General features: G+C 51.5%; 1 protein-coding gene across 1 annotated transcript; it reads left to right on the forward strand.

Annotated features, from left to right (window-relative positions):
- Window positions 1-750: 750 nt before the first annotated feature.
- On the forward strand, window positions 751-56,917 carry Lrrn2 (leucine rich repeat neuronal 2). The gene is given in 4 exon segments (XM_070041721.1): window positions 751-975; window positions 40,253-40,324; window positions 53,858-56,174; window positions 56,176-56,917. Coding segments are annotated over 2 exon segments (2,211 nt in total). The 5' UTR covers window positions 751-975; window positions 40,253-40,324; window positions 53,858-54,095; the 3' UTR covers window positions 56,308-56,917.
- Window positions 56,918-60,451: the final 3,534 nt, after the last annotated feature.

The following is a 60,451-nucleotide window of genomic DNA, read 5'->3' on the forward strand; positions in this document are numbered from 1 at the left end:
CTTGAACTCGGGGCCTGGATCTGTTCCTGAGCTTTTTTGCTCAAGGGTAGGCCTCTACCCCTGGAACACAGCTCTACTTTTGGCTTTCTGCTGGTTAAGCAGAGATACGAGTTTCATGGACTTCCCTGCCCAGGCTGGCTTAGAACTAGGATCAGGATGACAGGCATGAGCTACCATCGCCCAGCTTCCAGGGCCATTCTTTAGGGTGATAGGCGCCTGTGAGCATGGACAGATTCGAACCCACCACTCTCTAGCCCATTGTTAGGTTTGGGAGGGCTGGCAGCACCAGGCAAAATTAAAAAGAAAAGTCATAGGGTCTTGGGTAGGTGCTGCGGCCCGAGCTGCACGGCCCGCTAAGGTCCGCGTCCTCCTGGCCGAGACTGCGCCCTCCTCTCAGCCCCCAGACACCCCTCCCCCACTGGCCGGGGGCTCCAGATCGGCCCCACCCAGCTCCCTTCCCCCGAGTGTGCGCGATCGGCTGCGGGGGGGGGGGGGGGGAGGCTCCGGCCACGCAGGAGTTAAAATGGCAGCGGGACCGGAGGGGGGTGGCGCGGCACGCAGCCTGGGAGGCGGCGGTGGCGGCGGCCGGAGTGGGCAGGGGAGGCTGGGGAGGCCGGGGAGGCCGGGGAGGCCGGGGGCGCGGCGAGGCAGCGGGTGAGCGGGGCGCGCGCGGGGGCGCGGGGCGCTCGCAGACGCGCGGTGTGCACGGGCGCGCCCGGCCCTCGCCCGCCAGCCTCGGGCCGCGGGAGGGGGTGGGGACGGCTGCGCTCCGCCGCCGCCGCCGCCGCCGCCCGAGCCGGCTCGGCCCCGCCGCCACGCCACTCCCGGGGAAAGTCCGCGCGCGTCGGAGAAGGCGCCCCCAGCCCGGCCCCGGCCCCCCGGGCGGCGGCGCGGAGCAGCCCCGGCCCCTCCCCGGGCCGGAAGGAGAGCGGAGCGCTACTGCACGCGGCGTGGACGGCGGACGGCGCCCCCGCGGTGAGTGTGCGGGAGCCCCCGCCGCCGCGGCCGGGCACTGGGGGAGACGCCGAGGCCGCTGGCCTGGCCGCAGGGGGGCACCGGCGCCTTGGGGCGCCCAGCATCCTGCCCCGGCCGCCCCCACTCGGCCTGACCCGGGTTGGGGGGGGGGGGCTGCGTGGAGAGGTGGGCCGTGGGGGGGGCGATGCCTGCAGGGGAGAGGGAGGGCCAGCTGGAGGATGCACCGAGGTGGGGGGGGCACCGCCTGGACCTGAGAGGCCGGGGGTGGGGGCAGGGGTCTGGCCCTTGATCAAGGCCCAAGCCGCTCCCAAACTGTTGCTGGGGAGAGAGGGCCCCCCCCCAGGGCTGGCCGAGGGGGGCAGGGAGGGCGTGACCTGACCTGCGGGCGGGCCAGGGTGGAGGAGCGCCCGGCCCCAGGGACTTCTTCCTGTTTGCCAAGGGACAAGGTGGCCTTGAGGCTACCCCGAATCTCAGGCACCAGCAGCCTGGGTCCCTCCAGACCGGTGCACTGGAGTCTGAGCGCAGCCTGGGACCGGACTTGGGGTGCGGGGGGGGGGCAATGCGATGGGCAGCAGTAGACACCGAAGGGCAGGTCTGAGCCCACCAGGAGCCAAGACGGGCTGGCCAGCCACAGGTGGGCCGTCTGTCCTGCCGGCATGGCAGGGCGGTGCAGGCACGGGCCGCCCAGCCAAGCCAAGAGCCAGGAGTAGCCAGCCCGCTGCAGGACCCAGCTTCGTTTGGGGCTAAGCTGAGCCACTAAAGAGATGGAGAGAGCAGGACCCTGTGTGTGTGGGGGGGGATGTGGATCTGGGGGTGCTACTGTGTTCCCCTGTGTTCCTGGTCTTCCTCCCCCCCCCCCCACGAACGGGAAAGAAAATGTCAGCTGGGCTTTGTGCTCTGTTCTCAGGCTGCCGCAGCTCCCATCTGTTGAAGCCAACGCAGCTTCTAATTGGGCGGCTGGCAGGGTTGGAGGGGGTGGGCTGGGCACTGGCTCTGTTGCTAGAGATGGACTGGCAAAGCCCTATGCTTGAAGACCCCAGGAAGTGGGAGAGTGGAGAGCATGGCTTCCCCAGGTCAGGGCAGGAGAGGTGGCTCCCTGCCAACCTGGTCACCATCTTCCAGAGAACCAGGGAGAGAGAAAGAGAAGATCTAGGTCTCTTCATTCACCCAGGACAATGGCAGGCTCCATGCCCCTCTGCCCTGCCATCCCCAGACTGGCTCTGGTCCAGGGTTCTCTCTGGATGAGAAGGCTGGTATTTCCTGTATTGTCCACCAGCCCTCAGAAGTCCGTCCAAAAGAGCACTGGGTGCGGGGTAGGCGGGGCTGCACACAGGACACCCAGGTCCCCTCACTTGGGGGTGGTCTTGCTACCATAAAAAAGTCACATGTCAGTGGTTTGGTGGTTTGACCCACTTTCCTGGGCAGGTACTGCTACAGGGAAAGGAAGGGGGCAGAACTCCAAGTCTGCCTCTCCCAGGCTCAGTCCCCCTTCTTCCTGCCTGAGGTTTCTCTGGGCCTGGAAAGGGACCTTGTTATTTGGGAAGGATGGAACTCAAGGCCTGGTGATAGATGCCTCAGGGACGGAGATCTACCTAGGATCTGGACGGAGGAGTGCCCTTAAATCCACACCTTCCTCTGACACAGCCAACTGTGAGAGAGTGAGCACTTGGAGGTCTCCCATGCATTCCAGCCAGCCAAGGTAGGCAGGCTTCCTCTCTCCAACCCCATCCCTACCCCCTTCACCTTTCACTCCTCAAGTGCAGCTCACCTCCTTCTGCCTTCATGCTGCCCTGCCTCCATTCCTTCTGGATCTCTGCCTCCACCATTGCCCCTCTCCTACAAGCCACAAGCTGTGTGCACACCGCTCCTCATACATATAGATCACCGTGGGAGCATTTGCATGGGATTTGCAGAGGATCCCAGACCTGTGTGTGCCTGGCTGCTGCATCTTCCTGGCCTCAGTGTGTCCCCTGCATCCTGCCATTCCCTCCTCTGCCCCTCCTACTCTCCACCTCCCTTTTATTATTTGAAGGGAAAATTTACATCCATTGCTTTTTAAGAAATACTCATTTTGCCCGGTGCCAGTGGCTCACGCCTGTAATCCTAGCTACTTAGAAGGCAGAAGATTGCAGTTCAAAGCCATCCCAGGCAGGAAAGTCCATGAAACTCTTATCTCCAATTAACCAGCAAAAAGCTGGATGTAGAGCTGAGACTCAAGCACTGATCACCAGCCTTGAGCAAAAATGTGAAGAGACATCAGGCCCTGAGTTCAAGCCCCAGTACCAGCATAAAAAAAATTCAACAATTGTTTATTGACTACCTACTGCGTGCCTCATACTATCTTAGGAGGGTACAATGCATGTGTCAGGTGGAACTGAACTTGTATTGTTTATTGAGCCCCTCCTATGCACCAGGCTGCGTAAGGAGCTTTACAGAAAAATATTCTTCGTAGTCCTCCTGACTGGCTCTTAAAATCTGCATCATCATCTCCTGTTTTCTAGCTGAGGAAATCGAGGCCCAGAAAAGATGGACCATTTGAAATCCCTGATAGTCTGCAGCTCACTGAGCCACTGTATCGTATGTGAAATCTGGCAAGTTCCACAGTTCTGCTGAAGCTTACATGCTTTCCCCCCTTATTTAGAATCCTGATTCTGTGAGCCTTTGCTGAAGGGTTGCATGGATGAGCCTTCTCCAGTCATCAGGGAAGGCTTCCTGGAGGAGCTGGACAGGGGAGAGTGGCCAGAATGGCAGGCAGTCTTTCTGATCTAGAGATATGTGACAAGCTGAAGCCTGCAACCACCACCCCCCAGGTAGAATAGTGGGAAATGGCTGTCCTCATTCAGAGTGGCAGTGTGGTTGGTGTGTGGCCACAAGTTGGTGTGCTTCCTGATCTCCAGGAGCAAGCAAGGACTGCAAGGCAGAGGACAGAAATGAGAAGCTTTTGAGCCTGCAAGAAAGGACAAGGTCAATGATCGGAGGCTAGGATGGGGCAGGAAATGGGCAGAGTGACCAAGGCTCAGGAGAGAGGAAGACAAAAGCAGAAGATAACTGATAAACAAGAGGTAAAAAAAAAAAAAAAAAAAAAGCATCAGCGTCTGACAGGACCCACTGCAGCATGGTGTGGTAGGGCTGCTAAGAGAGACTTCATCAGAAAGGTGCCCTGACCTTGTACTTCCTCGGCAGTCTGGCGACTGCAGCCTGCATCACAGAGGTTGAAATGACCAAGTTAACCCACTCAGGCCTTTGCTGCTTCAATCAGCCCGTCCTTCCCAAGCACCTACTCTGTGCTAGGCCTTGATGCTGGGTGCTAAGACAATCAGATGTTCACATTAGGGTATAAATGCTAGAATATTGCAGCTGGGGTTCAAGCAAGGCTCTTCCACTTGTAGCTGGGAGACAGTGGGCCTCAATTTCCCCTTCAGTAATGGGATACTATAATACTTTATAGTTAATAGAATTCAAGAAGGTATTTCATGAAATAAGGCATAGAACAAGTGCTATGCAAGTAGTATTACTGCTGTGCTTTTTATTAGTCAGGGAGCCAGGCCTAGAGACAGAAGTGAAGTGAGGGCTGTAACTCAGGGCTGAGCAGAGGTGACTGCCTGTCTGAAGACTAGGAAATGGGGCATTTGGGCCAGGGCTTGAAAAGAAGAGTCAGGCAGAGGTGGTGGGTCTGGGGACATGGGTGCTGAGGGTATTTGGAGCCCAGAAATCATGCAGAAAAGGAAATCCTGGCATGTATGTGCTGACCTTTATGAGCATCACCAGCACTTCTGAGACTGGTCCCCTCAACTTCTTTGTCCCCAGTTTTGGATGCTGGGCTCCCAGTGGGAACAGGCTGGCCAGCCCCATATCCTTTGTTCTAAATCTCTGGCTCTGGGAACCATGCCCCCCCCCCCCCCGTGCAGCCCCATTTGAGCTAGATTGCATGACCTTGGGCCTCCTGCTCATTCTAAGTCATCCCCGCCCAGCCTCTGCTCAAAACCCAGAGCCTGGGATGATGGCCTCATCCTGTGGCTTCTGGTACTTCTTGGGGACCTGGGAGATGGTTTGTCCTAAGGGACACCTTTTAGGAAGGTGTACCCGGGTTTGTGTTGGAATTCAGTTTGTGTGTTTCTTCCCTGCTGCTCAGCATTTGATGGGCTTGAATTAAGTTCCAATGTAGAGAGCAGGTAGAGCATTCCTAGGGCAAAAGCAGTTTCTCAGCTTTCACCTCTCAACTTGTAATGACACAAATGATGAGTCCAGCATTTACTGAACCCATAATATGCGCCAAGCACCAGGGCCGATGCTTTACAGGGTTTATCCTCCTAGGCCCTCATCATCCCTAACGCAAAGAACCTGGAACTCAGGCTGACACATGGAAAAGAAACTGAGGAACTGAGAGTGAGTTTTCTTTTCTTCTCTCATGGTTCTGCCTAGGGTGGGCCTGTAACCTCAGCCTTCCTTCCTGCGGCTAGGACCGCAGGCCCATAGGACCATCCCTTGATTGTTTTTGAGATAGGACCTTGCTAACTTTGCCCAGGATTAGCTTCTTGATTTAACCTCCCAAATAGCCATGCCTGAAAATTGCCTGGCCAAGAGTTAGCCTTCTTGCTGACTACCAGGGTGTTGCCTCTTTATACCCCAGAACCTTGTGCTCTGTGGGATCTTTGGTACTTTGGGGTCAACTTACCCATAGTTCTACCTCCTACAAGAACTTCTCCACCTTAGCCCTGCCATAGACAATGGGGTCGCTGTCTCTTCCTCCCTGCAGGTCTGGGTGTTTAAAATCCAGTATCGTTTCCTTCTGTCTCCGCTCAGTGCCTGCAGTACCTCTGAAAAGCTGGACCCTAAGAGTTAACGTCCTTGGACACATGATGGCTTCTAATGCAAGGGTGATTCGTCATGAGACTGAGAGACTGGGGAGCACAGACCCCCAGATAAAAGTAGCAGGAGTCAGTCCCGGCTGGGGTCCTCACTGCCAGTGCAAGAGACACTGACCCCTACCTGGCTTCTATTTCTGAACTGGGGTCCCAGTGGAAGTCCCTTCATATTTGAAGTGCTCCCACAGAGAAGTTTGGGGTGGTAGGGTGAACACCCAGTCTGAGGGGACCTGCAGCATCGTCCTGCCCACTGCCCATCTCCGCACGTAGCCCTGGTGGGTGGGATGGGAGTCTCTTCATTAGCGACTATTCGTTAAGCTTCCGTGCCTGGGGTGCAGACAGCAGGACACAGCCATAAGGAGGTCTTTTGCTTTTGTGTTTATTTATTTAATAGAAGCTATAGCAAAATACATATATAAAGCAAATGGCATATTGGAGAATTGTAAATATTCCAGGAAAAAATACAGCCAGGACAGGAGGCTATAGGTTTTGTAACCGTGGCTTCAGAGACTTGCTATGAGTTTGGAGGGGGATGGGCAGCTGAGAGGAAGGAAAGCAGGTAGGTGCAAACATGGGGCCTGGGGCCTGAGAAGCATGAAAGATGCTAGACTTTCAGGAACTAGAAGAGAGTCTGGGATGAGGTCAGGGATGTAGGCCACACTGCAGGGCTCCAGAGCCGAGTGAGGAGTTTGGCTTCCTCTTGAGTGAGATGGAGAGAAGTTACAGAGGAGTTGGATTTTTATAACCCTGAGGTTTGAGCCGCGCATTCCAGCACAGCACTGAGAAGCTGGTTGGGAAGTCCTGACTAGATGCTGGTCAGAGGCCACAGTAAACCCCTTGGTGCCCACCCGTTTGTGGGACATGTAGTGTGAGGTTTGGGGGAAACACACAAAGACCCAGCCTCTGTCAGTAAGGAAACCTACAGATGAGTTAGGAGGCAGAACTCGTACTCAGGAGAAATAATGAGGGAATAATACCAGACAGTATTTAAAGCTGAGTGCTAAACTGTGTGATTTAGACTATAAATGTTATCAGAGCTGTGAGCTTTGTGTGGGAGTATATAGGGAACGCTTCCTTAGGAGCCACGGCTGGTTTGGGCCTGGCAAACCTAGAGGAGTTGGGCTCTGCAGGGGAAGAACTTGGGCAAGGGAGAGCCTGTGGCTTGTGGGGTGGGCAGGGGAGAGGTGGCCACGCTGGAGGGGGCAGCGATGCACGGCTGGGAGGAAGTAGGCCAGCACTCAGCTTTCCCCAGTGGGGTCTTACGTCCTCTTTAATCCCTTGCAGTGGGGGGGGGGGGGCGCGGTATTGAGGAACCTTTAAAGAGCTTTAACTATTTTCTGGGGGCAAAAATAATGGCTTTTTTTGTTTTTTGGCCAGTCCCGGGGCTTGAACTCTGGGCCTGGGTGCTGTTCCTGAGCTGCCTTCACTCAAGGCAAGCACTCTGCTACCTGAGCCACAGCACCATTTCTGGCTTTTTTTGAGTAATTTATTGGAGATAACAGTCTCACAGACTTTCCTACCTGGGCTGGCTTTGAACCACGATCCTCAGATCTCAGCCTCCTGAGTAGCTAGAATTACAGACGTGAGCCATCGGCACCCAGCTAAATAATGGCTCTTTACATCCATCTTCCAATGATGTTGCCTTCTCCCATCCCAGGCCAGACCTCTGTTGTTGGACCTCCTTACTTGGCTTGGGAGCCAACTCTCTCCATGGCCCCCCATTCTTGTGATTCTGCTGCCTTTACTATGTGTTCTTGCCTGTTGATGCCACGTGGCCTATTTCTCTGGAATCTATCTGGCTCCATTTTTTCTACCCAGCTGGGAGCCCCCTTCTGTCCTTGCTTCCTCTCACTGCAAGGCTCCTGTCTGGTAAGATCCACCTATGGTGCCCCTGTTAAGTTTCATATGTAGTGAACTAGGCGTAAAAATCCCTCCAAAAGGGAGCCAGCACCCTCATGAGGGCTGAGGGAACAGGGGCTGAGCTCATATCTGCCCTAGGGGAAAGATTGCCCACGTGGAGAAATACAGTCTACCAAGGTGCCCTTACCTACCCAGGGTGAAGATCCTCCCCCTCTCCCCCCAGCAAACATATACACATGCCCTGGGCCAAGAGTTGTACGGGCAAAGTTGTCACAACTCATTCAACAGCCCTCTGCCCTGCAGCTAAGTTCACTCTACCCAAAGCCCTGCGCCTCTAAGCCACAGGGCTGTGGCTGTGGCTGTTGACCTTGGGGCTTACATGCCAAGAGCAACTGGAGTTGGCTGGAGCTGGGTGGAAGTCATGACTACTTGTCTGTAGACATTTTAACCTCTCTGATTCTCAGTTTGCTCATGTCTAAAGCTGGGTTAATAACACCCACTTCGTAGGCTTGTCCAGAACAACAGCTAACATTTGTGAGTACTTATGAGCTGCCCAAAGGCTTTACTGTATCTCATTTAATCCTCACAGTCTGTGAAGTATGTCCTCTCCCCCTTCCCCCCCACCCCACTCGCATTAAGTAACTTGCTAGGGGACACACACAGGCAGCAGGTGGCAGAGCAGGAATTCAGCCCTAAATCCTTCCGACTCCAGATCTCTGGTTCTCATCCACCACATGAAACTAACTAATCTGTGTCAGGCACCTGCTATAAAGTAGAAGCTCAGTAAATGTTAGTCCCTCTTCTCTCCAATTTCTCCAGAGAAAAGCTCTCCCCTACTGCTACTTCTTTCCCAGGATCCTCTGGGACATATGCCAGAAGTAGGAATGGCAATGAGTTGCTGGTTTACACCAAGGGGAAAAAATAGGGCTGAGAGGGCAAGTGATTTGCATAAAATCATAAGCCACCCTGGCTCTGATGAATTCCCAGGGCACCTTGCTCAGAAGGGTATGGTTATTCAGCCCCATTGGGTTCCAGACCCTTGGCAGAGGGTATTTGCCAAGGTGAGGACAGAGGTCAGGCTGGATGGAAGGAGAATAAGGCCACCATCTCCCCTAGGAGCCAGAATGAGGTGGTGTCTCCTGCACATCATCCTTTTACTCCCACTAGGGCTAGAGGAGGAAGGTTCTAAACGACTGTGCTTTCTAGCCGGTGCCAGTGGCTCATGCCTGTAATCCTAGCTACTCAGGAAGTTGAGATCTGAGGAACACAGCTCAAAGCCAGCCTGGGCAGGAAAGTCTGTGAGACTCTTATCTCCAATAAACCACTCAGAAAACCAGAAGTGGCGCTGTGGCTCAAGTGGTAGAGCACTTGCCTTGAGGTGAAGAGCTGAGGAAAAGCGCCCAGACCCAGATTCAAGCCTCAAGACAAAAAAAAAAAAAGATTGCTTTCTGAACCTGGGTGCTATCTCTGGACTTTGTTAGAAACAACTGGAAACTCCTCCAAGGTAGAAAGGATGGTATCTCAACTTCATGACTGTTAAAGAGGTATGCTTCTGTAAAGTGTGTAAGAACACACACACACACACACACACACACACACACACACACACACACACACACACACACACACACACACACACACACACACAATGCTCTATCTGACCTTACCTGGAAGTAGAAACAAGAACAGGTGATTGTCAGTAATGTGAACATTTGGAAGGAAAAGGAACTAAGACAGGTTTCCCCAAAACAGCCTTCATTGATTTCTCCCCGGAGACCCCTTTTCTGGCAGATAGGTAGACCATCTCCAGCCTCAGCCTGCCCACACTTAAAGTGGATGCACAGATCTGAAGTCCCTCTGTGTTTCCTTGAAAGGATCCTCCGGGACAAATGCAGGAGCAGCCTGGGTCATGCCAGGTCACGACAGAAAGTCCGCTAGTCTCGCTCTCAAATGCATACAGAAATCGACACTTTTTCCCTTCAAAGCAAAATTGTATGTATGTCATAGGCAGCATAATGACCCTCTTATAACCTTGGAACCTATGAGGAAGTTAAGGTTATAGATGGAATGATGATAGCTGATCCACTTCAAATGAAGAGATTATCTTGGTGGAACTAATGTAAGCACCAGGGTCCTTGTGAGAGGTGGTACTAGTATAGAGTAATGCCATGTGAGAAAGACTTGACCAATCATTGCTAGCTTTGAAGAAGGATGGTGCCACAAGCCGCAGGATGCAGGCAGCCTCCGGAATTGTCCTCTACAGCCTCCATAAAGAAATGCAGCCTGCTGACTCCTCGACTTTAACGTCGGCAAGACCCCTTTCAGTCTTCTGACCCTCAGACCTCTAATAAATGTGTGTTGTTTTTAAGCCACTAAATTTGTGGCGACTTGTCACAGCAGCCACAGGTAATTAAATAAGAAGCAAAAGCAGAGCAGGTAGACTAAAACCACACTTGGCCTCCACCTGACCTACCATTGACTCTGGAGGAATGGCGTCATAACACAGTGACGCTGAGGAACCCAGTGTGAAATGTCTGAAATGAGTGAATTCCAGTTCAGGAGGAGGGACAGTATTGCTCGTGTTCTACTCTGCCCTTAGCCCCTTAGCCCCTTACTGGTACTCAGTTTCCTGGCAATCAGCCAGGCTGATTAGGTTTGCAGAATTCCTTGCCCTGGGCTGGTACTCTGCTGCCCCTCAATCCAAACACCTTTCCTGGGCAGAGACCTGGCCACACCTGCCTTCCTGCAGCCTGCCTGGCTTCCATCACCCTGTAAGTTGCAGGTGGGCAGGACCTGGGGCTTTGGGATGTGGAGGGGAAGGAGAGGAGGTAGCAGAGCCCACACCCTGCATGGAATCGGCACCCCAATAGCCTGTTATCTCCCCTCTACCAGGCATTTTGGCCTTCCCAGCAGTCCCCACAGCACACCTGAGCCTCCGGCCACCCCCCAGGGCTGCCAGCGCCTGGTGTCGGTCTCCATGGCAACCCCACATTTGCCCTTCTGGTTTCTAATGACTTATTGGCATGTGTGGTAATTTGCAGAACTTGGGCAGAGCCCAGGGAGCTGGGAGGAGGGGCAGGAGGCAGTGAAGGGGACTGGACATCGGGGGAAGGGCTGTGGCACTGGATGGAGACACATTTACTTCTTCCTGTTCCACCCTTCCTCATCCTGACTGATTAACATCCCGAGCGAGAGATCTGCCTCGGGTCCGGGGCCTCCCCTCTAAAGAGCATCAGCTTTCTGCAGGCCCCTGCACAGGAGACAGATGAACAGACAGATGTAGCGCACAGCTGTTCACCTGTCAGGCAGACTGGGGCAGAGCTGGCAGCCGTGTTCATCTGTGGCAGGTCAGACACTCATGTCTTCCGTCACTCTCCTGCCTGCTCCCTGGGCTCCGAGAACAAGGAGGCCATGCTAGGCCCCGGATCCTGCTGCTCCGCCTCCTGGGGAGAGGGGTGAAGACAGCGTGTCCTCAGGACAGGTCTTTGCAGTTTCTAGGCCTCTCAAACACTTGGCACTAAGCAGCACTGAGGGAGATGACAGGTTATGTAGGTGCAGGGAGGAGAGGGGGAGAAACAGCCGAGGCATCAAAGAGGAGGAGCGGGGCAGGGGGTCTGACCCTTCTCCACTTGTCTCTGGCAAAGCTTACCCAACCTCAATACTGCTTCCCAGAGCAGGCAGTGGGGAGCCTCCGACTGTCTACGGTTACAGTCTTCTGCACACAACTTCTCTGCCTCCCTCTTCGCTTCTGTCACTTCTCCTGTTACTCTGTGTTGTGCTGTTGTGGGAGGCAGCCCTGTGGGCTGAAAACCGCATTGTCTTTCAAGTTGGATCCATCAGGATTAGAATCCCAGGGGCCGTTGCTTACCACCCCTCCCACCTGAGGCATGTCTTTTACCTCTCTTTGGGCCTCAGTTTGCCAATCTCTAAAATGGGATTCACAGAGCCAGTTCTCAGGGCTGTGAAAATGAAACCCACTGAACCCTGTAGAATGCTTAGCACATAGCAGGATCTAATCAAAGAGAATTTGAAACATAGTCTTTGCCAGGAGCTGGTGGCTCACGCCTGTAACTCTATCTACTCAGGAGGCTGAGCTCTGAGGATTGTGGTTTGAAGCCAACCTGGGCAGAAAAGTCCATGAGACTCTTTTCTCCAATTAGCCACGAAAAAAAGCCAGAAGTGAAGCTATAGCTCACATAGCAGAGTGTTAGCCTTGAGCATAAAAACTCAGGAAGAGTGCCCAGGCCCTGAGTTCAAGCCATAGTACCAGGTCACACACAAAAAAGTCTTTTCATTGTCTACCCAAATAAACAAGAGCAAAGTGGCCAATAATTTAAAGAATTCTGGTGGACTTGATGAAGTTTCCTTTTTAAAATATTTGCAAAATGTCTGTTTATTCAGTAAATGTTTATTGAACACTTACTGGGTACCAAGTACTGGGCCATGTGCTAGGTCTTTCCTTTTTCTTTTTTAGGTTGTTTTGGTATGTTCTTTGAGTATAGAGCAAGGGGCTACATGCATGTAACTGTGTCTTCTGTAGCCTCCTGAGAAGTGGCAGACCCCCAGAAAGTCCTGCTTTAGGAAGGCTCTGTATTGGTTGTGTGCAGGGAGATAAATCACCTAAGTTCCCAGAAAGAGCAAGTGTCTGCAGAGCTGGGTAAGTATTGGAGAGAACCAGTCACTGCTCTACCATTTTTTTTTTTTGGTGCCAGTCCTGGGGCTTGAACTCAGGGCCTAGGCTCTGCCCCTGAGCTTCTTTTGTTCAAGGTTAGCGCTCTACCACTTGAGCCACTCCCCATTTCTGGGTCTTTGTTTATTGCTTTTTGGTAGTTTGATGTAGTTAGAGTCTCACAGACTTTCCTGCCTGAGCTGGCTTTGAACCATGATCCTCAGGTCTCAGCCTCCTGAGTAGCTAGGATTACAGGTGTGAGCCACCAGCACCTGCCTACTCCACCTTTATAAGCTGAGGTTGAAGCTTATGGGAGCTGGTACAAAGATACACCTGAGCTCATCACAGTTCCCTCAAGCTGGGGCTGGGAGGGAGAGGAGGAGAGCCTGGGAGCTCGGATACTTGGCTCCCTTCTCCACTGCAGCACGGTGTCTGTTCTGTGAGCTTCCTCCAAGAGACATGTCAACAGGATGCCTGGTATCTGAGGCCCTTTGCGGTCCCACTGCCCTCATTCACACCATGCATAGTCCATGTCCACAGCCATAAGGACTCAGAGCTTCCTGCCAACCCAAGAGCTGAGGGAGGGGTGTGCACCTCAGCACACCTCAGTGCATTTGTAGCTGTCTAACACAGGCTGAATGTTCTACTCACTTCCCACCACCACCACCGCCCATTTTCCAAGGAAAGGATTTGCCTGAGGTCACACAGCATGTTGATGCCCTGGGACTAAAGCTCCTAACTTCTGGCCTGGGCCAGAGCTGTTACTTCTCTCCCATCTTCCCTAATCTCTCACCCTGGAGGGCCTACTTGAGGTGCGAGACCCATCATTGCCCACTCCCACGGCCACAACCACATGGCTGTCACCTAGAGGAGTGGCCCACCTTCTGGCCTCTACCTCCAGGTCTCCTAGTCTGCTTGGCCAAGGACTCCCATTCCACCAGTCTTGGTCTTTTTTTAAAATTTTATGTTGCTGGAGATTGAACCTAGGGCCTCCTACATGCTAAGTAGTGCACTGCTGAGCAACACCGGAGCCTCTGTATCACCATTCTTGGACTTTTTTGCAACCTTAGGGCCATTACTTTGAATCCAGATAAATTCCATGTTGTCATTTTCAATATCCTCCTACCAGTATCCTAAACTCTTAAGTTTCTTCCCCCACCCCCTTTCCTCTTTTGGGTTTGAACTCAGGGCCCTTGTGATTGCTAGGCTAGTGTTCATTGTCGAGCCATACTGTCAGCCTTGGGGGGTTTTTGCTGATTATTTTTGAAATAGGGTCTTACCTCCTGGTTGGGCACATGCCTGTGCACAATTTGCCTATGTTAGATTTCCCAACATAGCTATCAGGTATGTGTCAGCAGAAAAGGAGGCTGGGAGGGGGGTGGAGGGCGGTTCTCATGAGCATTTCTGCCCAGGCTAGCCTCAAATTGTGACCCTTTCCATTTCAGCCTCCTGACTAGCTAGGATTCTAGGCATGAGCCCCTGGCTCCCAGCAGACCTAGTGCTGGATTAATTGTACTAGCTTCTTCTTTTGCCTACAGAGAGCTGATCATGCACGTATGCGTGCATCAATAGCACACAGTGAGGCAGATGGGTGCTTGTCCAAAGTCACCAATAACCCAGCTTGTTCTTGAAAAATGCCTGGCATTCCTACCAATCCACTGGTTCTCTCATGACTACTTCACACCTTCCTCCCCAAACCTCCGCCTCCACACTTGCTCGCTGAGGCCCTCACCTCCCACTTCACAGAGACATAGCAGTCCTCGGCACACATCCCCACCACATCCCCCCAAACCCTCAAGCGCACCTGCCTCTGCTGACACCCTCTCTTCCTCCTGGCCCCAACCCTGGAAGCCAGGTCCCCACAGGTCAATGCTCCCCCACCTTGGTTCTAGAGCCTTCCCTGAGCCTTCATGAAAGCTCAAGCCCTCATGTCATGCTCAAGTTTCTCCTGGTTCCAGGAAAAAAAAAAAAGAAACAGCAGCAAAACTCCTCCCAGAGCCTGATGGCTGCCCACACCCTGCACCCCAACTCCATCTTCCTTTCCAGCCAAGAGTCTTGAGAGACTTGGCTCAACCAGAGCCTCCATTTGGGCACCGCCCACACCTTCCTTAGCCCCACTCCCGTCTGGCTTCCTCCCCAGCCCTGCTGAAGCCGCTCCCCTCCCTGTTCAAGCCGGGGGACAGGTTTCAGATGTCACGAGCCTTCCACTCCTTTGTGACCCCTGCCTTTCCCAGGGTTCTCTGACCCCATTTTCTGTCTTCCCTGACCACTCTGATACCACCTTGCTGACTCAGCACCCCCCCATTTCAACTGGGGACTCTGTCTGGAGGCCATCTCAAGCCACATGAGCGGCTTCTGTCATCACCCACATGCAGATGACCCTCCAATCCCCAGTCTGTGTCTTTTCACCTCAGCTTGGCATGCTCATATCCACCTGCCTAGGTGACTAACTTGGATGTCTCCACGAGCTTCAGGGTCAGGCCTGTCTGGAGCCAGAGTCATGATTCTCCGCCTAAATCCCTGCTGCCTTCTCACAGCGGCCTCATCCTCCTGCAGTGCTGCCTCTGCGCAGGTGCATAACCTGGATATGCACAGGTTCACAGACTGGAGTCATTGTCCACGCTTCCTTTACTCCCCACATCTGATCTGTCACCAGGGTCCATCTGTCTCTAAAACAGCATCTAGATCCTCCCACAGCCCCCTGCCCACTGCCACGGCTTCACCTGGGTTCAAGCTGCCCTCACTTCTTGCCTGACCTCTGGGATTGCCCTCTCATTGGCTGTATCCACTCCTGTCCCCCTATAGTCTGGACTCTGCACCACACCTAAAATCACCTGTTAAGACACAGATCTGGCCCAGTCACATTTTTCCACAAGCTCAAACCCCCTCCCTTCTCCCAGCGCTCTTTAGAGTGACCCTGGAAAACTGGTCCAGGCCTGCCATATAGCAAGCACCCCATGCTTCCTTCATGTTCCACACCCTACACATGGGCTTCTCCCAGTTCCTTTTTAATTTTATTTATTCATTCATTCACTTATTTATTTACTTATTTACTTATTTTGCCAATCTTGGGGCTTGAACTCAGGGCCTGCATGCTGTCCCTGAGCCTCTTTTGTGTTCAAGGCTAGTGCCTTACCACTTTATCTCCAGTTAACCACTTAAAAAACTGAAATGACTCAAAGAGTCTCACAGCTTTTCCTGCCTAGGCTGGCTTTAAACTGCAATCCTCACATCTCAACCTCCTGAGTAGCTAGGATTATAGGCATGAGCCACTAGTGCCTGGATCTCAATTGTTTTGTCTTTCTGACCTTTGCTGGTCTCTGACCCTTCCTCATTCTTCCCATCCCATCCTCCTCCAAAATTCCAGCCAAAGCTTAAATACCCTTTCCTTATAAAAGCCTCGAAACCTCCAGAATTTTACTAGACTCCTGTTAAACCCACTCACAATGTCCTGTGTGCTTCTTTGGGATCATACATCATATACCCATTTATATCACCATGTGCTAACTAGCTAAATTGTCTTCACTAGCCATGACACCTTCTCCCCCATGCAGATAGACACCCTACCTGATGTATCATCTGGCATAGATTGAGCATGCAAGAATACTCAGAGGGGGGCTGGGAAGGTGGCTCAGTGGTAGAGTGCTTGCCTTGCATGCCTAAGGCCCTGGGTTCGATTCCTCAGCACCACATAAACAAAAAGAAAAAAGCCGGAAGTGACGCTGTGGCTCAAGTGGTAGAGCGCTAGCCTTGAGCTGAAGAGCTAAGGGACAGCGCCCAGGCCCAGAATTCAGGCCCCACGACCGGACCCAAAAAAAGAATACTCAGAGGAACAAGTATTGCAATTCACACTTGTAATGCTAGCTACTTGGGAGTGTGGATGTGGCGAAGGTTGCAGTTTGAGACCAGCCCATGAAAAAAACATTATTAAGACCCCCATCTAAACAGGCTGGACATCATGGTGCATGTCTGTAATAGCAGCAATGTGGGAGACACAGATATGGGATTGCAGTCCAAGGCCAGCCCTGGATAAAAATATCTGAGGGCTGGGAAGGTGGCTCAGTGGTAGAGTGCTTGCCTTGCATGCATGAGGCCCTGGGTTTGATTCCTCAGCACCACATAAACAGAAAAAGCCAGAAGTGGCACTGTGACTCAAGCGGTAGAGTGCTTGCCTTGAGCTGAAGAGCTGAGAGACAGCGCCTAGGCCCAGAGTTCAGGTCCACGACTGGCCAAAAAATATATATATATCTGAAAGATAACTAAAGCAAAAAAGGGGGGTGTGCCTCAAGTGGTAGAGCACCTGCCAGCAAATGCAAAACCCCAAGTTCAAACTAGTACTGCCAATACAGAAATAGATTTTTTCCAGGAATCCAGGTATGGTAAGAATTGTGAGCTCAAGACCAGATTAGGCTACATAGCAAGACCTAGACTCAAAAACAAATTCAGCAATGAATTCATTAATGAAAGACTTCTTTTCTCTCAACCTCCTTCCTTCCAATGAAAGGTCTTTAAACAGAAAAATGATTTCTTGGAAAAAAACGAGGTACAAACCCTCTCTGAATGTGGTGTGGGTCGACCAGATGACCGTGACTTGACAGTGGTCATGTAAGGAAGTTGATTGTACTGTTCCCTCCCTCTTCTCTGCCCTCCCTCAGTAATAAAATAGTTCATATTGAAAGCTCACTATGTGCTAGTTGCTATTTAAGTGCCTTATATTAACTCATTGAATCCTCAGAGTGAATCTATGCTCACTGCAAAATCAAAAGTTGCTCTGTCCTCCATTTCCATAATGATACTATTTCTAGCTGTTGAAGGAAGCATTTGCCATTGGCTTTTTTGCACTGGTCATAATTTCTTTTAGGTTCATCCAGGGTGTCCTCAGTATGACTAGTTTGTTCCTCATTGTCACTGAGTAGTAGTCTGAGCTAGGGATGTGCCTCAGTCTGTCTAAGTATCCACCCATGCTTAACCCAGTGTTACAAAAGAGAAAACTACCCCGGTCCCATGGCTTCAAGTACCATTTAATAAATGGGCAGCAATAGGTGCCTAAGAAACGTTGATCAGACTTAGCTCAACTGTACCAGAGCCTTTTCTGTTCTTAGAACATAGCCTGGTGTTTTACACATAGTAGGCACTCCAAAAATACTTGCCAGTGAGGGTGTGGATACAGCAGACTCTAGTCTAACTTTCCCTGCACCTAGACATAGGTAAGAGAATAATGTGTCCCTTGCAGTTGTCTTCTGGGATAACCACACTCCTAGTTCCTCTCGGAACACCAGGAAAGGAAAATTGGAGCAGTAAATATGATCGCCTACAGGCCTGGCATTGTATTGCAGAAAATGCTCAAAGCTATTGGTTCCAAATTAATGCATGCCATATTTGCATGGTATTTTGGACCTAATTTGAAGATTGCTCATTTTATCAAATGGAAGAACCACCTTTCCAGCCTGCTTCCTGCCACCACTAACTACCCTCCCGGTGGGTCCCAGGTCAGGCTGGCCTGAAGCTGTCTGCAGAAACAATTGTTTGGAACCTGAAAGCATCCCCCCCCCAGCTGAAAGGACTGCAGGGGAGTTTTGCTTGTAGAAGAGGTGACAAGTTATTGCCACTCAGCAGGGGCCTCAGGAGGTTTAATTAAGGAGGATTTGTGGAGCTGCTGGAAGTCTTCAACCTCAGGTGTGGAGAGCCAAATGCGATTAAGTGACTGGAAAGAACCACAAGTTGGACTTGTCTGGCCCTGGGCATGGTGCCCGGGAGATGGGTTTGCTGAGCACCTCCTGTCACCCCTCTTTGGAGAGCTGAAGTGACGAGAGACTCAACCCCTGCCTCCAGGGACACCCTAGGGGTGAGAGGGGTCCCCAAAGTAGGACTTGCTTAGAGGGTGTTTGGCAATGTGTCTGTGCCCTTGAAAAGAACCTGTGGTTTGAGCAGATCAAGGGCCACCAGGCCCTCCCTCAAGGAACTGCCACTGGATATGAGTCACCCTCAAAGCTATCCAGAATAATTACACACCAGCCTTACCACACACGCCCCAGCACTAGTCGTCAGAGAACATGTTAACCTGAACTCTGGAGCACACGCCCTGCGGGAGGGGGACCCACACGGAGTTTGGAAAACCTAGGCCCAGGAACACATTCTCTGCAAGTCAGGGAGGAAATGTTACAGGAAAACAAGTGTATGTTTAATATGACATTCGCTAACAGTTTTAAGTGAGACTTCAGAGGAATTTTGGTCTTTTGGCAGCCGTTTGAGACTGTTCCCAGAACCCTGGGGATGCCTGAGCCCTCTGCCATTGGGGAACTACAAAGAGAGTGCTGGAGACTCAGCATCCCAGAGAGATGGTGCTGTGGTCTGGATAGTGTCTCTCAAAGGCCTGTGTGTTGGAGGTTTAGTCCCCAAATTGGGAGGTGTGGAGCCTTTACGAGGAGGCGCCTAGTGGGAGGTTTTAGGTCATTTGGCGTGCCCTCCAAGGGGATTGTAGGACCATGAGGTGAACAGTCTTGTACATCACATGCTCCCCACAGGCCCAAAGCCAGGGCCAATCAGTCATGGGCTGAAGCCTCCAAAACTATAGAGTCCTTCCTTATAAATCTTTTACGTTGATGAGCCTAGGTTTTCTGTTATAGTAGTGGAAGGATGACTCGCAAATGGAATGGTATTTGGGGAGATACAATGGACTGTTAGGAGCAGGGTGGTTATTGGGGTAGAGGGAGTGATATGTCTGCATTAGGATCTATGTTCTAAGGACTCAAGTGGAAGTTTGATACTTGGGAGAACTGATGGGGAAGAAAGGATCGGAGTGGGAGATGGGCTATGGATTGACGCTAACAGAATGCGAGACCGTACGAGGTCGTGAACAAGAGTGCCAAGGAGGGGTTGTCAGCCAGGCTGGATGATCCTCTCTGGAGCTCCCAAGGGCTTAAACGGGGAAATAAATGGGCTTGGATTGAGAAGAGCTATGAGCTGAGCAGGAGGAGTTTGTGCATAGGAGCAGTAACAGAGCAGGGGAGGGGGCATTTATTTTTCTTAAAGGTGGTGAGCAGATAAGCAAGCAATAGACAGAGTATCCTGAGGCAGGAGGGAAAGGATGAGATTGGTTTTTAAGAAGAGGAAATCGCTCTGGGAGCCAGAGGGAAGGCAGGCAGAACTGGCAGGCCCTGGCAGAGGTGTGTGAGACAGAGCGAGGGGGTGAAGGTCACATCTGCCCACCTCCTTGGTCATGAGGTCAAGCAAGGTAATGCACTGCTGGGAGGATGGTGCAGATGGCAACACAGCAAGGAACAGATCTCAAAAAGGGCCTTGCAGAGTGCTGGGGTGGCAGCCAGAGAGGAAGAAAAGGATTATAGCAGAGATCATCGGATGAGGCCGGTAATCATGAATCTGGAACAGAGCTGGGCTGCCAGCTTCCACGTTTTCTTTCGGCAGAGCTTCAGAAGGGAATATTCTCTGTTTTAGTTGAGTCACAGGCATTGGTGACTTCAACTCAGACCCATCCAGCCCGACCTCTTCCAGTGAACAGCTCAGGTCAGAAACCCTTTCCTCTGGTCTTGCTGTCTGAGGGAGTTCTCTACCTTGGAAGCCAAGCAGCACTTCTCCTTGGCCTGACTTATCAATGAATCCAGTTCTAAGAGTCCGTTTGCCCTCCACTGCTGCCCGTGTGCTGTTTTCATTTTTTCTCCTCTCCTAGATCTGGCAGGAGCAGCTTAATAACCTCGGAGAGGGTAAGGCTGGGAAGATGAATGCTGGCCCACGGGGGCTGTGTCCTGCCTCTCCATTAGGGAGGTGATGGAAGGCAGGGCGCACAGAATGGATAATCCGAGGAAACACAAACAGACACAACAAGCAGCTCCCAGGATCATCCAAACAGCATTTCCACTTGTGCTCGAGTGTGCTGCGATGATGAGAGCCCCTGATAGCTCCTCTAATTAGGTCTGTCTTAGAGGATGGGGGAGGGGAGCATTTCCCAGCATGAAGTGGTCTGCCAGGAGGAACCAGGATGGGCTAAAAAGAGGGAAGTGAATAATCCATGCCTGCACACACAAGCAGACTGAGGATCCATCATGGCTGCCACTATTTGAAGACTTGGCACACTGAATGTACTCAGATAGTGGCAGGTTACCCCAGGCTAATCAGGGAGAATTCCTGAGAAAGTTCCTGTGTGTCCTGCCAGGGCTGCAATACAGTATGACAGGCCCCTGGGCCTACCTATGAGCTGATGTCTCCAGATGCCCTCTGCCGGAGGAAAGAGGAGCGCTGTCTGGTCCTCCTGCTTTGTCCCCCCCTACCCCAGCATTGGCTGTTTCTCACTTTGCATTCTTGGCACCAGTCAGTTCATGGACCAAATAAAGGATTCTAGGGAGGGCTACTGAGGCAGAGAACAGGATCTGAAGCGGTATCCTCAAAGGCCTCTGGAAATGAAGCATTTAGGAAATGTGGTTTCAGGTCTTACCTCTGGCTCAGCGACTTGTATAGCCCTGAGCAGCATTCCCCAAAGCTCATTGGACCTCCATCACCCCACTGGGGCCCATTTTATCAGCTCAGTCCTCTGAGCCAATCAGAGAGCACCAAGGGACACAAGAAAGGCCAGTGTCCAATCAGCATGTAACCAAGCTGTATCCTAAGTAGGGCGATCGCTGGTCCTCCTGGAAGATTGGGGCTGTGGTTCTCAGTCTCTAAAGGATTGTGGCACTTTTCATTCCATCTAACGTGTAATTCCAGGTCCACATACTGATTAGCTATTTGACTTCAGGCAGGTTATTCTTTAGCTGGAGACTAATTTTTCATCTGTAGAACAGGCCTTAGCATCTACTGCCTCACTCAGGTGCTTATGAACAACAAATACGAATGTGTAAGAGAACATTTTGTATATTCTTTGTGTGTGTGTGTGTGTGTAGCAGAAATTGAACTCAAGGCCTTGTGCTCATGTTTGGTTTTTTTATACAAGGCTTGCACTCTACCAGTTGAACTACCCCTCTACTTCTGTTTTTTGGGTTTTGTTTTTTTTTTAATGTGTAATTAGAGTTAAAGAGTCTCACCGACTTTCCTACCTAGGCTGGCTTCAAATCTCCATCCTCAGATCCCAGCTTCTTGAGTAGCTACAATTACAGGCATGTGCCACGAGTGCCCAGCTACATTTTGTAAAACTTTATTGTCCTGCCACTGTGAGAGGCCCCGAGGGAGTGTGGGCAGGGAATGTGGACAAATCTTGGGGGCTGGAGTCGTATGAACCTGAGTTCTAGTATCTCTGTGAGTCTGAAACCTTGGAAACACTGGTGAACTTCTAGTCCTGGTCCCATCATCTGTAAAACAGACCTAAGTAAACTGTGCCCCAGAATTGGGCAACCCATTGGGTGGTGCTTGTGGACAGTCTGGCAAGGGGTCAGTGTTGCTGCTTTCCCTTTCCCCAACCTCCAGGCCTTCAAGTCAAGGGCGGCCCAAAGACATCATTTGCATACATTTTCAACACACTCAGCCTGCTGTCCTGGCGTTTGTCTTTGGAAATGCCACCTTGTCTCCGCCCTCCCCAGGGTCTCAACGTTAGCCATGTATCTTCAGTCTTCCTCCTGTGGAACAGTAGGCCCTTGCTGAAGAAATGAAACCCAGCCTGAAGACCCAGCACTCTTAAACCATCCCACGGGCCTCTCCGATAGGCTAGGGCCCAGCTTCCCCACGCCCCACCCAGCTGCTATACCTGCTGAGCTGCAGGCCATTCCGAGAGGCTTGCCCAAGGGACAGGAGTCCCGAAGTGTGCTCTTTACGTGGAGAAATTCTCATCCTCTATAAAAGGACTGCTCCTTGCCCTAGAGAGCAGCCACTTCCTGCCATCACCTCCACGATTCTCATCACACTTCCTCTATGATGCAGCTGGCCACCTTCTAGCCCCCAGTCCAGGGCATCCGGGAGTCTTTAGCCACCAGCTGTCTGTCTCTCATGGCGCCCAGCAGGATGGCACGTAGGCTAGGCAGATGTCTAAGCCTCTCTGTGGTCTATCCTGCTCTGTGGACCTCCTACCTCAGAATCATCCTTGGGAGGGGGGGATGTGAAGAACAGGGGTTCGCGGCAACACTCCAGACTGACTAAAGCAATTCCAGAGTGTCCAGAAGTCTGCGTTCTAAATTAGCTCCCATGGGATTCTCACGCACAGCAACTTGAAAACCACTGCTTTTCATAAAGTTGCAATCACAGGGTAAAGCCACCAGATCCTAAGCAGGGCAGGGGTACAGTGCCCCTCCACATGACCACTCCAAGTTCAAGGCATGGAATATACAGAGCACCCTCATCCCCTACCCACCCCCTCCCCCACACCCTTTGCACCCTTACAATCCATACCTGGATGAAGGGACCATCTAGAGGCTCACAACCTACACATCACAGGCTTTGAATTGTAGCTGAATGGGGTACTTGACTTCTTCACTCAACTTTATATCTACACTGCCTACCTTTTTATTTTTTAGTCATGGAGCTTGAACTCTGGGCCTGGGTGCTGTCCCTCAGCTCTTCAGCTCAAAGCAAGCGCTCTACCACTTGAGCCACAGTGCCACTTCCGGTTTTCTGGCAGTTAATTCAAGAGAAGAGTCTCGTGGACTTTCCTGCCTGGGATGGCTTTGAACTTTGATCCTCAGATTTCAGCCTCCTGAGTAGCTAGGATTACAGGCCCGGCACTGCTGGCAATGCCTTCTCTTCAAAGAGCCCAAAACTTGTCCATTTCATTTTTTTCTCCCAAAACAGAAAGGCCAGGTTTGTTCAGGCCTAGCCCCCAACTCCTGTGAAGGCAGTTTCCTGGTCACCCCCTCTCCCCCACCTTCTGGAGACCACAGCTGTGTGCCATGTTTCAAGCCTTGGGGCACTGGAGGCTCAGCTGGGGGGAGCCTGGGCCAGCTCTCCTGCCAGTCCCTCTGTAGACAGCTCCTCAGGACGATTATTTGTTGTGTGTGGATTGCCAGAGTCCAGACACATTCCAGCTGAAATTGGCCAATTGCAACTACAAATGAAGAGACAAATGAGATGGAAATTGCACAGAACAAGCCGACTTCTCATCTGGAGGTTTCAGTGCTGACATGCTGTGCTGTGGTTCCTATTTCAGCCTCTCCTGCAGCTGAGGTCAAAGGGCTTTCCTGGCACCAGGAAACACCATTTCCTTCACACACAACCAGGCAGGCAAAGGTGTCCTGAGTGTATATAAGGAAGAAGACAGGGCAGGCAGAGGATACCAAGCAGGTGCCAGGATTCTGCTATTCTAAAAGGGAACACAAATATCTTGACCATCCATACGCCAGGCACCATGCTGGTCTTAGGACCATAAAGATATACAAGACGTGCCTGTAAGGATTTCTCAGACCAGGGGAGGAAAGGAGAGCGAGATGGTGAGGGTTGGGTGAGGGTTGGAAAGCAAGGACAGGTGGGGACACCTCTGTAGACAGGAGAAGGAACATTCTAGAGCAGCAGAGAGGCAGGCAGGAGAACTGGCATCAATATTTTCTATTGATAAAGGGCCAAGGAATGGGCCTGGGAATGGGTAGGGAGGGAGTTCAGTATCTGTGTCTGTCCCTGCCCTTCACTAAACTATTGGAGTGGTGGTTTGTTCCATTAGATAAAGAGACCAAAGACCCAGGTATCCTCAGCTCATTCCTTTGTTGAGGGAGTTGCAGAGAGTGGGAACATGCAGAATTTGTTTTCATATGGACCTGAGCTAGATACAATTTTAGTAATAATAATAATAGCAAACACTTACAAAGCACTTAACATGAGCCAGGCTGTTCTAAGTGCTTCACACATACTAGCTCATTTGCATAGTAAGTATGCTGGGGAGGAAAAATAAAAACCCTGCAACGCATTTCAAGGCCTAACCCCAGTGACTTTTGAGCTAAACCCCTAAACCTGACAGTTAATTATGAGCTGTTGACCATTGTGAAAGCTCTGATCCAACCTCCTCCCTAGAGGGACCATGAAACCCAAGTCCTGGGAAGCTGGAAACACTTTCAGGGGTGCTGCAGTTGATTCCAGATCTCAGAAGACCAAACACACTCACTTTCTCCTTCCTCTTTCGGAGCTGAAGTGCTCTAGCCCAGACCCTATGTGAGGCGGGTGCTCTGGCTGGGAGGAGGCCCTGGAGAAATGGTGAAGGATATGGCTGGTCACTGAGAGGGGAGGTAGCCTCTCTGGGGACTACTCTTCCCAGAGCCAGAATCTATGTGCATCATCTCACTGGGGATGTGGCTGAGCTTGATGGCCACCAGGGAACCAGTTCCCATAGTGACAGAGATGCAGTAGACCCCTGATGTTCTCAAGGGATACATCATAGCCCTTCATGAGTCTGTAGATTAGAGATGACCACATAATGTCTCCCTATGAACGGCAGCGAAATATGACCAAGAGATATGCTGAAGTAGCTAGGTCACCTAACCCCCAACTGGCCTCCCTGTGCCCATCTTACCACACTCTCAGCTTGCAATAAATACTCTTTCACATCAGATCAGGGTCATGACAGCAAAACCCATTTTATGATGAACTTGAAAATTCCAATGCCCGCTGCATCTTGCCAACAACTATAGCTAGGAGGGACTTCCTGTGGAATATAATAGACTACCCAGGTCCATGTGTTTCTGTGCTACCTCCCCCATACACACCAAAACAAGAGTAAGAGAAAAAAGATACTAGCCCACAGGGCCAGACCAGGGAGAGAAGACCAATGTGATCAGCAACATTAGTCCAGTATGCGAAGTTGTGAAGCTTACTGACTTGGCTTCACAGAGAAAAGTAAAACTTCCTTCAGGGACATGGGGATGGCAGGGCATGAGAAGTGGAAAACAGATTCCTGCCACTGAGCCACAGACCCTCAGTGGTCTCTGTGATATCTTGGGCTATAGAGTAGGGCCCCAAACAGTGACACCCAAGATCTCTTCCTTGTACTCCATTTTACCCCATAACTGCCTCTACTTTATCACCACAGCATCCCGGAGAGTTTACTTTCCACCCATTCCCCGTCCCCCGCCCCCCCAAGGGCTGTAGACTTGGGAAAATGGAACAAATATAGGTGAAGATGAGGCCTTTTGTTAACGATGAAGCCTTGCTGAAAGTTTGTGAGACAATGAGAGCACCCTTAGCCTCTGAAAATTCCATGGTGGGACCCACGGCTTAACAAGCTCTGCCCTAGCACCCAGAACTCTCCAGGGCCTCGCTCATAAACGCAAACCCCCGGGCAAAAACTATTAGATTTTTTTTTTCTTTTTGTCGGTCGTGGGGCTTGAACTCTGGGCTTGGGCCTTGTCCGTGCGCTCTTCAGCTCAAGGCAAGCACTTTACAGATTGAGCCACAGCACCACTTCCAGTTTTCTAGTGGTTTATTGAAGATAAGAGTCTCACCGAGTTTCCTGCCCAGGCTGGCTTTGATCCATGATCCTCAGATCTCGGCCTCCTGAGTAGCTAGGATTACAGGCATGAGCCACTGGCACCCGGCAGAACTATTGGATTTTTAAGGAATGTATCTAATCTCTTTTTAAAAGCATAAGCCAAAATGAACAGAAAATAACATCTTGAAAATAGCAAATACTGTGCAGAGGTGGGAAAATTCAATATACACCACACTACTGTGATTGCTCTCCTCCAAGATAGGAGAGGATTATTATACCCCCCAAAATAAGAACACAGTGCATTTTTTAAAGTTGAAATATAGTTCATACCATAAAATGCATCCTTTTAATGTATAGAGTTGTAATATAGTCACAAGATGGTTGCACACCACCACCACCACAATTTAATTTTATAAAGTCTTCAATAAACCCATCCATACTCATTCTCCACTTCCTCTGGTCTCTATGGATTTGCCATTTCTGATATGTCATATAAATGGAATGGTCCATTGTATGAGGTATTGTGTCTGGCTTCTTTTACTTAGCATGTTGTTAGCATGTAGTATTCATTCCTTCTTACGACAGAATATATTCATGTAGTGCATATTATCCTATTTTTAATCCATTTATCAGTTGATAGGCATTTGTATGGTTTCACCTGTTAAGGCAGATGCAGAAAAAAAGAACGAGCTCTTGGAAATGAAATTTAAGGTACATATGTTTTGGTTGTGTTTGTTGTGGCTCACTTCTGCAATCCTAGAAAACCCAAGGTGAAGGCAGGAGGATAGGAAGTTGAGACAAGCCTTTGCTGGAGAGTTCAAATGTAACTTGGGCTACATAGTGAGACCCAGTCTCAAAAATTGAGGAGGAAGGGGCTGGGAAGGTGGCTCAGTGGTAGAGCACTTGCCTTGCATGCTCGAGGCCCTGGGTTCGATTCCTCAGCACCACATAAGAAAAAAGCCAGAAGTAGCACTGTGGCTCAAGTGGTAGAGTGCTAGCCTTGAGCTGAAGAGCTGGGGGACAGCACCCAGGCCCAGAGTTCAGGCCCCATGACCGGACCCCCAAAAAAAATTGAGGAGGAGGAAAAATGAGATAAGGATGTAATTCGGGTAGGGCATCTGCCTAGCACACATGAGTCTCTGGGTTCTATCCCAATATCTTTGGATTCTTTTATAAGTAATCACATTTAATGAAAAACAAGACCACCACAAAAGTTGGCTATGGTAGTTTATGCCTATATTTCATGTCCTCAAAAGGCTGAGGCATGAAGATCTCTTGAATCCAGGAATTCAAGACCAACCTAGGTAACAAGACCTCATCTCAGAGCAAACAAAAACAAAGATCAAGCATCACAGAGACAGCATTGAAATTTCAGCAAAGATTCCACAATATCTAGAAGGATTTTTTTTTAAAGATAGGCTTTAAGGTCTAGTGAACTTGGCAACAGCAACCTTGGAAGCAAGTAGACAATGGAACAATGCCTTCGGCCAGTCAAAGAAAAGTTGTTTTCAATGTTAAATTATGTCAGACTATCCAGTCAAACTATCAATTGACTGTGCAGGTTGAACTGAGACCTTTTTAAACATGCTAATTGTCAAGAAAGGTATTTTTTGATGTACTCAAGGATGTACTATACCAAAACAAGGTGAGAAACAAAGATGACCCCAGACCCAGGGAGAAAGATCTTAAAGTTTTATTACCATAGGAAAAAGCTTGAAAAAAAGGGGTATCAAAATATAGCAGTGCTTCGAACTGGGTATGGCGGGGAGGTGATTTAGAGTCCCTCCTTGTTTTTCTATATTTTCTTATTTTCAATAATAATGTACTGTGGACCAGGTACTAGTGGCTCACACCTATCATCCTAGCCACTCAGGAGGCTAAGATCTGAGGATCAAAGTTCAAGGTCAGCTTGGGCAGGAAAATCTTACAGCCAATGAACCACCAAAAAAAAGCCAGAAGTAGAACTGTGGTTCAAGTAGTACAGCACCATCCTTAAGTGAAAAAGCTCAGGGACAGTACCAAGGCCCTGACTTCAAGCCTCAGTACTAGCACACACACGAATAATGAAAATGTACTGTGCAATCACAAATATGCAATCACTGCATATCTGTCACATGTAGATGCAGAGAGCCACTGGCAGGAGAGGGATGCAAGGAAACAGCGTGGAGAGATACGGAGCTGTGAGGTCACTGTGCAGCTTCAAAATCCATCACCCTCCTTATCTGACAGCTGACATCTCACCACCATGTGTGTGCGGAGCTATGTGCCCTGCTTGACTGAGAGCTTCCCCAGGACAGAAGCTGGGACTTATTCATCTTGTGTGTCCTCTATCTGCCTATCTATCCATCCATCCATCCCCCAGGTCTGACAGTGAATAGATAGAGAATCAACACCTGAATGAATATACAGACAGAAAGAACAATGTGAAGGAGAAACCCCAGTGTGGTGGGGTCAGTGTTGCTCAGTGGGTAAGCACATAGACTTTGAGACCAGACTACAAAGGTTCAAATCCTCGCTGGCCCTGGGCAGATCAATTCTACCTGTGTCTTGGTTTCCTGTTTATAAATGGAGATAAAAGCATCACCGAATCTTCGTAGGATTTTATGTATTTGATCTGCAGGGTGTAAGAGTAGTTCCTTGCACACACCAGGTGGTTGCTAAGGATCAACCTATTAGTATTTCATAAGGGAGGGGCAGAAATCATAGCAGAGGAAGGGTGAAGTTCATTAATGATCAAAGAACACAATCAGCCCTTGGGCTTTTCTCAAGAGTACCCAGCCCGGGGCTGGTGGAGCCTGCTCCATCCATTGTCCTTGACATTTAGAACTTCAGATTGGAGAAGGACTAGCCACCTCAGAGCTGCGGGCTTTTTTCCTGCAGTGGACTCAAGCCCAGAGTTCCAGTGTGTGCCCCTAGACAACTTTCTTCTGGCCCTGGGCCTTCATTTCTTCCACTGAAAAACCAGGGAAATGAGGCAGATGGTCTGACATAAGTAGCTCACACCTGTAATCCAAGCCACTCACAGTTTGAAGCCAGCCTAAGCAGAAAAGTTTGCTAGATTCCATCTCCAAAATAGCAAATCTAGGCTGTAGGTATGGCCTAAGTGGTAGAGCACCAGCTGAACATGCAAGCAAGCTGAGCAAGTATGAGGCCCTGAGTTCAAGTCCCAGTATCAGGGGGGAAAAATGAAGATGCTGTTCTCATCCTTAGAAACTCCTGACCTCCTGAAAACCAGCTCAACTTTGCCTAGGTTCAGATGCCCAGGTTGGGTTAGCAGGCTGCGATCTAGCATGGAAGGTACAGCCTCCTAACAGAACGCTGCTGTTTACCCCTGTGCCCGCTTTATATTGGGCACTCGGAGGTCTCTAGTTTTTACAACAACCCACCTGCAAAGTAGGCATTATTACTCTAATTGTACAGAAGAGAAAACTGAGACCCAGAGCAATTAACTTGCCAGCCATCAAACAGATAATGAGACAAAAGAGCCACAATCTTCATCCAGTCTTCCTCGGCTCTGTTTCCTCACCTAGGTCCTGAACTGCTGGGCCTAGCCTGACTCCACATAGATGGAGGAGACAGGCCGATGGGGTGGGGAGGGTACACGTAAGCCCTGGGGGCGGGCAGTGAGGACTCCCACTCCCCCCCCCCCCCCCCGTTTTCTCTCTCCCTCCCTGTCATTGGGGCACACAGCCACTGTTTTGACAGGACACAAAGCTGCCCACAACCTTTGTCTTGCTTCTTCCCAGCCTATTATCTCCCTAATTAAAGACGCCTTGAAACATTTCTCCCTGCTGAGTGCCGCTTGGCAGCATGCCAACATGCCTGCTGGGAGAATCCACCCGCAGGCACCTGGTGCCCAGGTACGTAGGACCAGCTGGAGAAGGGAGGCAGAGGGGCGAAAGGAAGCAGCAGAGCTGCGGGCAGGGGTGAATCTCCAGCCCCATAGCCGGAAGGATGGGGCTGGAGAAGCAGAGGAAACTCGCTTCCTGGCCTTAGCTGCAATAGCTCAGTCCCCAGTCCACACTTTGCCCTGCACCTGTATCTTCAGAGCTCCCCTCCAGAGTCCCCTTGTGGTGACTCACCTGAAAGCTGCCCATCAGTCCCCTCCTCTCCCCCAACTCCCTTCTGCTGATCATCTGTTTTCCCCAGGGTGGAGGAGTGTGAGGAGGTGCAGGACTGAGTGCTAAAACCCAGTACTGGGGATGAGTTAGTTGGTCACCCTTCTCTGCTTCTTCCTTGTTCTGGTCTCTGCCTACTCCAAGACCCCTCCTCAAGTCCCATGTAGGTTAGAGCAGTACCAAGTCACCGCCTTATTGTTTCCTTAGCTGCCCTGACCAATCACTGTAAAGACAGCAGCTCACCGTAGAGCACATTTGCTTTCTCACATTTCTGACTGTCCAAAGTCCACCTGGGTTGACCCGGTTGCTTTCTCTGTTCCAGGTTTCAAAAAGCCAAAAACTGCACCCCAAAAAATCAAGACCAGGGGGCTGGGAAGGTGGCTCAGTGGTAGAGCACTTGCATGCATGAGGCCCTGGGTTCAATTCCTCAACACCACATAAGCAAAAAGAAAAAAGCCGGAAGTGGTGCTGTGGCTCAAGTGGTAGAGCGCTAGCCTTGAGCTGAAGAGCTGAGGGACAGCGCCCAGGCCCAGAGTTCAGGCCCCAGGACCGGACCCCCCCAAAAAAAACAAAAAATCAAGACCAGACTGGACTCCTAGGTGATTAGTGCAATTCAGCTCCTTACTGGACCCAGATGTCCTTGTTTCTCTGCTGGCATCTAGTCAAGGGCCACCCTCAGCCCCTGGAGGTCGCTCTCTGCTACCCAATGCTCTGCTTCCAAGTGGAGAAAGATCCCAGCTTTGAAGGACTGAATGTAGTTCAAATCTTCGAGTCTAGAACCTTAGTGGCATCCATAAGAGGGCCTTTTGCCATGTAACAGTCCCCAGATCTTTGGGGGTCATTCTCCCCTGGTTCTTGCAGAGCCATTATCACTCTTGTCTACCCATTCATTATACATATGTGTCCAAGTCCACTCTATAAGGAGACTGTGGGCACACTTAGTGCTGGGCACACAGGGAGCTAGGGCTTCTTGAGTGAAAGGATGATGGATGCTCTGCTGGCTGCCAGCTGCCATGGGCAAGTTAGAATGTCTGGCAAACCCAAGGAACTTTTCCAGAATACATCCTCATCTGGGCTGGTGGCCATGGGGTCAGGCAAGCCAGAACCCCCCTTTCCACTTCTTCCAGTGTTCTCCCCAACTCCCAGCTAGGTGTAAGACCAGCAAGACCCCCAGATCTTTAAACCAGTCACCCCGACCTGAAAAGGGCAGAAGTCACTGCCGGGTGGCTGCCCTAGCGGGTGGGTTAGAGTAGAGGCTGGGACCTGCTCTCTGCTAGGTTCAAAGCCAATCCACCTGGGACTTCAAACAATTAATTTCCCCAATCTGCAAAACGATCCGCTTCTGAAGAAAAACAATTAGCCCACTGCAAATTGTAATTGTCATCTCACTCCTGATTTTAATTTGGACTAATGAGGGCTAAGTGATTCCCAGCTCCCTCCTCTTCCCACTGCCCCCAGGCCCTCACCTGCCAGTGGGCATTTAACCCTCAGCTGCCCACCCTCCAGCTGGGGCTGAAGGATGCGCCAAGGCTGGCCCAGGGCCCAGGGCAGGTGCCTCAGGAAGAGGAAAGGAAAAAGAGTATCTCCTTCCTTCCCGCCCCCCCCCAGCCCCCCAGGGAGCTGTCTGTTTACAAGGCTCATAGGCAATCAAAGTTTTATTGAACAGAATTGACTACTGGCTGGCTCTGTGTCACAGCCAGTTACCTCTAGCTGTGTAGTCTCCAGGGACCCAACTTGCAGGAGTATGCGCCTGCCTCCAGGAGCCAGGGAGTCTCTGCTTGGCTTCTCCCCAACTCCCTTCTCCCGAGCTAGGAGAGGGCTCACTATCCCCTCGGCCAGCCTCGAGCCATTGCGGGAAAGGGTCATGGTGGGAGCTCTAACTTGGGTTAAACAAATTAAGGCCTAGAGAGGGAAAGGACTTGAGCAAGGTCACATGAGGGTCAGAGCCCAGCAGGACCTCACAGCCCTTCCTGCTTTCTTACTGTTGCCTGCCTAATTGTCCTGTCCCCAGATGCTTCTTTCTGTTACTCTAGCTCAAGATTTGTACCTGGGATGCAAGAAAGGAGAAGATTCCCAGGGAGGAGGAATTCTACTCCCACCCCCACTTCGCCCCAGTTCTGGATAGGGTGGAGTGCTTCATTTACCCATTCATTCTGCTGCAGCTGCATGCTCCGGTGCTGGGGATACTGAGATAAACCAGGCCCATCCCTCCCTTCGGGGACCTCACAGGCTAGTTTGTTTCCAGATGTGGAACATTAAAGCCCAGCACTTCCAATCCTCAGCACTCTCTTGCTCTCCTGTGTCCTGAGTAGCAGCAGGTAAGGGGGTGGAGCCAGCCCCTTCTGCCCCTTGCTGCAGAGACCCTATGCCTTGTCATACAGCCGTGTCAGTTCTTTGGAATTGGGAATCCGAGCGCAGGGCTTCTTGAGTTGGATATTGATTTTCTCTGTGGCCTTCTACAAATCCATCCACCTGGTTTCCTCAGTCCTAAAGCCAGGACTAGGCATACTAGCAGGGGCAGCACAGCCAGGATAAGTGCCCCTGCCCTGGCCATGTTAGCACAGCCTACATCTTGCATCCCACAAGAGAAGAATTCAGGCAAACACCAGGCACTGGTGTTTCATACCTATGATCCTAGCTACTCAGGAGGCTGAGAGCTGAGGATCCTGGTTTGAAACCAGCCCAGCCAGTAAGAGTCCATGAGACTCTCATCCAATTAACTACAAAAAGCTGGAGGTAGAGCTGTGGTTCAAATGGTAGAATGCTAAGGGTCAGCACCCAGGCCCTGAGTTTAAGTCCCAGGACCAGCATGGAAGAAAAAAGAAAAAGAGAAAAAGGCAAGAGGAAAAGAAAAAGGAAAATGCAAATAGAAGTAGGACAGAAAGAAACCATGTAACAACTCATCTCTAACAAGGAGTTTTGCCCAGCACAAGTTTGTATTGAAGAGTAAGGGTCTGGAGTGTTGATCCTCTCCCTGGGACCAGCCCAGTGGGCAGAGAGTCACTGTCCCGAGGGTGAGGGAAGTTTACTCAATTCAAGTTGGCCTCTAGGGCCTGGTTTACTGGTCTGGAAGGGTGAGTGAAGGTCTGTTGTTTTAGAACTATTCCTTGACCTGTCTTAGGCTGGAATGAAGCCTGTCATTAATCCTAGGTGGGTGGAACTCCAAGAACCCATCCGTGACATCTCATGACCTTGGGTGCCACTTAGGCTGATTGAAGAGCTTAATTCTTGTGTTGTTCTCCCTGAAACCTTCTGATCCCTTCCTTCATTGTAGATCTCCTTTATATTTCCCCATTGCTCATAAGGAGCTACTGCCTACCCACCAAAGCAGCCTGGAAGGAACCTGCCACCCCTGGGGGCCTCCAGTCCCTGAGCTTCATAGTTCTCATCTGAAAAGTAGGGAAGGTGGCGCCAACTCCATAGTCACAAGTCAGTGCAGACCAAGGTCCCTTGAGTCTCAGTTGGGAGAGGACATTGTATCTGGCAAGGGGGAGACTCACAAGGTGCTGGGGGAAAAGTTCATGGAGCTAGGCATGGAGAGGTTTTCTTACTCTGAGCTGGTTTTCCTGGGGATCCTTGGAGTGTCTTTTATTCCAATTGGGCCAGATCAGTATGAGACTTAGAGTGTCCAGCTGGATGGGGCCTGGATGCCCGTCCCTCCAATGATTCAGGCGACTGCATCTCTCCTGCACTTGCCCAAGCCCTGACCCAGAGGGGTGCAGCCCATGTCACTTCCTGACACCTCTTCAGCCGAGTCCCCACCAAAGTAGAGGAAATGGGATTCAACCCTAATCTCTCTAATCTAGGTGTGTACTGCTCAATAGCAACATATAAGCTCCCCCCCAAAAAAAAGAATAGATGAAGTGAACATGAACCCCAGATATAAAAGTTATTTCAAGTATGCTCAGGTGGAAAATTGGAGATTTTTTTTTCATATTAAAACTTGGGGTCCATTTCCACACATTGTTCCTCTCAGTTTGGACTTGCCACCTCCTAAATTCCCAGTGGCCACATGTAGGGCCGCCATATTGAACAGCTCTTGTGACTCTGGCTGCTGCTTTCTCCTGAGTCATGGGTGACTCAGCACAAAGCAACAACAACAAAAATCACCTGGCTCTGCTTCCCTGGGCTTCCTTGCCGTTTTCCCATCTGTCTTCCCCTTTGGGCTCTTTTGGGATTGGTACATCCTCTTCTCTTTCCTCTCACCTGCCCACCTTCTACCTACCTCTTATAGTCTGCCCACCCTCTCCCTCCTGAGCCCTCCTGGAGAAAAAGCCTTGTTGTCAGACAGGAAACCTTTAAATAGGTGAGACAAAGGTGACAAATGTTCCTCATTTACATGCAGGTTCTATCTGGGGCTTTGGCCCTGTTGAATGGCACTTCTATCAAAACATCTCATTTGGAAATGTCAGGGTGGCTTTTGATAAGTCATCCGTCATTCTGATGCCAGCTGACAGATGGGTAACACTGCGGTGCTATCTAATATACTGGAGAACACATCTTTTGCCATCATGTAGTATTTTATTTATTCAATGTGGCATGGAATTTCTTGAAGGAAAGAAACAATTAACCCTGCCAGGACAGGTTCCCTAAACCCTCTTTTCCTTCTTTCTAGCTTTTTCTTGCCTTCCTGCTCCTTTCCTATCCACAGTCAGAATCTTCCGGTCACTGTGAACCAGTTCTGGCTTCCTTGTACATCATTAACTGAACCAGCCACGCCCACAAAGGTCCTGCCCCCCCTGTAGGAAGGGTGTGGTCAGTGTGAACTGTGGGGGGATCCCAGCTCTGAGTCGGGGTGGCTGGCCTGGGACCTGGCTCCCGGGTAGTGAAGCAGCTCGTGTGTGCCGGGGAGCAGCCTGCCCATCTCAACCATTGTTCCTGGATATAACCATCCTGCTTCCTTTTTCTCCTCTCTACTCTCTCCTATCCTCCGCCCAGCAACTCGCTCACAATCTGTGTAGTAACAATACATGCTTCCTCTCAACTAAAACTAGAATGCCCTCGTGAAGAACATTCACTAAGACCCAAAGAAAAATAAGAGACATCCAACATATAGAAGCAAGTGGCAAAGTTCTTCAGAACATGGGTTGTTTTTATTGTTGTGGGTTTTTTTACCCAAAACAAAGTACGAGATGCCCTGGCCCTTCTCATCTCCCCCAGTATCTGGAGTCCCTGCTCTTCCCATTTCCTCCTTCAGCCCTCCTCTCCACAGCTTTCGAGTGGAGATTTTGATCAGGTGACCAAGTATGGAGGCATGGTAAGTCTCCAGTAGGTCCAGGGCTATACTGAGTTGGAGAAAGCAATCGTTGTGCTGAGGAAGCTGCTATGGAGCTTCTCGACAGTATGTGGAGAGATCCAGCCCTGCCTGTTGTGTTCACCATCAAGGACTGTACACAAAGTCGCAGGTAGGAAGGTGCCTTGGAAGGCGGAACTCCAAGTTGCGATCCACACACAGCTCATCGCAGCCAAGAAAACTCTTTCCCCTGCCTCTTTGCAAGAAGATCAGCACACTACCATCTACCCTCTGTGGCCTGGAAAGGAGAAATGTTTCTCCAGTCCTTCCAGTTCACCATAGTGTATTGGGGTACTGGGCCACCTGTGCAATCAGGCATCGGCTTTATGTGTGAAATCCTGACAGGTTCCCAGCCCCTTGGGATGATGGTTCCTGGAACCCTCAGATGCCTGTCCTTCCACAGGGCACAGGGGTCACCACCGGACATGGCTTTGTAAGACGAAGTGGGGTGGCTGCAAGGTGCCGAGATCTCCTCCTGCTCCTGCTCCCAGCCCTCCCCAGTGGGAGCATGTGAACTTGTAATAGAGCTGCCTAATCACTTGTTTAAACTAGACATTTGGTGCGTAATGACTCCTGGCTAGGATCAAAGAAAGCCATCAGCTGTTCCCTGCAGGGACTAGCCCTGCAGGATGTGGTCCCCACTAGCTGTGGGCGCTTGGGGCAATCTTACCTGAGCAGAGGTGTTTGTGTTGGGGGGCACAGAGGAGACTGGATGGGGAGGAGGGCTGTTTGCAAGGTGGGCAAAGAGCTAACAGCTTCCTTCCTCCCAATCTGCCTCCTCCTCCTCCTTTCCCTGGGCCCTCCATGCACCCAGATCAGAAGGGGTGATAGAGTACAGGGCAGAAAAGCTGGCACACAGGGTCCTTTCCCATCTCTGTCAGTGGGACCCAAGAGCAGCCCCTGGGACAGCAAGAAAATACAGACAAGGCATGTGTTCCCCCATCTGGGAACTGAAGAAACAGAAGCCAGGAGTATATCGCTGTGTGCAGATGTGGAGGACAGACATCTTGTGTCACGTCTCCAGGGTGAGACTTGTGTTCATAGATGGGAAAGCATTTCTTTCCCTTTGCTCCACCAGGCCCTGGCACTGAGGTACATGGCTCTGTCTTCTAAGTATGGGCTGTGTAGCCCAGGCCAGGCCTGGCCAACCATCTCCTTGGCCACAGGGGTCTCCTTGGTGCTCTGGCCCAGGAGCCTGCTGAAGCCCTGGGGGTCAGTGCCACTGCAGAACTGCCCAGGCATCACACACCCGTGCTTACTCACACAGGAAGGCCAACCAGACGCGCTCTGTGTCACTAGGTGTCCCATGGCCATCACACTGGCCACATCATCAGCTCCAAACCTCTGTGGGGCTTCTTTGCTGTGTACTGCTGATAAGACTTTAGAGGCGAGGTACTTCACCACCTGCACCTCCCTTCCTCATCTGTATAATGGGGGTGACAGGGGTTCCCACTGCAGGGCTGAGGGCTTGTGAGATCACGTGGTAGAACCCTGAGCTGTTCAGAAGAGCCTAGCCTTCACCACTCCCTTCCCCACAGCCTCTGGGAACAGTGGCTCTGCGTTCACAGTCCCAAGCTGCCATCTGTGGGCCTTCCAGCTGTGGGGAGCAGACGATCACACTTGGGGTTCCCCTCTGCTTCATGAAAGCATGAGCAGAGGGAGACTAGGAGAAAAGGCAAAGAAACCCCGGCAAATTCTCCTGTGTTCTCCCAGCTCCAATGCTCCTGGGGGAACCAAGCTGCATAATACAATGGGATTTAATAAAAATGCCTTTAACTCACAAAGTTTGTCTGCTGCCAGCTCCTTAATTAAATTGCCTAATGCCGCCTTGCTATGGCAGCACAAACTCCGGTGTTTAAAGAGCACGGTGTTGCCATGGCACCCCCGCCAGGACGGGCAGGCAGACACTGGAGATGCAGAAGCAGCATACAGATGAGCCCGGAGGGGTGTATCGCAACCTCGCCCATCCTCTGGGCCCCCTGCTCTGTCCCCCTGCACACCTCCCCCTGCTGTAGCCAGGCTCATTGGCTTTTCCTAGGAAGGGAAGAATGATGAGCCGGCCTTTAGAGTCAGGTCTAGAGAAGTCTGTGCAGATCAGAGCTGGCCCTTGATCTGTCTGCTTGGCCAGCCCAGGGCAAGCAGACATCTCCCTGCCCTGTTCCCTCCTACTGTCTGCAGTCTCCCTGCCATGCTCTGGATTGGTAAGCCATGGACCAGAGTCAGATTGACTTGATGAGAAACAGTATGTGTACATGCGTGCCCATCAGTACTGGGGCTTGAACTCAGGGCCATGTGACAGCTAGTGACACTGAGTGGAGTCTAGGTGGCCTTCCTGTGTGGGCAAGCACAAGGTGTATGACACAGCCCGGGCAATTCTGTAGAGGCACTGACCCCCAAGGCGCCAGCAGGCTCCTGGGCTTCTTGCTTAGCTTTCTCATTCAAAGATGGTGGTCTACCACTTGAGCCACATCTTCATTTCAGCTTTTTTCTAGTTAAGAGTCTTACAGACTTCTCTGCCCTGGCCGGCTTCAAACTGTGATCCTCAGATCTCAGTCTCCTGAGTAACTAGAATTACAGGCCTGAGCCCCCAGCACCCAGCAGGTTTGTTCTTTCATTTGTGTGGAGAGGGGAGAGAGACTCACTTGCTTATGGAGTTGCCAGCTGTGGCTCTGTAGTAAAACCAGTTGAGGACCCCCCCACACACACACATCCCTCACCTATGTTTTATTGTGAACAATTTCCAATAGACAGTAAAGTTAAGGAATTTTACAGCGAGCTACCATGCACTTTCCCCTAGGTGCTACCAACCTTCTACATTTGCTTTATCGCTTAGCTGTTCCCCAATCTATCCATCGATATATCTTATTTTTTGGTGCATTTCTGAGAAAATTGCAGGCATCAATATACATCTTAAGTATTTCAGCATCAACAACTCTACACTTCATTTTTTAAAAACAGATTTCTGGAGGTTTTTTAGTTTTGATATTTAAAGAAGTTTACAAACAAATCCTGCATTTTTTTCAATACCACACCTGGATTGCACAGCTCAGAGATTGATTTGTTTGGTCTAGAGTAGAAGGCAGCGATCCATATGTTTTCAAAGATCCCTTCATGAATATGATGGAGAGGGTGAAATTGATTGGAATACAGCATTAATGAGCATGGAGGTGAAACAAAAATCCCTACCCACTGGAATAACTGATATAAGAAAATGATTAAAAAAAAAAAAAGCTGTGTGCCAGTGGTTCATATCTGTAATCCTAGCTACTCAGGATGCTGAGATCTGAGGATCTCAGTTCAAAGCCAGCCTGGGCAGGAAAGTCCATGAGGCTCTTACCTCCAATTAACCACCCAAAAAGGCAGAAGTGGAGCTGTAACTCAAGTGATAAAGAGCTAGCCTTAAGCATAAAAGCTCAGGGGCAGCGCCCAGGCCTCAGGTTTAAGTCCCAGGATGGGCACACTCACACACAAAAGAAATCATCTCTTGATTCCGATTCTAAGGTGCAGCTCGGATTGAAAAACCACAGAGCTGACAGGGAGCACGATTGCCTTGTTATGCCCCCAGGCAGTGTGCTGGCTGCGCTGGCTGCTGCAGGCCGCTCCCCGCTTCCCCGGCCAGCATCACAGTGCGTGTGCTGCCTGCCCCATCCTCTGGCTCTGTCCCTGTGTCATCGTGTACAAGCTTGACTCCGAACAAATGAATTCAATTGTCCTCATGTTACTGCTATCGGGGTCCCGCCATCTCAGCTCTCTCTCCATGAAAGAATCCATATCTGTTCCCCATTCTGGCCACATCACAGCGGTGAGGTAGATGTGGCGCTGGGTGCTTCCAAGGCCTGGGCTTGTAGCAGTGGATGAGAGGGAGGTGGTAGCAGAGGGTGCTGCTGGGGACTGGGGCAGGTAGGGGCCAGGGGGTTGGTGGCATGAGGATGTGTCATAGTGAGGTGTAAGCTCAGGGGTTGGGCTGTGGTGGAGGGTGGTGACCATCCTGGGCGCTGCTGATGGTGCCCATCCCTGGGAGAGCTGTATGCCAATGCATGCTCGTTCACTGCAGTGATTCTGGCCAGGGAAGGTGGTCACACGACAGGAAGACTGGTCTCCCCCCCCCACACACACACACATACACAGCTGCAAGGCGAAGCACCTTGTGAAATGTTGGGATAACCTAAAAACCCTCCCTCTGCCCCTCAAAAAGGTTTCTGCAGAGCTGAGCTCCCGGCTCCGCTGCCCTGGGCCACTGTGCTGGAAGACAAGTCGGTTGCGAAGCAGGGAGATCATTAGGACATTTGTTTAAGATGAACACGGGAGCTCGGGATGCCAACCATCTCATGATCGATCGAGATTTTATTTGCCGCCTGTGTGGTTTTTCTGTTCCTTTCAAGCCTGCTAAGCTGCAGAGAAAAGGACAGAGGAAAATTGTTCTCACATCCCCTCTCCCTTAATTCTGTCCCTTAACCCAAGCAGTAGGGGGCACAGATGAGCGCTGTCTTGGAGCACTCCTGCTCTTTGCCTGCCGGGCTGGCTGGCTCCCCTCAGAATCACCCAGCAGCTGAAAAATGTTTCTGGAACACAGTGCTCTCTTGATGATGTTGTTGTTTAAGATAGGGTCTTGCTGTGTATCCCAAGCTGGCCTTGAAGTTACAATCCTCCTTCCTCTGCTTCCCCAGGGCTGGGATCACAGGTGTACATGGTCACACCTGCTAGATGGACACACACACACACGCACATGCACACACACCACACACACACCACACACACACACACACACACACACACACACACACACACACACACACACACACACCTACACCTACACCTACCCTGAGAATGATGTTTAAAAGATACTTTTCAAAGCCTGGTGCCAGTGGCTCACACCTGTAACCCTAACTACTCAGGAGGCTGAGACCTAAGGATCATGATTCAAAGCCAGCCTGATTGGGAAGTCCATGAGGCTCATATCTCCAACAAGCCAGAAGCAGAGGTGTGGTGCAAATGGTAGAGCACCAGTTTTGAGTGAAAAAGCTTAGTGACTGCACCCAGACCCTGAATCCAAACCCCAGTACTGGCATCAAAACCAAAAAACTTTCAAGTTTTATCAGCCAAACCTTTCATTTTTTTTTACAGATCAGAAAAACTAGGGTCAAGTTGGCAGCAAGTGGAGTCCCTATTGAAAATGACAACAGAAAATCCTATCAGGTATCGACTATCTCTAACGATGAAAATTGAGCTCAGTCCCAGGATCTGATTGGAGCTTTAGACTGGTCCTGGGAGCAGGCCACACTGTTGCTGCTCACCTCACAGATGGCTCTTGAGTCTCTACAGATTTTCTCTGCTAAACATAAACCCTAGATAGTGTAGGTATGGAACTCACACTCCAGGTACACTGGTATTTTCATTTGACCTGTGTCTCTCTAGGAGCCAGAAGATGGGAGCCTTAACTCCATTTTCAGAGGGGAGAAAAAGAAAAAGAAAAAAAAACCAGGGGACATGAAGGATGAGCATCTTCCTTGGGTTTACCCAGGTAGTTATGTGGCATTGTAGAGACTAGAATCCAGAATCCTTGTATCAGCTTCCCAGGGCTGCTGTAACAAAGTACCACAAACTTACTACCCTAGTACAAAAATAACTTTTTGAGGTACTGAGAGGTTTGAACTCAGGGCCTTGTATTTGCTCACTTGCTTGCCCGGCTTTCTTTTTGCTGATTTTGGAAGAGTCTGGGGGATTTTTAAGTTTATAGTCCCAAGCCAGCCCAATCCTTTGGATGGCAGCCTCCTGAGTAGCGAGGATTACCAACCAGCTGCAGCAGGACCTGTTGTCTCATAGCTCTGGAAGCTAGAAACCCAGACTCAAAGTGTGCAGAGACACCTTCCTTGGAGAGACAGAATGCATCCTTCCCTCTACTATTTCTGATGGTGGTGTGCCTTGGCCCTCAGTGGCACTTCAGTCTGTCTTCATGTGGTATTTTCCTTCTCTTAACAAGGACCAGGATCATACTAGATGAGGCTTTTCCCTAGTGACTTCATCTCCACTTGATTACATCAGTAAATACCCTATTTCCTCTGTGTGTGTGTGTGTGTGTGTGTGTGTGTCCGTGTGTCCGTGTGTCCGTGTGTCCGTGTGTCTGTGTGTGCGCGCACGCCAACGCTGGGTCTTGAACCCAAGGCTTTGAGTTTTCATGTGGCTTTTTCACTCAAGGCTGGCACTCTACCACTCCAATCACAGCTCCACTAAGACCCTAACTTTCAAACAAGATCCTGTTCACAAGGAACCAGAGCTAGGATTTCAATAACCTTTGGGGGACACAGTTCCTAGCCAGCGGCCTTCCACCACATGTCCTTTGCATCCTGTTCCCTTCTCCCCACCTTCTGTCACCAAGGACAAGGTGCTGTCTCTGCAGTGCAGCCTATGAGCCGGCTGAGCTCTATTTTCTGCTCCTTCCCCAAGTTATTACCAGCTACCGAAGTGGAATCATGAAATATAGGTGGGCTTTTTGTCTTTTTTATTCCCAGACAGTAAAAGTCATTAAGGCTTGCTCTTAATTAGTTTAATTTTGAAGCTTCTAAATATTGATTTAGCCTATACTCCTTTGTACTTGCTGTAGTCACTGAATTATGCCCTTTTTTTTTTTTAATCACAGATGGAAGCATTTCTCTCCACCATGCTCAGGTGCTGCTTCGCCCTCCCTCCCCCACACACCTCCCAGGGCACACTGGGCTGGAAGGCGCGGCTGGGTGTGGGAAGAGGAAGTGTTGGCAGCGTGGGTCGGCGGGTCTTCCCTTGAGGGAGGGCTGTGGAGTGTAGATCAGGGCCCAATTCTTTTCTGCTGACTTGGCTCAGACCCAAGGGAGCTCAGTGAAGAAGAAATCAACTGGAAATCTCTGCACTCCATTCTGGCTTAAGAAAGGAAGGAAGAGGAGAGAGCACCAGACAGTAGGGAAGCAGCAGAGTAAGAACTTGGGGGTCTAGAAACAGACAAATCCTGACCTTACCAGCCAAATGTTCTTGGACCAGGATCCTACCCTTTGCCATCAGTGAAATGGGGCTTTGTTTCCGCACCTTAGTGTTACTGTGAGCGCCCAGTCAGCAGCTCCTGCCAGGCACATGCCTAAGACCAGGCGCTCTGTCAGGCTCCAGTGGTGGCTACATTATCATCTTTGCCCTCCAATGGGAAAAGGACTGGGCTTGAAAGGATATTGTGTCCTCTAGGCTCGGCCTCACTACTTGTTTGCTGTATAACTTTGAACAAGTCACCCAATAAGTTTGCATTAAAATAGGGTCACTCACATCTGTGAGAACCAAGATGCCTTAAGTGTGCTGCTACAAAAATACCAAAGAGCCGGGTGCCTGTGGCTCACGCCTATAATCTTAGCTACTCAGGAGGCTGAGATCTGAGGATTATGGTTCAAAGCCAGCCCAGGCAGGAAAAACCATGAAACTCTTATCTCCAGTAAACCACCCAGAAGCTGGAAGTAGCACTGTAGCACCCAGGCCCAGAGTACAAGCCCCACGACCGACCCCCCCCCCCGTGTGTGTGTGTGTGTGTGTGTGTGTGTGTGTGTGTGTGTGTGTGAATAAAGAATATTCTTTTTATAAAAAGAATAGAAATATATTTCTCACAGTTCTAGAACCCAGGAAACTCAAGACCAAAGAACTAGCATCTAGTGAGGCCTTGCTGACTGCACTGGGTCCCCAAAGGGAGGACTACTGCGTCTGCAGTGACAGAAGTCGAACAGAGAGAAAAGGATGTGACTCCCTCCCTCACACCTTTCCACGATGGCATTAATGCATTTGCCTTATCACCTCAATACCACCCAACACTGTAGCTCTGAGGATGAACTTTCCAGCACAAGTTTAGGATCATGCATGCACTCAGGCCTTAGCAACATAGGGTGGTGGATATAAAAGAGTTCTCATTGCATCTGGTCTGGTGGAATATTTTGTTGTGATAGTCTTGGGATTTAAACTCAGGGCTTCAGATTTGTTAGGCAGGCACTCTACCCCCTGAGCCATACTCCTACCCCTTTTCCCTTTATTTTTTCAAAGAGATTCTTTTTGCCCAGTCCAGTCTGGACTGTGATCCTCCTTTATTCACATTGCCCCATGTATCTGGGATCACTAGCATGAACGGTCACATCCAACTTCTTTCGTTGAGAAGGGATCTCACTAACTTTTTGCCTGGGCTGGCCTTGAACCATGTTCCTGCTGATCTGTTTCCCAAGTACCTGAAGTTATAGACCTGAACTAGGAATCTGATTATCATCAGTAATGATTATTTTTTGGGGGGGGTCCAGTCGTGGGGCCTGAACTCTGGGCCTGGGTGCTGTCCCTCAGCTCTTCAGCTCAAGGCTAGTGCTCTACCACTAGAGCCACAGCACCACTGCTGGCTTTGTTTTTTTGCTTATGTGGTGCTGAGGAATCAAACCCAGGGCCTCAGGCATGCAAGGCAAGCGCTCTACCACTGAGCCACCTTCCCAGCCCAGTAATGATGATTATTGAAGACTGGCGTGGAGATGTGTTTTCTGTCCCCGGTGGCTGCCCTCTGCCCACAGGATCCTCTCCAGCCCACATGGGTTCACAGACTTCGCCCCAGGCCTCTGCCCCTGGTGCCTCCTGCCAGTCAAATGCTTTCCATCATCTGACCTGCTGACCTGACCAGCATTCCCACTTTATAGAAGTGCAATTTGCATTCTATCAACTGCATTTTTAGTACACAAGTCAATGATACTTAGCGAATTTCCTCTGAATTATTTGCCTCACTTCCTTCATAAGTCAGAATTCCACTCTACTGCGTTGGGCTTTGTGATTTTTTTTTACTCTAGAGGGCTTTGGGTTTGCTTTGAACCTGTAAATCCACCACACCTGTACCTCCTTACTAATTTTATCCCAATTCCCTCATCCGCATGAAGTTCCTAGCATACAGTCAGAGCGCCATTAATGCTCCTGAGATAAAGACATTCCTTGTAGGCTAGGTGTATGGTGAACACCTGCAGTCCCAATACCCAGGAGAGGTAGAGGCAGAAGGATGCGAGGTTCAAGCCAGACAGAGCTACAGAAGAATTCAGACAAGCTTGAAGTACATGTCAAGACAGTGTCTCACAACACTTGGGGTGGGGGGAGATTAGTGGGATCTGTGGAGACAAAGCTCAAGTAACAGAGTGCTTACCTAGCAAGCAGGAGACCCTGAGTTCAAATCCCAGTATAGCCAAAACAAAAAGGCTTTTTAATGAAAAACAATTTTTTACTACCTTTTTTTAAATTGTCAAGGTGATGTAAAGAGGGGTTACAGTTACATAAGGTAATAAGTACATTTCTTGTCAAACTTGTTATTCCCTTCCCTCATTTTTCTCCTACTTTCCCTCCCCCCCCAACCTCCAACAAAAGGCTTTCCTGGGTCTGGGGCAGAGGCAGGGGTCAGCATATCAACATGTCTATCAACACGAACAACCCCAAATTCCTCCTGGACAGAAGCTTTTCAGTTGAGCACATCTGTGTGCCGCCATCTCTTAGCTTACAAGACTGCCCCTGTGAGGTTCCTGAAGCTTCCGGAAGATCTGGCCAATCTCAGGGTTTTATCCCCCCCACACACACACCTCCACCCCCGGCCCTGATCCTAGAGGCTTGGGACAGGAATTGGAAGGCTGAATTTCAAACTCATTTTCTTGAACTGCCAATACTGCTGCTCCAGGGGCCGTGGTTTGAGGACCCCCTGCTCCAGCCTGACCCCCCACTTTGCAGATGAGGAAGCCAAGGCCTGGAGAAGGACTGGGGTGGTCATCCACAACCGTGCCCTCCTGAGCTGTGTCCCCAGCCGCAATCCCCATGCTCTTCTCTGCTTCCCCTTTGGCTTCAGGGCAGTGGGGTGAGAGGTGAAGGTAGGGGAGAAGGAGTGGAGGAACTGTAAGGCAGAGGCGGGCCATGGGAGGGTAAGGACTGGCAGGCCATCCCCACTGCAGCGAGGAACAGGGAGACGTACCCCCCAAACCTCTCAGCTGCAGTCATTTCTCTCTTCAGCCTGCCTTAAGACACCTGACAGAGGTGAAGGCGACCAACCAGCCCCAAGCTAGCCGGACCAAGCTGCTTCAGCTGTGTGATTTAGCTCAGCGCTATCTGGCAAACCTGCCGAGGAGCCCAGTCTCCTTTCCTCTCCGCCTCATCAATTTTCATTCTGATTTCATTTCCCCTTGCCGCTGGAAGAGGTTTGGCCTCTCTCCGTGTTTAACTGGCCTGTTCCCCATTTGCTCAGGCTCTCTGCTGAGCGCCGGCCCATCCCCCTGGGCCCGGGGGGTCCTCCCCTCCGTGCCACAGAGGAGAGAAACCCACAACTCCCAGCAAATCCTCCTCCCCTAGGCTTCCTGCCAGTTAGTGCCAGGGCCAGGAAGCCCCTCTCCTGCTCTGCCCTCCCGCAGCTTACAGTCTGAGAAAAGAGGTATAGGATTTACATTATACAAGAGGCTTTTTTTCCCCAGTCCTGAGACTTGAACTCAGGGCTTAGGTGCTGTCCCTGTGGCTTTTTCACTCAAGACAAGTGCCTACCACTTCAACCACAGCTCCACATCTACCTTTTTGTGGTTACATAAAAGTCTCACAGACTCTCTTGCCCAGGCTGGCTTTGAACTACAATTTTCAGATCTCAGCCTCCTAAATAAGTTAGGATTACAAACATGAGCCACCCAGCAGCAAGCAGATTCGTAAAAGGATAGAAGAGGGAGGAAAGTAGACACTGGGAGTCAGAAAAGCTTCATAGAGGAATTCCCCAGATACTCAAGTGAAGAGAAGTCCTGGCCAGCATCTTCATGTGCAAAGGCCAGGGGACAAGAAAGAGCATGGCATGCATCTCTCTGAAGCTGTCCCTGTTAGGAATGCCTCAGGATATTGGGGTGTCCCATAAGGACACCACCTCGAAAGGAACTTGGCAAGACAAAGTTTGCTTCACAGAAAGATGTGCTATTGACAGGAAGCCAAGTAAGAGAGCAGTGGGCAGGCATTCTACTCAGATTTTATCCCTACTGCATTACTTCCCTTCATTTCTGATTGGTCAGAACATAGACCCACACTCTCGCATGATTGGCTAGTTTGAAAAGGGTTGATCCAAGCAATCAGCCAAAATCAGGACATCTGATCAAAGCAGGAACTCAAACACGTGTTACTCAGCTGCTGCGCTTCCACTTGAACTACAAGTCCAGCCCCTAGAAAAGCAATTCTTTTAACAGGATGTGGCATCATTAAAGTAACTTCTTTTAAGATGGCAGCTACCATCAAAATAACTGTGTGTATGTCAAGCCACCATGTTGAGAGAAAAGATTCTGCATTCTCCCCCCACCACCCCTGCTCTTGCCCCCTACTTACCCACTGTGGTGAAGGAGCTTCCTGGGGGAGGGGGGCTTTAAAGAAAACCACAGTGTGCCTGGCACCCCATCTGGCCCCAGGCAGGGAGCTTGGGAAGCTCCTGGGCTAGCGGGGGATGTTGCTAGTGGCTGTGGCCAGGGTAGAAGCTGTGAGAAGCCATCTTGCCGGATGACTAGGGCCCTTCTGGAAGTGGCCGTCTCAGCCAGGAGCAGCTGCAGCGAGTTGTTTATGGGGCGAGTACGCTGTGGGGCCTCTATGATCTACAGGTGAGCTGAGTCAGAGCTGAGACCTGGAACCAGGAGTCCCCGCCCCTCACTGACACCCCGGTGACTTCCTGGGTGGCCTCAGTGGCAAGGCTCCCAGGAAGAGGACGGGCTGATCACCTAATGCGAAGGTGAGCTAGAAGCCACGGTGTGGCCCAGCCCAAGAAGCAGGTCTCCACCAAATTAAGGTAGATGAGAATGGAAAGAAACTCTGCTGAGCCCCAGGAACTTTCTGGCACTTTCTGGATGTCTCCCCCTACCTCCAATAGATGAAGAATCCAAGCAAGGACACTGCAGACCACATGGCCAGCCAGTATCAGACGGGACTCTGGTGCAGAGCCGGACGCATGCTGAGCCACTAGCCTGAACTCTTGGGAGATGGGTGGGATCCTCAGGCTTTCTTGAGGAATCCAAGAGAGTTCCAGAAGGTAGTGGAAGGTTCACTTCAGATCCTGTCATGTCCTCAGAAATGAGCCGACACAGAAGTGCCATCTTCAGGGCCACTAGCAAGGAAGGGCCGAAGAGGCTGTGGTGGGGGCCGGGGGTCTGTGTCCAAGGAAGATGGGCTCTGAGGTAGGGTTTTATCTGCTTCCTGGGAGATGGGAGAGGGGCAAGGAAGCCCCCTGGCTACTGAGCTCTGAGACAACCAGCCCTTCCGCCATCTTGTCTTATGCTCTGAGATCCTACCATGTGCCAGGCTGTTAGAAGTGCTAGAAGCCTGTGTCTCTCTCCTGCTCCTGAGGAGCACTGTCTGCAGGAAGAGGCAGGAGACTGAACTTCCAGGCTCTGGGAGGGAGGTGACAGGCGTGGGATACCAGGGTCGGATTAGATGGAGCAGTGAGAGGAGGTGGGCTCAGCCCGGCTGCCCCGTGCGCCCTGTCAGACCAGCTCCCCTCCCCTGCAGCCCGCTTTGGTGCAGTGCAATCAGACAGGAATGACTGTGTGTGCTACCTACTGGCATCTTCCATCCTAATTAAGAAATAACGAGGCAGGCTCTCTTCCAAGCATGGAGTTCTCATCCCGTCTGCCTGGCCAGGCAGCAGAGTGGGCATTATGGAGATTCCTGCCTGGCAACAAGTCTCTTTCCTCCCAGTGTGCCTTCCCTCTCAGCCCAGGAAGGGGTCTTTGTGAAACCCTGGCCCCAGGCAATCCAGAGAGGTGCAAAGAGCAAAACTGGGCAAAGGAATCTCACCCTCTACCCAGAGCAGCCTCCGATTGTGCCACCCGGGAGGTCGGGTGAGCTCTTGAACCAGAACCCCAGAGCAAGGCCAGGCTGGTGGATGCAGTAGGGCCTGTTCTGGTTCTCATGTTCCAGCTGGGGACCTCAGGCTGGCCCCTTGGCCTCCTGAGCACGCTTCCTGTGTAAAAGGCCTGCTTCCCAGGGTTGTTAGGAGAGTGGCTGGTAAATATATACCTGGGTGTATGGAAGCCTTCGGGAGGTCACATCTTTCTCCCAAGACTTAATCATCATCCCTGTGGCCTCCCTACAGCTGAAGACACTCAGCTCTTTAAACACATGCTCAGAATTATTGGCTTTTGTGTGCCTTTTCAGCCAAGGCCCAAGGCGAACAGTGCATTGTGTATCATGTCCCCATATGTATGCGTGTGTGGATGTAAAGGTCGATGGGAAACTTCTCAAAACAGCATTGGAGCTAGCTACACAGGAGGCTGAGCTTGGAGGAATGTGGTTCAAAGATAGAAAAGTTTGTGAGCCTCTTCCCTCCAATGAGCTATCAAAAAGTCAGAAGTGGGGGTGTGGTTCAAGTGGTAAGGTGCCAGCCTTGAGTGAAGAAGCCACACAAAAGCAAGAAGCCCTGAGTTTAAGCACTAGTACTGGCACACACACACACACACACACACACACAAAACAACACTTGAGGCTGGCAGACACAACTTAATGGTAGAGTGCTTACTTACTAAGTACAAGGCCTTGACTTCAAACCCCAGTACTACCCCACCCCTCAAAAAATTTAGTCTAGTTATATACAACACACTGACATCTCCTATTTTACCTTCTTTTTTTAATGCATACTAGTCCAGCTTGGTGGTACATGCCTGTAATCTGAGCAAGCAGGAAACTGAGGTATGAGGATCTGAGGCCAGCCTGGGCTACACAGCCAGATCCTATCTAAGCTTTTTTTTAAAAACAGGTGTAAATTGTTTTCCTGGCCCACTGATGGATCATGTTCACAGTTCACAGCAGACCTCCCGGGCTTCCAGGAAGGGGCCCTGCCCTGGGCACTCTCTGGTTATTTCTGGGCATCCAGAATTTGGTCACCAGTTTATACTCAAGGGGCTCACAGCCCAGCCAGGCAGACAGACTCCCAGTGCAGCATAAGGAAGGGGCTGGTCAGAGTCTCAAAGGCGGCTATGGGAGTCACTGCTCTTCTCTAAGGGGGTTCAGGAAAACGGCACAGAGGAGGGGGTGTTAGAGATAGGGCTTTGTGGCTGAAGAAGAATTCAATAGTTGAAGCTAGGGAGGGCACTGCAGACAGAATGAGAGCCTTGGGATGTGGAAGGAAATAGCAAATCAGGTTTGGTGGAGCCTGGTTGTTTGGGAATGAGAGGGCCCCTCTAAGGTGAGCAGGAGAGCCTAAAAGAGGCCTTTGGAAGGGTCAAGACCAGGAATGGAAAGAGCACGTGTATTGGGGGGAGTGTGTGAGGTAGGAGATGGCAGATCACAATGGTGGTGGGGCCTGGCCACTGGTGACAGAGATGGGAGGGGAAGCCAGAGCAGATTGTGGAGGGAGGGAGATGTTTGCCAGGTGAAACGTGTAGAGGGTGACGGCGAGGCGTGCAGAGCCAGGCCCCCTTCCTGGCCACCTCTGGTTTGCCCGAGTGCCTCATGAGTGCCCCCAGAGCTGTGATGAGAAGGAGAAGCACGCCGGGAGGTTGCGGCTATGCCCTGCCACGTGGTCTCAGCGCAGGACCGGGAGGGGTGCAGAGGTGAAGAGCTGCTTCTAGATATAGGGAACGGCAAGGTACGTGACCTTGGGCAAAGTACTTCCCCTTGAGAACCTCCAGTGCCTTAGCTGGGAAGTGGGGCTTTGCCAGGCTTGTTCATTATCTCCCTCTCTCGTCACGGTTTGGAGGACTGCTTTATATTGTTGAGGTACAGAACTACAGAGGGGGGTGTTCGATGGATGCAAACGCCCAAACAACCCCCATTCCTAGATTAAGATATAATCCCAGCATTCCAGAAGGTTCCTCTGGGCGCTCCCACACACATTAGCCACTGCCCTGCTGTCCGTCCCTATAATCCATTTCATCTTTGATACCCAAAATTCCCTTTCCACCTCCACTTGAGACCAGGGTCTCCGCTAAGACTCTCTGGCATTAGGGAACCTTAAATTCACTGACTTCATCCTCTTTCTTCTCACGTGCAACCAGTCATCTCCAAGGTCACGTACTTTGCCCAAGGTCACACAGGGGAAAACAGAGCCAGATTCAAACCTTCATCTCCAGGCCTTGATTCCTCTCAGCTGGTCCACCATGTCTTCTTTGTATAAGTTAGACATAGAATTCAGGCTCTGGGAGACTGGATAAGCTCATCGTCTCGCCCAGCACTGAGGTTTCGTGGGTATTTAAACGAGAGGTGGGAGTGAAGAGCTGGAGCCCCAGGTACAGATGACCCGGCCAGCTTCCCTCCTCCCCCCCGCCCCTCCCACCCAGCGCTTATCTGCTGCAGAGGAGGCCGGAGTTTATCAAAGCTACACTCAATTATGCTGCACATCTGTCTCCGCAGCTCAGGGGGACCTGGCACTAAAGCAGCCAAGGCCAAGCAATCGATCACCGCCTGCCGGCCATCCTCCCTCTGGACCCTCAGCTCCCAGGGGCTGGGCAGGGCATGAGGAGGGGAGGGAGAGACTCTGTCTTCACCAACTGCTTCCTCCATCCCAATACCAGATGGGTCTCAATGCCAGGGAGGAGGGGGAGGGCCAGAGGGGGCCAAGGCTCTTAGTTGAACAGGAGTTGTGAGAATCCGTTTCATGCCTGCTTAATCCTGATTTGCTTCCTGGAAGAAGTAGGGCAGAGCCAGCCCTTCCAAAGAGAATGGCTTGTCTTTGGAGTGGGCACCTGCCCCTGCTTCCCTACTGTGGGCTCCAGGATGCTCTTTCCCCCAGCCTGCATCCACTGCCCAGACAGGAAGCTGGCAGAGGCCTGGTGTGCAGCGGCTGGCTCTGTCACTGTGGTTCTAGGCCTACCCCCCTCTCACATAAAAACATTGTTCAGGGAAGAACTCTAGACAAGAGGAGAGGTGGGTGGCACTAGACAAGTCAAGACTGGGGTCTTAGCCTGTAATCTAAGCTACTCATGCAGCTGAGAGCTAAGGATCAAGGTTCAATTCCAGCCTGGGTAGACAAAGGCAGAAGTGGAGGTTTGGCTCAAATAGTAGTGCCAGCATTGAGCTGAGCACCAAGCAAGCGTCTGATGCTCTGAGTTCAGGTCCCAGTACTGGCAAACCGAAAGAAGAAAAACAGGAAGGAAAGGAGGGAGGGAGAGTGGGCGGAAGGGAGGGAAGGGAATTTGATGGGTCCAGCAGGTGGCAGGCAGGTTAGATTTGCTAAAGACCCTTATCCATTCCTAAAGAGATTTGGCCAAGCCAGCCTGGCACTCTGCCCCTGTATTGGTCCACAGTGACTGGGTTGGTAGGGCAGGTTACAGAGTTGAAGACCCTGGGTTTGAATCTTCTCCTCACCACATAGAAACTGTACCACCTCTGACAGAGCCTGTTGCTTCCCAGGAAAAAAAAATGAAATTAGGAGCCAGTAGCTCACATCTGTAATATAATCCTAGCTACTCAGGAAGCTGAGATCTGAGCCCAGGCAAGAAAGCCCATGATGCTCTTATTTCCAATTAACCACCAAAAAGCCAGAAGTAGAGCTGTGGCTCAAGTGGAAGAGCACTCAGGAACAGTGCCCAGACAGTGCCCTGAGTTCAAGGACTGGCATCAAAAAAAAAAAAAAAGAGAGAGAGAGAGAGAGAGAGAAGGAAGGAAGGAAGGGAAGGATGGAAGGAAGGAAGGATAGATGGACTAAAGAATCTCTTCATTGCCTTCACACAAGGGTGCTGGGAGGCTTCACTATCATGTGCTTGTGTTCTGCACATTTTACCATTTGTTTTCACTCACAAGCTCTCTCACCCTCTGCACACGCACTCCTACACTCGGTGCTCTGGGGATGTGTAAGACAAGGCCTCTTGCTGCAAGGAGCTTGCAGTCCATTTGGGAAAATTGTCCACGTGGTCGTCTGAACTGATCACTTGGGAGATGAGAGATACTATAAAAGACAACTCGCTGTCCCTGCAGCAACCCACAAGTGTGGAGGAGGGGGGACAACAGCGGCACAAGTGTGCCGTGTGCAAGTCAGCCTTAACTGGTGGTGCTAGGTGAGTGGGCAGCTTTGAGCTCCCTCCTGGGAGACACTGTGTGCTTTGGCAATGAGCCTGGACTCATCTGGGCCTTCACCCCGCTTGGAGCCCAAAGCTCAGTGTGAACCTGAGTCCTTAGCTGCTGCCTCTGGGTCCTAGAGCCCAGCCCTCAGCCTCTGGCCCAGGAGCTGTGGGCTTGCTGTGCCTCCCCAGCCAAGCCAGAGCAAGCCAAGGGCCGTGACTTGAAAGGCACAGAGGTTTGCATAGGAGTGTGTGTGTGTGTTAACCAGTAAAAACTCAGGGTAAACTCATGCATACGTGCATGTATGCCTGCATGCATCGTGTGCATGGAAGGCTTGGGAACTCCTCAAGCCAGCAAATGGGGGCCAGGGACAAGGGAAGGCACTGTGGGTGAAGAGGAAGCAGAGAACAAGCCAAGTCCTAGAGGGGGGCCCTCAGGAGCCAGATTGGAGGCCAGTGGTCCCCCATCTTACATACCAGAGGACTCTGCTGCTCTCCTAGGCCCAACTGTGATTGAAAAATCCACCAGGAATCAGATTTCCACTCAGGAGTCAAACAAGGCCTGAGGAGAGAACACGGGGTCTTGGGTTCTAGGTCAAGGCTGGACCCGCCTCCAGGACAGCACAGCCTGGTCATGGGGCCTGAGAAAGCAGCTGGGTTGGTGACTCCTAGAGGGAGGAAAGTGCAGCGGCTTGAGTTCAGATTAGGGAGAGCTCCTGGAAGAAAGGCCTATAGAGCCTCACCCTACACTACACACCACACACCTGCCTGGGTACCTCCTGCCGGCCCCTCAGCATGCTGGTGCTCCAGCTGGAGAGCGCTCTCCCACTCCCTGTGACAGAGGGAGTGTGGCTGTGTGGGAGCCAGAGCCAAGCCCTGAAGCTGCAGGGGAGGAGGAGGGCCTGAACTCGAGTCTTGAAGAACAAGTAGGAATTGTCTGGGCAACAATGAAGGACAGCCAGTCAGCCCAACAGATCCACACCCAATGGGTGTGTGAGGGAGGGCAGAGACAAAAGCAAGAAGTAGCCAGGCCAGATTACAGAATGTCTTACCTGTCCAGCTGAGAATCTGGACCCAGGGCTCTGAACCCTGCGGCTGCCTTTTCTAGGCAGCGCAGACAGACAGTTGGAAAAGGAAAGCCCATGCTTCTAGGAGGGGAAGTTGCCAAAACCCAAAGTGATTGGCTAGGAGGAAAGTTCAGCAGGTCCCGCTGGGACCTGCTGCCTCAGCCTGGGTGGATGTGGGGGTCAGGACCCAATATCCCTCACCTCCAGAATCTCAGCGAGTCCAGCCTGTGTTTTAGAAACTGCTCTTATTCCCACCTACATCACCGGAAGGATGTTCACAAGCTATCACTTATCTTCCATTTTCCCACACAGGGACAGAGGAAAGAGCAGGAAAGGTCAGAGAATCTATCCTGCATCTCTCTGGGCTCAGGACTGTGAAGATGATGATAATTCCAGCCTGTTCACTCTCTTTCCCTCCCAGACACACACCGTTCCCTCCCAGGGCTCTTCTGGGAAAATTCACTTGTTCTCTGAGCAAGTTTTAGAAAAGGACTCTTAGCCCTAAGGACTACAAAACAGAGCCCAGGAGGCCTGCGTCAGGCCTGGGCCAAACCCTCTGTGGCTCCTCTGGCTTCTTGAGTTGCCCAGAGGAGGGAATGTGGCAGGAGGGAGATTAGAACCTGCTTCCTGGCTGTCTCCCTAACTCTGTCCCTTCCTTCCAGGGCTGTCCTGGTGAACCGTGGTGATGAAGGAGCAGGGCCAGCCCATTGTACAAGGATGAAGAGCCACACCCAGGAGGGCACAAAGCGATGCCCACCCATTCCCAAGTAGAATGAGCACCCTGGGAGGGGGGATGCCCAGGCACCGCCAGGGCTGCTGACCCTCAGCCTGCAGACCACGAAGACTAGAAGGACCCTGGCCTCTCAACTGTGAAGGGTCCCCTTCCCCCGCAGCTCCACCATGAGGTTCCTCGTGGCCCCCCTCTTGCTAGCTTGGGTGGCCGGTGCCACCGCTGCCGTGCCTGTGGTGCCCTGGCGTGTGCCCTGCCCGCCCCAGTGCGCCTGCCAGATCCGGCCCTGGTACACGCCCCGCTCATCCTACAGAGAGGCCACCACCGTGGACTGCAACGACCTCTTCCTGACAGCCGTGCCCCCGGCACTACCCGAGGGGACGCAGACTCTGCTGCTGCAGAGTAACAGCATCGTCCGTGTGGACCAGAGCGAGCTGGCCTACCTGCCCAACCTCACAGAACTGGACTTGTCTCAGAACAGCTTCTCCGATGCCCGTGACTGTGACTTCCGGGCCCTCCCCCAGCTGCTGAGCCTGCACCTGGAGGAGAACCAGCTGAGCCGGCTGGAGGACCACAGCTTTGCCGGCCTGGCCAGTCTACAGGAACTCTATCTCAACCACAACCAGCTCTACCGCATCGCCCCCCGGGCCTTCGCAGGCCTCGGCAACCTGCTACGGCTGCACCTCAACTCCAACCTGCTGAGGGCCATTGACAGCCGCTGGTTCGAGATGCTGCCCAACTTGGAGATCCTTATGATTGGTGGCAACAAGGTGGATGCCATCCTAGATATGAACTTCCGGCCCCTGGCCAACCTGCGCAGCCTGGTGCTAGCAGGCATGAGCCTGCGGGAGATCTCTGATTACGCCCTGGAGGGGCTGCAAACCCTGGAAAGCCTCTCCTTCTATGACAACCAGCTGGCCAGGGTGCCCAGGCGTGCCCTGGAGCAGGTGCCCGGACTCAAGTTCCTAGACTTGAACAAGAACCCGCTACAGCGGGTGGGGCCGGGAGACTTCGCCAACATGCTTCACCTCAAGGAGCTGGGGCTCAACAACATGGAGGAGCTGGTCTCTATCGACAAGTTTGCCCTGGTGAACCTGCCCGAGCTGACCAAACTGGACATCACCAACAACCCCCGGCTGTCCTTCATCCACCCCCGAGCCTTCCATCACCTGCCCCAGATGGAGACGCTCATGCTCAACAACAACGCCCTCACTGCCCTGCACCAGCAGACGGTGGAGGCCCTGCCCAACCTGCAGGAGGTGGGGCTCCACGGCAACCCCATCCGCTGCGACTGTGTCATCCGCTGGGCCAACGCCACGGGCACCCGCATCCGCTTCATCGAGCCACAGTCCACCCTGTGTGCCGAACCCCCAGATCTCCAGCGTCGCCCCGTGCGGGAGGTGCCCTTCCGGGAGATGACGGGCGACTGCCTGCCCCTCATCTCCCCCCGCAGCTTCCCCTCCCGCCTCCAGGTGGCCAGTGGGGACAGCACCGCCCTGCACTGCCGAGCCCTGGCTGAGCCCGAACCCGAGATCTACTGGGTCACTCCAGCTGGGGTTCGACTGACACCTGCCCACGTAAGCAGGAGGTACCGGGTGTACCCCGAGGGGACCCTGGAGCTGCGGAGGGTGACGGCGGAGGAGGCAGGGCTGTACACCTGCGTCGCCCACAACCTGGTAGGGGCTGACTCTAAGACGGTCACTGTGGCGGTGGGCCATGCTCCCTTCCAGCCAGCCAGGGACGAGGACCAGGGACTGCAGCTCCGAGTACAGGAGACTCATCCCTACCACATCCTGCTGGCTTGGGTCCCTCCACCTAACGTAGTGTCCACCAACCTCACCTGGTCGAGCGCCTCTTCCCCCCGGGGCCGGGGAGCCGCTGCTCTGGCTCGCCTGCCCCAGGGCATCCGCAGCTACAACATGACCCGCCTCCTCCAGGCCACAGAGTACTGGGCCTGCCTGCAAGTGGCCTTTGCCGATGCCCACACCCAGTTGGCCTGCGTGTGGGCCAGGACTAAAGAGGCCTCACCTTGCCACCGAGCCCCAGGGGGCCGGCCCGGGCTCATAGCCATGCTAGCTCTCGCCGTCCTGCTGGCGGCTGGGCTCGCCGCCCGGCTCCGCCCAGGCCAGCCCAGGCAGAGGGTAGGTGGGCGGCCTCTCCTTCCAGCCTGGGCTTTCTGGGGCTGGAGTACCCCCTCAGTCCGAGTGGTGTCTGCTCCCCTTGTCCTGCTGTGGAACCCAGGGAGGCGGCCGTCCAGATCCTCAGAAGGGGAAAGGCTATCACCCCCACTCGAGCACTCCTGAAACGTGGCCATTACTCAGCGACAGAGAAAGAACGAGGATAACTTTTTGGTTTTGTACCAAAAGGGAAGTGATGACCTGAGCCAGGTACCCTGCCAGGAACGTGGATGGACCCACGCGCTTAAGGCCTGGCAGCTGGACCATGACACACGGGGCTTGGCACTTCAGGGGTACACCTGCGGCCTCCTGAAAGTGGCTCTTACATTCTGTGGGTCCTCTGCTGGCATTGTGAGGAATCTCCAAGGAACAGGAAGGACTCTGGCCAGAGCCTCCCCCCTCCCCATCTATCTCTGTGCCCAGGGGCTGCTGGGCCTCTGCTTGGTTGTCCCCTGCCTGTGTCCCCCGGCCTTTGGCCTGCAGGATGCACACCCCCCTCCTCTTCCCTTTCTTTGTACAGTTTCAGTTGCTTGCTCATTCCCCTCCTGGGCAAGGGCTGAAAAGAGGCCTCTCCTTCCCATCTTTGGGGTCCCAACCCCAAAGTGGAAGTGACCTACAGCTGGATCTGATGGACATTTGGGGAGAGGGTGCCCAGGAATGCCTCATCCCCCAGCCTGGGATCTCGGAAGCTGACTTTCTATAAGGCAATTTTGTACCTTTGTGGAGAAATGTGTCACCTGCCCCCAACCCAATTCACTCTTTTCTCCTGTTTTGTAAAAAATAAAAATAAACAATAATAATACGACAATGATAAAGAGGGGGGGAAAGGAAACAAAAGGAAAAAGAGTCCTTTACATACCAGGTGTCAGGGGAGACCACCGGCTTTGGGATCCCTTCAAAGCCTGGAAGAGGCAGGAGGTGTAGGCGCTGGGCAGGGGCTGAGAGGGAGAAGAGGGGAACCACTGAACAGCATTCACTTTTTGTGTTGAATTTTGGCCTCTGGATCTGCTCCAACCCCCACAGCTGTGAGCAGCAGAACTGGGGGAAGAGAGACAAAGAGCAAGAGAGGCTGAGAAGCCGCCAAGAAGGAAGGAGAAAGGAGAATGTAGGAGGCCAGGAGAGGAGTTGGAGAGAAAAATGGAGACAAACGCAGAGATAGAGAGGGCAAGGAAATTTCCACTGCCAAGCACGGTTCCCCTTCTCCTGCTCTGATAAGCAATTAACATGCCAGTACATAGGAAGCCCTTCTCGGCCTATTTCTAATTAAACCAACCCAAGAGGCAGAGTCATGCAGAGAATTGTAAATCAAGACAGCAAGAACTTTGGCTCCCTGGGGGTGGGGAGGAGAGGAGCTGGGTGAAGACTTGAGGAGGGGGAGGTCTATGGGATTGGGAAATTGCTGCATTTATCTTTCCATTCTAGGTTGGTATAATTTTCAATGAGCCTGGTTTGCTTTGGTGATTTTCTTGCCTTTTTAATGGATTGACTTCTGCAGACCAAATGTGAAGAAGAGCCTCTGTTGAAAAGCCCACAGAGCCCAGAGCAAAGGGGCCTCTGGACTGTTTCTGAGAAAGCTGGCTAAAGGAATAGATTTCCTGAGACTAGCAAAAGCCACACATGGCCAGTCCCTCCCCAATCCCCCCTGTTTCTGGAAGCAGATCCAAAGCCTCAGTCAAGAGTTCAAATGTTCACACAGGTGGATGTCAGGACAAAGACCCCAGGCATCAGGCCCCATGGACACTAAATGAGAGGGCAGGATCCTGCAGGACCCTCTGACCCTTAGCAAGCCTGATTTTATCATTCTCATCGTGTGTGTGAGAGAGACAGAGACAGAGACAAAGAGAGATCTATCCTGGGACTTGAACTCAGGGCCTGGACTTTTTGCTCAAGGCTAGCACTCTACCACTTGAGCCACAGCTACACTTCCAGCTTTTGGTGGGTTGATTGGAAATAAATCTCACAGGCCAGGCATTGGTAGCCCACACCTGTAATCCTAGCTACTCAAGAGGCTGAGATCTGAAGATAACAGTTCCAATCCAGCCCCAGCAGGAAAAATCCATGAGACTCTAATCTCCAGTTAACTACCAGAAAACCAGAAGTGGAGCTGTGGCTCAAGTGTGGTAGTGTGCTAGCCTTGAGTGAAATAGCTAAGGGACAGTGCCCAGGTCCTGAGCCCCAGTACTGGCACAAAAAAGAAAGAAAAGTCACAGACTTTCCTGCTGAAGCTGGCTCCAAAACTTGATCCTCACATCTCAGCCTCCAGTGCCCAGATAAGCCTGTGTTTAGAAGCCTCCTTCTTCCTGGACAGAAGTTCTGCAGAGGCAGAACTTAAACACACGAGGACACATGGTCCTAGACTTTCTAATCTGTGAGAGCTAGACTGTGCCAGAGAATTTGCACTTCTCCCACGGTTTTAGGTGAGGGTACTAGGCCTGGGCTCCAGCAGCAGCTGGGGCTTTTTGCAAGCCTTGACTTTCTTGTAGACAGCAGAAGAGATGAAAGAGTTGCCGCAGAGTGGTTCCTTTACTTCTCCCCTCAAGCCTCCATTTCAGTGTCTCCTACAGTCCCAAGGCCTGCAGGTCCTTTGAAGCCGCTCTTTCCCAGTGGTATGTGGTCCCCATTCCCCCATGCGTGGCTGCTTCTCTAGCTGTCATGCAACTCAGCTATTCGGTGCATAAAAATGAATCTTTCTGGATGCCTGTGGCTGACCCCTGTAATCTTAGCTACATAGGAGGCTGAGATCTGAGGATCAAGGTTTGAAACCAGCCCAGGTAGAAAAGTCCATGAGGCTCTCATCTCCATTTAACCAGCAAAAAGCCAGAAATGGTGGTGTGGCTCAAGTAGTAGAGCAGCAGCCTTGAGCAAAAAAGCCAAGTGAGAGTGTGAGGTTCTGAGTTTAAGCTCCAATAAAACACACACACACACACACACACACACACACACACACACACACACACACACACACACACACACACACACACACACACACACACACGGAATATCTTCTAGAGGAAGAAAGTTTTATAAGGATTTACACCACCTCCCAAGCTGGTTGGCTCCTGGGTAGGTGAGGCGGGAGAGGAAAGCCACTAGTGCCCTCTTTTCTGGAATGAGAAATGATGTAGAAACAGCCACTGGGAAGAGGGAAGAAAAGGTTATTTTGTGGGCTGCTGGGATCTTGGCATCCCTAGAAATTGAGCAAATTCAAGGAGTGAGTAGCCTCTCTCCAATACAGAACTAGACACCAGGCCCACCAGGAAGGAGGGGAGTGGGCTCTGTCCTCACTGCATCATGGCTTCCAGTCAACACAGCCAAAGGGGACATTTGGTGCTTCAGGTTTCACACTGCACTGAGCATGTGCGCAAGTAATCTACCATGTTTGCAACCAAGTATGATTAAGCTGGGTTTCTTCAGTACATTTAAGATTGCTGCTTTTCCCTTAAATCCTAAATAGAAAATAATATTTATTTCTGCTTGAATCTTAATCTGCTACTTAGGGCCTATCAACTTCCATCTGTTGAGGTGATTTCAAAGCCAGCACAATTGTTAAGCCTATCCATTTTCCCTCTCTACTGCATGTCTCTGGAAAATTCCATCCTGCCCTTTGATGTCCTTATCCACAGCTGCGATGGTGAAGCAGACCTGAGCTAGGACACAGTTCTGTGGCTCATGACTGCAGCCTTCCCTCCAACCTGATGTTGGCCCATTTATCAACACGTCTGGCTGCTCAGCCAGCTACAAACCACCTAAATAGACTTCCCCGCAGCCCACACTGATACATTTCATCTGCAGGGCCTGTCCAGGAAGACTTTGTGGGAGGCTGGGCTAAAAATGTAGAGTGACTTTGTAGCATTCCTAGGGATGTTCAGTCTGTCACTGTATCACAGAAGTAGATGAGATCGGCTGGGACATTCCCAGACGTGTGTGTGTGTGTGTGTGTGTCTGTGTGTGTGTGTGTGTGTCTGTGTGTGTGTGTGTGTGTGTGTGTGTGTGTGTGTGTGTGTGTGTGTGTGTGTGTGTGCATGCCTTTCCTGGATCTTGAACTCAGTCAGGGCCTAGGCACTGTGTCTTAGCTTCAAGCTCAAGGCTGGTGCTCTACCACTTGAGCCATAGCTCTACTCCTGGCTTTTTGATGGTTCACAGAGTTTCCTGGCCAAACTAGCTTGAAACTGTGATTCTCAGATCTCAGCCTCCTCCTGGGTAGGTAGAATTCAGGCCTGGGCCACCAGTGGCAACACTAAACACGTACTATGTGTCTATCACGCTAGCTCATATGGCAAGGGCTGATTTCCCATGTACCATCTCATTTCCTTCACTACCACCTTATGCTATATTGCCTACTCTAATCT

This window comes from Dipodomys merriami, unplaced genomic scaffold, assembly GCF_024711535.1.
Source record: "Dipodomys merriami isolate MVZ:Mamm:240054 unplaced genomic scaffold, mDipMer1.0.p SCAF_31, whole genome shotgun sequence".
In the NCBI taxonomy this organism is placed as follows: domain Eukaryota; kingdom Metazoa; phylum Chordata; class Mammalia; order Rodentia; family Heteromyidae; genus Dipodomys; species Dipodomys merriami.